At 34.3% G+C, this 61,745-nt stretch overlaps 2 protein-coding genes and 1 long non-coding RNA gene across 3 annotated transcripts; 2 read left to right on the top strand and 1 right to left on the bottom strand.

The window, feature by feature from the left end:
- The first annotated feature begins 15,057 nt into the window (after positions 1-15,057).
- LOC128191233 (hemicentin-2-like) lies at positions 15,058-45,388 on the top strand. Its single transcript, XM_052863325.1, has 5 exons — positions 15,058-15,221; positions 26,921-27,196; positions 38,138-38,413; positions 44,908-45,183; positions 45,384-45,388. The coding sequence occupies exons 1-5, from the start codon at positions 15,143-15,145 to the stop codon at positions 45,386-45,388; spliced, it is 912 nt and encodes a 303-aa protein (XP_052719285.1). The 5' UTR covers positions 15,058-15,142.
- Positions 45,389-56,954: 11,566 nt separating this feature from the next.
- LOC128191170 (uncharacterized) lies at positions 56,955-59,164 on the bottom strand. Its single transcript, XR_008244422.1, has 3 exons — positions 58,712-59,164; positions 57,630-57,782; positions 56,955-57,190 (listed from the first exon to the last, which is right to left on the bottom strand). It is a non-coding gene; the product is annotated as an uncharacterized LOC128191170 (long non-coding RNA).
- A 20-nt stretch (positions 59,165-59,184) lies between these two features.
- LOC128191165 (uncharacterized) lies at positions 59,185-60,421 on the top strand. Its single transcript, XM_052863251.1, has one exon. The coding sequence runs from the start codon at positions 59,194-59,196 to the stop codon at positions 60,385-60,387; it is 1,194 nt and encodes a 397-aa protein (XP_052719211.1). The 5' UTR covers positions 59,185-59,193; the 3' UTR covers positions 60,388-60,421.
- The last annotated feature ends 1,324 nt before the right edge of the window (positions 60,422-61,745 follow it).

The raw sequence follows: 61,745 nt of genomic DNA, 5'->3' as shown, positions 1-61,745 counted from the left end.
TTTGAATTTGGGGCGTTTCCGCCCGGGACAGGAGCTGAATTTTTGTATGAGATGGAAAACAACGTGTAAGATGTCTCACTACTCAGGTTTGGTAGCAGTGCGAGGTCATTTGAAATATTAATGCGTGTTTGTGTCTGGAGGGGGATGAAAAGGACCGAGCTTGATTTTCGTCGTAAATAAATCGAAAGTAGAATTTTGAGGTGTGGATTTCGGATTCGGTTAACGACAATTAGGGGAAGTCCTAAAACAATGACTGATGCATTTTACACATGTATTTCAGAGTAGAGATTTTTTTGTGTCGTTTACTATTATGTTTGACTGTTTTATATCAACAGGATTGATAAAATTCTTATAAATGTAGAAATAACGAAATAAGTAACACGTAAATTTATTCATAAAAAAATTGATGACAGTAATTTCAACAGTTCTAACATTCATAAGTAGTTCACACGCTATCGTAAATACAGACTAAACGGAAAAAAAGAAATATACATGCAACAGAAATATTACGCAGCTGCTTACATCCCTTGCACTGTGTAAATTTTCAGTCCCCATACAGGCTATACTCGCGGCTTGATATCGGAAATTTCTTTTTAATTGTTCAACCCGCTGCAAATTTGGCAGAAAAACAAAATGAGGTCCGAGGTACATTTACACAAAATTTCATGAGTGAAGGGCTCGGGAGTTAGAATTTTTTTCTACAGTACAAGTCAAACACGAAAATTAAAACTCAAATGCCAAAAAGTTCATAACTCTGTTAATAATGAACGAATTGGTCTGGTAATTAGTACGGTAATCTAGAATGGTACTAATTTGAAATTAAAGGTCCGAGATCAAAGATCAAGTAAAATCGGGCCAGAAAAACTAAATGATTTTATGAAGGGTGGGGGGGGGGGGGGTGGTCGGTGACTTCTATATTAAACGGAAAATACTAAATTCCCAATATCACTAGAGTTTGAGATACATGCTTGACCTTTATTTTGCTATTTACCAGCTAAACATGATTTGGAAATAAACAGACTCTTTTCTTCAATTTCTATATCCTCTTTTTCTTTTAAAAATAAATCATAAATGTATTGGACTTCTCGCCCTTGTTTTGTTTCTGATATATGTATAAGAGCTTTGATTGAAACATTTAGATCCCTCCTAGCATGTATTTTGAGGGGCTAGCCCCTTTTTCTTGATATCAATGAAAGGTCCCTTAATATTAAACACATTTTGTTCAACAAGTGTTTAGAAATTTGTTACTGTTTTTGAGATATTAGGGTAAGATTGTTTTAGGGGCCGACCCTTTATTTCCTTATAAGGACCATTAAACGAAACTTTGGTGGTTAAATATTATTAGAATATTATTCTGAGTATCTTCTCTTCTATAATGCATTTCAAAATATTTCTCCTTTTTAAGAAATAAATGATCAAAATATTGGACTTCTAGCCCCTTTAAAATCCAAATTATGTAACATATCAGAAAACTTTTAACAAATATAGGTAGATAACTGGAAGATAAACATTTTTGCTTCTATAATACATTACAAAATAGTTTTCATTAAAGAGATATAGATAAAAGACTTTAGACCCCTCCTGGCCCCTAATATGAGTGGTGAGCCCCTTTTGCTTGGTGTCAGTTGAAAGATCTTTTATAGATTAATTTTTGATGCTCTACATGTGTTAGCAAAATATTGATTAGAAGAAAGATATTCGTGATCAAATCTCAAATTTCGTAAAAATTGTCAAAAAAATTTAACATCAACATTTTCAGTTCCGGGCGAGCTTCAAGGATGATGACTTCTGGTCAAATCTAAAACAAGCAAGCAAATCTACCATAACCACTCTATCTTGCATATAAATTTCAAGTCCCTAACTATAACAGTTTTTGAGGAGATGCGTGGACAATATCATGTTCCAAAATACATGAAAAAGGGAGATAATTCAGAAACGGAAGTGAATTTTCAGACAGAAAGTAAGATGCAAAGAGATATTCACCTAATACATCATCCCTGTAAAAATCATTAAAATCGATTGAGAAATGGCTGAGAAATTAAGGGTGACTACCAAGAAAAAAAATAATATAGAAGAATGAGAACGCGTAGAAAAACAGTAAGGTCTTCCGCTGAAGACGGAAGACCTTAATAAAGAAAAAGAAACCGTAGAATAACAAGAGCTAATGGGCTAATAATAAAAAGAAACAATAGAATAACAAGAGGGTCTTCCGTTGGAAACGGAAGACCCTAATAATAAAAAGAAACCGAAGAATAACAAGAGGGTCTTCCGTTGAAAACGGAAGACCCTAATAAGAAAAGTGAAAAAGAAACAATAGAATAATAGAAGGGTCTTCCGCTGAAGACGGAAGACCCTAATAATAGGGAAAAAGAAACCGAAGAATAACAATAAGGTCTTCCGTTGGAAACGGAAGACCTTAATAATAAACGACTGTTTCGTGTAAATCTTAATGGAAGGGTGGTTTTCAACATGTACTATGGGCCAACAACCCCTTTTTGTTGAATTTTTTAGTTAACCCCCCCCCCCCCCAAAAAAAATAGAGAGAAAGAACAGATCTCGGCTTCGGCGAGATTGGAACACACAGCCTTTGCAGGTTTCATAACAGTATTTCAGCGAAGGTTTACGTCAAAACATGGCTGACGCGAAATAATGCCCGAATTTCTTTTTGAATTTGGGGCGTTTCCGCTCGGGACAGGAGCTACATTTTTGTATGAGATGAAAAACAACGTGTGAGATGTCTGACTACACAGGTTTAGTAACAGTGCGAGGTCATTTGAAATATTGATGCGTGTTTGTGTCTGGAGGGGGGTGAAAAGACCCGATCGTGATTTTCGTCGTAAATAAATCGAAAGTAGAATTTTGAGGTGTGGATCTTGGATTCGGTTAACGACATTTAGGGGAGGTAAAGTCCTAAAACAATGACTGATGCATTTTGCACATGTATTTCAGTGTTGTGATTGTTTTTTCGTGTCGTTTACTATTGTGTTTGACTGTTTTATTTCAACAGGATTGATAAAAAAAAATCTTTATAAAAGTAGAAATAACGAAGTCAGCAACACGTAAGTTTATTCGGTAAAAATTTTATGACAGCAATTTCCACAGTTCTAACATCCATAAGTAGTTCACACGCTATCGTAGATACAGACTAAACGGAAAACAAGAAATATACATGCAACAGAAATAGTACGCGGCTGCTTACATCCCTAGAACTGCGTAAATTTTAAGTCCCCGTACTGGCTATACCCGCCGCTTGGTCTCAGGAATTTCTTTTTAATTGTTCAATCCGCTGCATATTTGGCAGACAATAAGAATGGGGTCCGAGGTACATTTACACAAAATTTCATTGGATTGAGTGAAGGGCTTGGGAGTTAGAATTTTTTACAGTACATGTCAAGCACGACAATCAAAACTCAAATGCCTACAAACTCATAACACGCTTAAAAATGAACGAATTGGTCTGGCCATTGGTACAAAAATCAAGAATGGTACTGGGTTGAAATAAAAGGTTCAAATTGAAACATCCAGTAATAGGAGCCAGTACCTGTTTTCTTGGAAACCTTTTAAATGAAAAGTTATTTGATTTTAAAGACATTTTGTTCAACAATTGTTTGGAAATTTGTTACCATTCTTGAGATATCTGAGAAAGAATGTTTTAGGGGCCGGTCCCTTATCTCCTTAATTGGGCCGCTGAACCAAATTTTGAAGGTTGCATGTTGTTAAGTACATCATTTTAAGAATCTTTTCTTTTATACTGCATTTCAAAATATTTCTCCTTTTCGAGATATAGGTGATCAATATTTTGGACTTTTGACCCCTAAAACCCCTAGTTACGTAACACATGAGGAAATCATTATACTGTTGGGCTTCATAATTGTTAGATGAACATATTTGCTTCTATAATCTATTACAAAATATCCCTCGGTGAAGAGCTATGGGCAAAATACTTTAGAGCCCTCTAGGTCCCTAATTTGAGGGGCCAGCCCTTTTTTTCTGATATCAGCTGAAATGTCTTGTAAATTCAAACAAATTTTACATTACATGTTTTAACAAAATATTTTTCAGAAAAGAGATAAAAGAGGAAAAGCACGAAAATTGACGACGCTTTTCATATCTCAATTTCCGAGCCCTACCGAGCTTTGGCGCATGTAGTGCTAGACATGTGAAACAACAACCATGCAAAACTTCAATCTTTCCTCTACTTACTGTAGAAATTTGAGCGCAATATCTTTTATACTTTAGGAGATTTTCTATTTTTATACAAATTCACTTATTTTCTTCCAATGATATAGCAATTCCAAGGGTGTTCGAAACATGGTTGAATTCTCGGAGATATCGATAACAAAATAGTTTTGTTGAGTTGATAATTTAGAATGAACTTATCCTATATGCTTCATCAAATACATCTTCCTTTGTACTATTTATAATCTGTCTGCGCATGTGCATAAGCTCGTTGTCAAGGACGTAAGTCTGGCCTTAAATTAGTCCAATACTAGTGTTTACGGCCAGGCGTACGCCTCTAAGTGAAACGCAGTTTACGCCGGACTAAATTTTGGCGTACGCCCTAAGGCCTAACTTAAGTTTCGTCGTATCTTACGCTTTTTAGTGAAACGGGCCCCTGAAGCTATTTTTAGTAACAGGTACTTTCCGTCCAAACACAGGTGTAGGCGAAATAATGGGAAAAGGCGCTACACCTCTTTGCACGTATTTGTAATATCGTTTCTGAGTTTATCCATGCAATTGTAATATTGTGGAAACATAAACCATAGAGTTTCCTGTGATTTAGCGTAAATGTATACGCATGAGCAAGATTGTAAAATCCAAAAAATCCAGATGATTTCCGGATTTTTAAAAGGAATTTTCGTTGATTATTAATTAGCGAAGCTTGATTGAGAAAAAATAAAAACAAATAGGTAATCTTCAAATACCAAATGAATAATGTTTGAAATGTTTAAAATATATAAAACAAAAGACAGTATTCTTCCGATATCTCGGAATTAAAGCCCAAAAATTCGAGTCTATTATTTTGATTTAGTAGTACAGATATATAGGATAAATCTTTAGAAATCTTCCTCTCAGAAACTAATCAAAAAGGAAAGCTCAAATTTAATATTCTCAAATATCGTACATTCAAAGTTGTGAAAATCAAGACACCCTGGGTTAGGGTAGGGTCACAATAAAGGGTCAAAAACTAATCAGACAGGAAAGCTGAAACTTGTTTGGAAACATCCTCAGGTACAGTAGATTTAAGTTTGTTCAAACCATGATCTCCGGGGGTAGGATGGGGCTACATGGGGATTGAATTTTTTCATTGAAAATATATTCTTCTCAAAAAATCAATCAGCTAGGAAAGCTGAAATTTGTGTGGAAGCATTCATAGGTAAGATAGATTTAGGTTGGTTCAAACCATGATCCCCCATGGTAAAGTGGGGCTTATATGGGGATTGAATTTTTACATAGGAATTTTATAGAGAAAAAATCTTTTAAAATCTTCTCGAAAATCAATTGGCAAGAAAAGCTGAAACTTGTGTGGATGCACCCTCAGGTAGGGTTGATTCAAGTTCGTTCAAATCACGTACCCCAGGGGAAGGATGGGTGGTTGGGGAATAAATGTGTACATAAAAATATATAGAGAAAAATCTTTAAAAATCTTCTTTTAAAATACCACTTGCCTAGAAAAGCTGTTACTTTAGTGAAATCAACCTCAAATTAAATAGATTCAAATTCTATCAAATCAAAACTTTTAGAAGTAGTATGGGTCCGGTGGGGATGGGATCCAATTTTACAAAGAAAAACATTTCAATTATACACCAAAACTGAAATGTGAAAATATATGGTTTTACTTAGGCAAGCATTTTGACATATTTTTGATTCTTAAAAATTGTTTAGACTTTGGCCCCTGGACAATTCTTGGGCCTCACAAAGGTTCAGAATTTAACGAGGGTTTATATCCCATATACAAACATTTGTTTAGGATCTTTTTGAGAACTACAATGCTCAACATGTGATATGACAATAAAATCATAAAAAAGTTTTGTTTACGGTGTCGGGTGAATAATCTCATCCAAACCATCGTATTCACTAGGAAAATGAGCATAATGAAATTTTTAATCACAATTGGTCTTTTTTGTTAAAAAATGTAAAATGAAAAATTAAAGAATTATATAAGTGTAGTACTGCATTGTATCAATCGCTTCATGTCTTTCCGACATACAGGTACTCGCATGTCGACATCTTTGATAAAAAAAACAAACATTTTCGATCCAAAGAAAATATCTGGTGGCAAACATTTGTCCCTTGTGTGCATGTGCAAGTTATTTTTCTATAAACAAAATGTCGAAATGCGAGATAAATATGTTGACATGCAAGATAATTATGTTTTTTGTTTATGGGGACATGCAATTTATTTATGTTGACATGCTAAATAAATATGCTGACATGCAACTTATTCATGTCGACATGCAACTTATCCATCTTGACATGCAACTTTGTTATGTTGACATGCAGCTTAGTTATCTTGAAATGCGAGAACAATTTGTTGACATGCACCTTATTTATGTTACATGTAACATGCAACTTGGTTATTTGATATTGAAATGTATAACATTGGATTTGGCGATGTTTACATTTAGTCTCCATTTCATACACCATTTATCGAGAATATCTAGTATATGTTGAATAGCATGTTCATTTTCCGTGAGGAGTACATCTGTATATAACAATAAACACATTTTTTTCATTATTCATCTGTACTCTCTTGTTGACTTCTTTGACTTCAGTAGCTATGTCATTCACAAATCAAAGTACTAAAGAACTGACGGGAGTTGATTTTGTCGATGTTTATTTATTTCAAAATCAATAATATGTTATTTTGCATGAAAAGTTCATGTAGTTTCTAATTTGTATTGAATTACGCACATTTTTATAATATGAATTTTTGGACTTTTTTGACAAGAATGTCGAGAAACCCCAAATGAATCATTTTAAATAATATTCAAAGATAAGATTAGTTCAGTCAAACTATGTATCAGTAATAGAAATATTTCTCGAAAATTGTATGGATCCAAGCAATATTAAACTCTATTCTAATTCAACCAAACGCTCGGCTGACACCGTAAATCTCCGACAAGCGAGAAAGACTCTCTGCTTGTCGGAGATTTACGGAGACAGCCGAGCGTCGAGTTGAACACGACTATATTGAACTCTGGCGTAGGAATACATACGACTACAAAAATATCTAAATTGTTCGTACCCTTTAAAATCTGACTATTTTTAAGGTATTTATAAATAAGTTTCCTTCAAAAACAATGCTTTAGCATACATTACATCGAATTTATCAATTATTTTTAAAAACTAAGTCTTGTCAGCAGCGATGATTTGTGCTGAGGTCCAAACACTGTTTCATTTTCGGTTTTCCGAGTAACCGCATAGGAGAGTTGATTAAAATCAACTCCCGAAAAATGTCATTTGGTAAGACAGCAAGGAGACGATTGTAGAAATGATTGGGTCATATGTACAAGTTTGTTCATACCAATTGTAATTTAGTGTATTCAAGCTCAACGGAATTAAGACCTTTTGTATTGTATCCATCACATGTTTTAAAAAAGGGTCGATTATAGGTGTGCATAAATCCTGACTTGTAAATGTGTATGTGGTATGATTGGAGCTAGCAATGGTTAGTACAACCATAATCTGAAATAAAAATTGATGCTTTGCTTTAAGATGACTCGCTACACATTGAAATAGTTTCAAATATTAGCAGAAAATTACATGATTATGACAGATATTATGATGGAAAAAGTATATAGGCCAAATGTGTGAAATAAATTGTAATTTAGATGTAAAAATTAATTTAAAAAAAAAAATGATTCCGTAAACAATTATAAATCAAAGTACTGAAGTACTGAAAGCCGGGCTCTTTTGGTGTGTTTTTATGCATATTGTGTAGTAAAGACTGAAAATCAATCTCTCTCTCTCTCTCTCTCTCTCTCTCTCTCTCTCTCTCTCATGCTTTTAATGTCGGCATAGCATCAGAGAGCGACCAAATTTTGTAAGCGGCTATAAACAAAAAATATGTCTGCCTTGTAGAAGTTAAAAAGTTCAACAGTTGCTGCCTTAAATTTTGCAACAAGCATTATATATTCAATCCCCGTTTCTTCATCGCGCAGCAAAGTAGTTCATTGAAATTCATGCGCATTGTATGCGTCCAAAATGCATAGTAATGTTTTAAAAACACGTTATTAATAAGAAAACTAAAAAAGATAGACAATTCATTCGAAATTTAAAAAAAAGAAACAAAATGCCAACACTTTTGACAAAACGTGGGTCTTTGTGTAACTATTTGGTATAGCGGAAGTTTTACCTTGACGCTGTTTGGTTTTTTGTTTATTTGTGCTATTTATAGTAACATTGGCGATTTGCCTGTCTATAGCCAGGACTCTGCTTTCAGCAGAGCCCGGCTAAAAACCCAAGCAAATTCGAATTCATAATATGCAGTTCACAAGCCTGATACTTGAAATAATACACAACCAATTGGATTGATACAGTTTGTATCACAGTAATGTACCTTAAGGTAGTCCATCCATAACTAAGGTGAATTTAACAATTTTGATTGATCAATACTACATCAAATACATATTTTGAAGCTATTTTTTGAAGCTATTATGAGGCTGACATAAACAAAACTTGGGGGTATGTATGTAGTCAATTAAATGAACTTTTTGCGCTTAAAACTTTTTTAAAGAGTTGTCTGCACCTTTAGGAAAATATAAAAGATCATTTTCTGAAAATAAATTTGGTAAACTATAATTTATTTTGGCATATTCAAAGACGGAGAAAGCTTTTGCAACTTTTTACCAAGAGAAATGAGAGAAAATTACTTGTACTAAATAAATATACCGTAGAATCATTAGATTTCGTGGTGGCTCAATTTTCGTGGAATTCGTGGGTACCTCTCATCCACGAATTAAAATCACCCACGAATTAATAAATTAGTGTAATAAAGACATATTTCCTTTGTAGGTTAAAGAGAATACACGAAATTACGTCCCTACGAACCTGTAAAACTTAAGCCATCCACGAAAATTGGCCCCTCGAAAATTAATGATTCCACAGTATTTTAAAATTCATTTTCCCCATAGACTTCAATGTTAACTTCAACATATGATAAATTCATCAAAATTATTCTTTAAAGATTTCAAAGGTGAAACTTTATTATTTAATAAACTCCTTAAAATCACACCAAGATTTTAGTGATCAAACTTGCAAACTTGCTATTAGATATGAAATATGATAGTTATGGATGGACTACTTTAACAGGTTGTCCCCAAACAAGTAGACTAAATTCGTTATCTTAAAAGACTATTAAAGAGGTAAAGTATGAATAAAATACGGACTGGTATAATGTGATAGCAATTAAAGTAGCTAAGCGACTGGCCTTACCAGGTAGCCATGTATGAAATAATTTGCTGAAACTTGCGATAAATAGCAGAATCCACCTGGCTGGTAGGAGAAGTAGTTGCCTCACCAACTTTATTATTTGTGGATATCAGCAGTGATTGTACTATGGTACATGATTAAAGCTTCAAATTCCTTGCAATAAGATGCACAATGTGATGTTTTTACTCACAAGAAACAAGGAAGCTTGAATGTGAGTTGAGATAAACAAGTAGCTTGTAAATGAAGGAATACCTAACTTACTGCATGTTGGAAGCGCTGCAATAAGTCTGTAGGTGACAGGAGGAAAAGCATCTTATGGGCAATGAGTGATGTTTGAGAAGTTGCTAAGATCAATGCAATATAGTTGCCAGGATTTGAGATGATGAAAAATATATCTGAAGCTGGGACATTAAATTTTAGATGAGGTCCTCAAAGTATTAGATTAAGCAAGAACTTAGTGCTACTTTCTGTCAACTTCTATGAAATATTTGAACTTGTAAAATGCATACCGGTTTTTATAATCATTGCGATGGTAGACTATATTGAACCATGCCTTCAGGAGGCCCTAGATGTTAATACATGTAGTTGATTGATGCCAAGTATCCATTTGAGCTTAAGAAAAATTTGAACCCTCCGCAAGCAGATTTCGTTCCAACACGCTAATGTCCCTCTGTTTCTAGAACACTCTACATTCTATCATGACCATTTGCCTTCGACTGAATTAAAGAAACAGACTTAAGTTAGTTGTAGTGGGAGATGTTGCTGTAATGGATATATCCTTTATTTGGATCATATGTAAGCCCATTCCTTAGGAATTAAACTCAGGTAATTTTAATCAACATGTGTAAAATGACTGTAAAGATTAGGAATAGTTATGGGACACTGAATTTATCCTTATCCCTATTAAGTGATTAAATATGTTATAAGCAGCAATGAAAACACGTAAACCTGTAGAATTTGAACCAAAGACCAATATTGGGATGGACTGCAAACTCAATAAGTTAAGGTCAATATTTGACAAACAAGGCATCATGAAGATAATAACAAAGATTATACTAAGTATCATTGGTTACTGTGATACAATTTGTTTGTTTGTTTTGGTTTTTTTATGTTTGTTTTTTTTTTTGCTTTTTTAAAAAATAGAATACACCTCCAACTATCAAAATAGTAAAAGTATCAAACTTTATCCCAAGGAAGTAAAAAGCAATGGGACATGTATCATTATGAAGAGGCCAAAACCAGACCAAGTTGATGTTATTTTCACAAGAGGTCTTAAATTGCAAATGAAAGAAAATACTGACAGCAGAGTACACTATTATACATGTATAACTGAAACTATACGAGGCGAAATGACTTTTATCTTATCAAGGTTTTGTCAAATAGTTAAATGCTATTAACAGTATTAGCATAAACTGTTAAGGTAAGAATTGTGTAAAACTTCGGAGGATTGATCCGAGGGTTAAAGAAATGACTGATGTGACACTGCAGTTTGAAGTAAAAAGTGGTATATATGTTATAGTGTCCTGCACTTTAGAAATATACGTATTAGGAAGTGCGAACAGTAAGACAATTTGCAATGTATAAGGGCGCCGGTAATGAGCAAACTAAGCCTGTCTGAAGTTTGTTTTGAGGGCCAAGCACATGAGTTTGTGTGTTAATAAAAATTAATATTATGCGATGAGGTCTTAGTCAATATGGCCAGAGATGTAAATGCTGGCAAATACGAGGATTGAATATGCATTTCATACCTAGAATACAGGGGTTTTCAAAGATGAAATATGTCCCTGAACAATGAACTGAAAGAGCTATGCTTGATTGCTGTAGGTTACACGTGCCAAATATATGGTTATTTTTATTTTAAAGAATAGGTCCCGTGTTAGGACCTTTAGGCACATTGATTGAGGTGGTTTAGTTGTACCTGAATAGGGAATACGCTGTTTGAAGGTCGCTGGTGTATGTTGTCTATGTAGAAATGAGGATATGAACATTTTGTAAAGGTCTAATGCATCGGGAAGCGGTGGTCAGCACGTTAGAAAGCTGTTTCAAATTTTTAGTGGTTATCGTCGGCCTGTATGCTGAAAGCGTTTACTTGTGGTAACAATCAGTCTACAATATTGTATAACAAGTTTCAACAAGTGTAAATGAAAGCTTGATTGTAAATTGAACTTAATTCTACAGTTTTTGGATACGATAAAAATCATGAAAATTTAAGATTTATTTATTTTGTTGGAAAATTTAATGAGGAAAAACGATTTAGCTTTAAATTTGTCTTATCACACAAAATACTATATAAAATGTTGGTTTAGTGTCACCCATATCAATGTCTGACATGACCTGATAATCGACTTAATAAGTGGTCAATACTGCATTATGAATTAAATTTATACAAGTAAATACTTACAGTCGATCATATACTTAACACAGACGTCAAGGTGCTGGAAAATACATGTGCTACAAAATCTTAATATTGGCAGCTCTGAAATGATGAATAATAAGTTTAAGCAAAGGTGTAACATTATAACATAAGCAATTGTAACATCGGTATGTAATTAAAGTATACGTACATTAAATATTCGTCAAATAGCATGAAGAAATAATAACTGTTGATTTTTATTTTAATTCTTAAATATCGAAGAATATACTGCACAATTGATACTGGAGATTTTAAGTGCACGTGTTAAGATAACGTAATACCTGATTTTTACCTTGTTATCAACAAAATAAGACATTTGGAATTAAACTGGGTTAAAAGGCAATACTGACAGTAACTGAGCGTATACTTAACCAATGTACAGGGTGATCCATAAATTCTGATACCATTTTCAAAACTTCATATAACTCTAACCCAGTGAGATAAACTGTTAAATAAGATATTTTAATCTCCAATGGCTAAAATTTTATATCATTTTTACTTTACTGAAAAAGTCTACTTGAAAAAGAAGCAAAGACGTTATAAAATTGTGTTGGGTTTTTCATAGTGCCCCCATCTTTTTAACAAATGGCTAGAAATCGAGCTACTCATTAATTCCATTAAGAAATAAGGTATCTGTTTTTAGTATATGGGAAATAAATACTGGTTAGTCACATGATCAGGTCGGGCTTTATGGAAGATTTGATCACGACATGTACCAACGCTTATTTATATATCAATATACACATAACATGATACCTTATTATTTTATATTTACACTTGTAGCAAATGAACATTGCTCCCCACTTTCCTTTTGTGTTCACCTAGAGAGCCTGTTCGATCAACATATCGTAACAATAAATAGCTCAACAATGCTGCAGACTAAATAAATAAAGCTCTTTTTTTTACAAGAGCTTTTTTCTGTCTAATTAGTTGAAATGGGAAAGATAATTCACTCGTTGTTTAGAGAAAAACGATTGAAGCTCGGCGGAATATTACTAATTCCGTTGGAGTTAGGGTCACAGAGCGGTTGGAAATTTGAAAATAAAGAGAGACCTCGGAGTAAGGGATGGTGGCCTCAAGACACTCGAGACACTGGAAAAATGGCTTCTCACTGAGTTTTCATCCGCCTGTAGTCTGTAATTTGATAATTCACTCGTTGTTTAGAGAAAAACGATTAAAATTCAAGCGGAATATTACTACTTCCGTTGGAGTTAGGGTCACAGAGCGGTTGGAAATTTGAAAATAAAGAGATTGAGACCAGACTTAAAGATGAATTTTCAGAAAAAATTGTGCCACAGACAGTATGTTTAGTTTCTAGAGCACAATGTTTTCCTCAGGAATTTCAGAGACAAGCTTTTTTATTTATTTTGTTAACGGAACGAAACGGACAACGAAGCACAAAATGATAATTAATTGTGAACGGACCATACACAAGAAGTTGATGCTTTGGCGAATTCGGTTTTTATCAGGATTTTTGATAAGACAAACACGAATTTACTAAATTGCTACTTTGACAATTTGCGTATGTACATGTAGAATTTTCAGTGACGTTTTGTTACTGAAGACAACTAGACCCTAATATAAAAACAACCCACCCCAGTATTTTTGTCTGTTTTACAAAATTTAATACGAAAATTAATTTCATTTTTAAAAATCACAGACTATGTTATATTCTTTAGGTTTTATTTTTTATTAACAGATTTGAAAAAAACTTTCATCCACAGTTTTATTTAAACAGATTTATTTGAATTCATTGATTAATCAGCAAAAGTAGTATGGATTGTGGTTAAACAATATGTTTTTCATTATTTAGAAAATCTCTTCCCTGAATTAATAAAATAAGGCAAATAAATGTACTTTAAAAACTTATAGTTTTAGGAACCGGAAGAATTTAAATAGAGCACCTTGGTTAAAGTTTTAAAATACCTTAATAATGACCAATGTAATTATGAAATCAGCGATCATGATCCTACGGTCACCTGATAATATTTACGTAATAATGATAATTAGTATAAAATATGATGAAACCCAGTCTGTAAATACTGAAAAGGGCATTTTTTCGTATATTTTTGATTATTCAAAGTAACAACTAATTAATGTATGCATGTTCCGAAGCTTAAGTGAAATAAAGTTGATGATTAATTGGCGTACCCAAGGGTGCAATGAAAGACATCGGCATTAGTTTCAATCATGGCTGACTTCTGTATCGTGTGCACTCTTCTATTGCGACAACGTCAAAAGGTTTTACGTTATTTTTCCTGTCATAGAAAACAACATAAATCTTGCAACTCAGGTATGTTAAAATCACATGAAATATATATTAAGTTTTTGTCCTATTTTGTCTTATTCTAAAAAAAAAATATTTGAGCAATTACTACAATTCGTATTCCCTGTTCTGACATCTCACGTGAGGACTACAGGCGGATGAAAACTCAGTGAGAAGCTATTTTTCCAGTGTCTCGAGTGTCTTGAGGCCACCATCCCTTACTCCGAGGTCACAATCGCTAGCGAGTTTCCCTAACAACTTAAGAGCCCTGCATGCGCGGATCCAGAAAATTTTTCATGGAGGGGGGGGCGTCCGAAGGATTATTGTGTTTGCCGGGGGGAGGGGGGATCGCATATTTGTGATCATTCATGAATGCGCTACAGTGACCTTTTGACCAAGTCAAAGTGGAAATTCATGAATGTAGAAATAACAACAATTTGCTCAGATAATGTCAAAAAGGAAAATATTTGTTAATATGAATATAAACATTTATACGAAAGGCACCCCTTGTGAAAAAATGATAGTCAATGGAGAAATCTACCTTGGATTGTTCCCCTTTCATCAATTTTAATCTACTTATTTTACATTAAAAAAAAAATCATTCAAATGTGAAGAAAACAATAACGTTGGCCATACTTTAGTGAATTCGACTTGTCATATGATGTAAAATTTGAGATTCAAACCTCTGAATCAATACCAAAATTGTTATTCAATCTGATAAAATGAATAATCTCGGCCGCAGCTAGTCTACTTGTATGATGTCATCTTGGTCCCCATATCGAGATTGAGATATTGAGATATTAAGTTAAGTATCGTATTTTCAACTTGAAGATGGACCAAGAGCTGCAACTATCTTGAGAAATCATCAGACAATTTCTGGTGATGTAACTGAGACGGAGGACACTTCAAGGAAAATTCCCCTAAATTGCTCGTCAGACTGTAACCCTTTGTGTAAAATAGCTTGGTATAAAGATGGAGAACAAGAAGATAGTTACAATCCAGTCATCGATATAAGGCGGGACCGAAGGATGTCTGGGGTATATCAATGTGAAGCCAGCGGAGTGGAAGGGAAAGTAAAGTCTTCTCAAGTACAAGTCATCATCCAGTGTAAGATATTTGTAATTTTATATAATTAAGACTTCTTCGGGATGGAGTTAAGCAACTTAAATCTTGCAACTATCGAAAAAATTCGTCACCCCCCCCCCCCCCCCAACTGGCCTATACAGCATTCCATTGAATAATGTTTTTCAGTTCCGGTCAGATATTAGTAACTGTATTAAAGCAAACGTTTTAATGTTGCAGCATAGCATTTGTATAGACATAACAATCATAATTGCTAGCGCCGGTGTAATGAAGAATAATTACCCCCGTAGAATAATGACCGGGGGTCATTTTTCGACGTCATTATTCTACGCAAAAAAATGACCCCCGGTCATTATTCTACGTAGAAAAATGACCCCTGTGCCTGAAGAATAAGTGTCATTTTCATAAAAATGAGCACACTCCACATGAAGAAAAGTGACCCCTGTAGAATAATGACCCCCTTGTCGATTAAAGTTTTTCAGTATATTTTTTTATTATTTGTGAAATAGTCTTTACACTATTGTAATTTTTACTGCTGCAGTATACAGAAAGTAACATAAATCATAATTCATATTAAAAAAAACTTAAAGTGGAAGAAGGGTTATATCTTAGAAAATAAAAATTCTTCCGTTATAACAAGATATTAGAGAGGTTTAGCAGACCAACGTGTACGTGTACTTGTATGTGTAGGTTACAAGTTAGAACTACGCGTACCAGCTCAATTACTTTTCTTGTTTAGCAGATTTAACGTGTACTTGTACGTGTAAATGTTTTAATGTAATTATGGATATCCTCTCCTACAAAGAGTAAGAATTCTGCATGTGTTAATTTTATTAAACATCATTTATTATATATGCACATTTTTATTTATCGCAAATTAATAAGATAACGGAGCCATTGCATGTTTTGGAGGAAGAGATGCGTGAAATAAAACTCCAATAACATATTAAACGCTAATGAAAATTTATGTTGGTAGATATCGGCTGACGCGAAATAATTCCCGAATTTCTCTTTGAATTCGGGGTGTTTCCGCCCGGGACAGGAGCTGAATTTTTGTATGAGATGAAAAACGATGTGTGAGATGTCTGACTATTCAGGTTTGGTAACAGTGCGAGGTCATTTGAAATATTGATGCGTGTTTTTGTCTGGAGGGGGGTGAAAAGACCCGAGCTTGATTTTCGTCGTAAATAAATCGAAAGTAGAATTTTGAGGTGTGGATCTTGGATTCGGTTAACGACAATTAGGGGAAGAAGTCCTAAAACAATGACTGATGCATTTTACACCTGTATTTCAGTGTTGAGATTTTTTTTCGTGTCGTTCACTATTGTGTTTGACTGTTTTATTTCAACAGGATTGATAAAAAAAAATCTTTATAAAAGTAGAAATAACGAAGTCAGTAACACGTAAGTTTATTCGGTAAAAATTTGATGACAGTAATTTCCACGGTTTTAACATTCATAAGTAGTTCACATGCTATCTTAGATACAGACTAAACGGAAAACAAGAAATATACATGCAACAGAAATATTACGCGGCTGCTTACATCCCTTGTACTGTGTAAATTTTAAGTCCTCGTACAGGCTATACTCGCCGCTTGATCTCAGGAATTTCTTCTTAATTGTTCAATCCGCTGCATATTTGGCAGACAATAAGAATGGGGTCCAAGGTACATTTACACAAAATTTCATTAGGATTGAGTGAAGGGCACGGGAGTTAGAATTTTTTTCTACAGTACATGTCAAGCAAGCCAATCGAAACTCAAATGCCCAAAAATTCATAACTCTATTAAAAATGAACGAATTGGTCTGGTCATTAGTACAGTAATTTAGAATGGTACTAGGCTGAAAATAAAGGTTCAAGATGATAGATCCAGTGAAATCAGGCCAGAAAAACTAAATCACTTTGTGAAATGGAAGGGGGGGGGGGGGGTCGGTGCGTGTACTGCGTAAATTGTATTTTGGCGTATAGGCAATAAGCGCCGTTTGATCTCAGGATTTTACTTAATTGATCAATCCGCTGCAAATTTGACAGACAATAAGAATGGGGTCCGAGGTACATTTACACGAATTTTCATTAGAATTGAGTGAAGGACTCGGGAGTTAGCATTTTTTTTCTACAGCACATGTCAAACACGACAATTGAAACTCAAATGCCAAAAAATGCATAACTGTTAATAATGAACGAATCAGTCTGGTAATTAGCACAGAAATCTAGAATGGTACTAATTTGAAATTGAAGGTCCAAGATCAAAGATCAAGTAAAATCAGGCCAGAAAAACTTAATGATTTGATGATTGGAAGGGGGGGGGGGGGGTCGGTCGGTGACTTCTATATTTAAAGAAGAATATTAAATTCTAAATATGACATATTACACAATTTCTAAATAAAATACATAGGTTAGAACAATGTATAAACGTTGTTTTAAAGAGTTAACTATTGACATTTTTCAATTTGTTAACTTTATTTCAGTATAAATACATAGCTATGGATCTCAATACGCAAATACCGGGAAAAGCGCTATTATTGTAACTTCTTTTACAAACTCAAAACGGAAAAGAACAGAATCCATCATTTTAAAGATAAAAAAATCGGATCTAAACACAAAAGGAGGGGGTAAAAAAGTCGGTACTCAGGGCTCGAACCCGGGTCGCCTTGGCCATGTCCACGACTCTATCGACTGAGTTACTCGGACTCTCGCTTCAGAACTTTGACGCTTAATTTCTCGAGAATGCCTTGATCGATTTTAAAACAAATTACATATTCTGAATCAGGAAAAGGGTCACTATCAGCTAATTGGAAAATATATATAAAAAAAAAAAGTTGAAAATTTTCATTTTTTAAATTTGCTTCCGGTGCCGACCGGAAGTGACGGTCGACATTCTCTTGACCGAGGTACACCAGCAAATTGCTAGATCTATCATCTCCGAAAATTTCAGTTCTCTATCTTTACTCGTTTTTGAGAAACATCGCCGACAAAATTGACTTTTAAAAATCGTAAAACGACGATAACTTCCGACCGGAAGTGAATTTTCAAAATCTGTTGCAGCGGTACAAAATTCAGATAACGAGGCTTAAGTCCTAAAAATTTGAGAGAAATCGATCGTGCCATCTCTGAGAAATCGCCTGCACAAAATTTGTAAGACAAAAAAGAATAAAAACGAGAATGCCTTGATCGATTTTAAAACAAATTGCATATTCTGAATCAGTGAAAAGGTCACTATAAGGTGTAAAAATTTCAAAGAAAAATATTAAAAAATAAAAAAGTCGAAAAATTCAATTTTTCAAATTTCCTTCCGGTGACGACCGGAAGTGACGGCGGACATTCTCTTGACCGAGGTACATTAGAAAAACGGTAGATCTATCATCTCTGAAAATTTCAGCTCTATATCTTTGCTCGTTTTTGAGAAACCCGACCGACAAAATTGACTTTTTAAAATCGTAAACGGACGATAACTTCCGACCGGAAGTGTATTTTCAAAAATGGATAAAAAACGATAAACTTCAGATAATATCGCGTTATTCTTGAAAATTTGATTGAAATCGGTTGAGCCATCTCTGAGAAATCGTCTGCACAAAATCGGTAAGAAAAAAAAAGAATAATAATAATAACTAGATTCGATCTCGTTGCGAGCAACGAGTGGGTCTTCCGTCCAATTTTTGAAAAGATAAGATTAAACTTATCAATTCAAAGATAAAATCGTAGATCTAAGCGAAAAAAAGAGAAAAAAATTTTGCGGCACTCGAGGCTTGAACCCGGGTCGCCTGGGCCATGTCCACGACTATAACGACTGAGCTACTCGGACTCCGCTTCAGAACTTTGACGCTTAATTTCTCGAGAATGCCTTGATCGATTTTAAAACTAATTACATATTCTTAATTAGTAAAAGGGTCACTATAAGGTTTAAAAATTTCAAAGAAAAATTTTAAAAAATAAAAAAGTCGAAAAATTCAATTTTTGAAATTTTCTTCCGGTGACGACCGGAAGTGACGGCGGACATTCTCTATACCGAGGTACATTAGAAAAACGGTAGATCTATCATCTCTGAAAATTTCAGCCTTTTATCTTTACTCGTTTTTGAGAAACCCGACAGACAAAATTGACTTTTTAAAATCGTAAACGGACGATAACTTCTGACCGGAAGTGTTTTTTCAAAAATGAAAAAAAATGTATCAGCTTTAGATAAAAACACGTTTATATTGAAAATTTGAGCGAAATCGACCCAGCCATCTCTGAGAAATCGTCTGCACAAAATCGGTAAGAAAAAAAAAGAATAATAAGAAGAAAAGTGAAAAAGAAACAATAGAATAATAGAAGGGTCTTCCGCTGAAGACGGAAGACCCTAACTAGATTCGATCTCGTTGCGAGCAACGAGTGGGTCTTCCGTCCAATTTTTGAATAGATAAGATTAAACTTATCAATTCAAAGATAAAATCATAGATCTAAGCGAAAAAAATAGAAAAAAATTTTGCGGCACTCGAGGCTTGAACCCGGGTCGCCTGGGCCATGTCCACGACTATAACGACTGAGCTACTCGGACTCTCGCTTCAGGACTTTGACGCTTAATTTCTCGAGAATGCCTCGATTGATTTTAAAACTAATTACATATTCTTAATAAGTAAAAGGGTCACTATAAGGTGTAAAAAATTCAAAAAAAAATATTAAAAAATAAAAAAGTCGAAAAAATCAATTTTTGAAATTTTTCTCCAAAAAAGACAGAAAGTGACGCCGGACATTTTGGTGAGTGTGTTGCACCAGAAAAACGGTAGATCTATCTTCTCTGAAAATTTCAGACCTCTATCTTTTCTCGTTTTTGAGAAACGTCGCCGACAAAATTGACTTTTTAAAATCGTAAACGGACGATAACTTCCGACCGGAAGTGTATTTTCAGAAATGGATAAAAAACAATAAACTTCAGATAAAAACACGTTATTCTTGAAAATTTAAATGAAATCTATCAAGCCATCTCTGAGAAATCGTCTGCACAAAATCGGTAAGAAAAAAAAAGAATAATAACTAGAGCAAAGCTCGTTGCAAAGCAACGAGTGGGTCTTCCGTTAATGTCAGAAGTAAAGCTGGAAGTTCCTGTCAGAAGCAGAGCTCTTAAACCAACAACAAGAGTAACGAAAATAAAAAGATGAAAAAATCGAATTATTTCTGGTACGACTTAACAAAATACGAATGATTTTAAGTACGACTTAACAAAAACATTTCCGATTTCAATAACGACTTAACAAAAAAAATCCGAATGTGTTCAAGTACGACTTAACAATTATTTTTGGTACGAGTTCATTTTACTTTGAATATTACGCTATTTTTAAAACCAAGGAAGCGGAATCAAAATTTCCGGAAAAATCAATTTTTAAACCCCGATATCTCTGTTATGCATCGTCCGATTTTGAAACGGCTTTCAGTGTTAGATTCAGCCTAATAAGCTCTACAAAACACATATTCGTTTTTGAATTGATCAGAAAATTCATTTTTTCGAAAAATGTGTTTCACTTCCGGTTTTGACCGGAAGTGACAAAATAATTTTTTCTGTACATTTGCCATAAGTCAATCCGCAGATTTACAATCACAGAAAATTTCAAGTCTTTATAAACAACCGTTTAGGAGAAAAGTCCTGGACAAAATCACTTTTTGAAAATTTTTAAAAGACGTAACTAGAAACCGGAAGTGACCTAATGACTAAAAGTTTGAAGGCTTCAAGGGACAAGAAATTAAAATAATCCCTGAAAATTTCTTGCAAATTGGTTGAATAGTTTTTGAGATATAAAGCAAAAAAGAAGTCAGAAGGAAAAACAAGAAGAATAATAATAATAAAAAAAAACAATAGAATAACAAGAGGGTCTTCCGTTGAAAACGGAAGACCCTAATAAGAACTAGACACGATCTCGTTGCGAGCAACGAGGAGGTCTTCCGTTCGATTTTTAGAATGAAATATGACATCATCGACTTTGATTTTCGACAGCAAACATGTTATGGAAAAGGAGTAGAGTACTAATGCTTTATTGTATTGTTTTTGTATAAGTTCTCTTGCTTTTTTAACCTAATCTGGCTTTAATAACCTTTCACAAAATGGCTCTCATTATAGGGCTATAGATAAAAGATTTTAGAGCTCTTTGATCCCCTAATTTAAGGGGCAAGTCCCTTTTTCTTGGATTCAAATGAAAGGACATTTAATTCTGAACACATTTTGTCAGCAAGTGTTTAGAAAATTTTTGGCCCCTAAAAACCCTTAATTACGTAACACATGATAAAATCATTACATTGCTTGAATATATAACTATAAGATAAACATATTTGCTTCTATAATATTTCACAAAATATTTCTCAGTAAAAGGCTACAGATTAAAGACTTTAGAGCCCTTTGGTCCCCTTTTATTAGGGGCCAGCCCCTTTTTCTTGATATGGAATGAAATGTCATTAAATTCTAAACAAATTTTGTTCAACACATGTTTAGTAATTCGTTACCGTTTTGGAGATAGATGAGAAAGAAGGTTTTAGGGGCCGGTCCCTTATCTTCTTTTAGGGGCCGTTCAACGAAATTTTGACGGTTGCAATTTGTTGAGAACATCATTTTGAACAACTTTTCTTTTATACTGCATTACAAAATAATTTTCCTTTCTGAGATAAGGGTGATCAAAATTTTGGACTTTTGGCCCCTATAAACCCTTAATTACGTAACACATGATAAAATCATTACATTGCTTGAATACAGAACTATAAGATAAACACATTTGCTTCTATAATCTATCACAAAATATATCTCAGTAAAGGGCTACAGATTAAAGACTTTATAGCCCTATGGTCCCCTAATTTGAGGGGCCAGCCCCTTTTTCTTGATTTCAAATAAAAGGTCATTTAATTCTACACAAATTTTGTTCAACAAGTGTTTAGAATTTCGTTACCGTTTTGGAGATATATGAGAAAGAAGGTTTTAGGGGCCGGTCCCTTATCTTCTTTTAGGGGCCGTTCAACGAAATTTTGACGGTTGCAATTTGTTGAGAACATCATTTTGAACAACTTTTCTTTTATACTGCATTACAAAATATTTTTCCTTTGTGAGATATGGGTGATCCAATTTTTTGACTTTTGGCCCCTAAAAACCCTTAATTACGTAACACATGATTAAATCATTATATTGCTTGAATACAGAACTATAAGATAAACACATTTGCTTCTATAATATTTCACAAAATATCTCTTAGTAAAGGGCTACAGATTAAAGATTTTAGAGCCCTTTGGTCCCCTAATTTGAGGGGCCAGCCCCTTTTTCTTGATTTCAAATAAAAGGTCATTTAATTCTACACAAATTTTGTTCAACAAGTGTTTAGAAATTCGTTACCGTTTTGGAGATATATGAGAAAGAAGGTTTTAGGGGCCGGTCCTTTTCTCCTTTTAGGGGCCGTTTAACGAAATTTTGACGGTTGCATGTTGTAAAGTACATCATTTTGAACAACTTTTCTTATGTACTGCATTACAAAATATTTTTCCTTTCTGAGATAAGGGTGATCAAAATTTTAGACTTTTGGCCCCTAAAAACCCTTAATTACGTAACACATGATAAAATCATTACATTGCTTGAATACAGAACTATAAGATAAACACATTTGCTTCTATAATCTATTACAAAATATCCCTTGGTGAAGAGCTATGGGTAAAAGACTTTAGAGCCTTCTAGGTCCCTAATTTTAGGGGCCAGCCCCTTTTTCTTGATATCAGCCGAAAGGTCTTGTAAATATGAGCCTTTTTTACATTACATGTTTTATTAAAATATTTTCCAGAAAAAAGATAAAGAGAGAAAAGCACAAAAATTTACGACGTTTTTTTAATGTCAATTTTCGAGCCCTAGCGAGCTTTGGCGCCAGAAGAGCTAAACTTACAAAACAACAACCATGCAAAACTTCAATCTTTCCTTTACCAACCGTAGAAATTTGAGCTTAATATCTCTTATACTTTAGGAGAACGACAGAAGACAAAATACCCATATAAAAATTAGAAAAATCTCAATATCTCAAAAACGGATGTGACGTCATCAACACAAATTTTTTTTAATCAGGTTCAGACCAATATCTATCATATCTGAAACTTTCATTGAGATCGGCCGAGCCGTTTCTGAGAAATCGCGTGCACAAAAATAGGAAGAAAAAAAATAATAATAATAAGAATAGGGAAAAAGAAACAAAGCAATAACAATAAGGTCTTCCGTTGGAAACGGAAGACCTTAATAACAATAAGAAAAGTGAAAAAGAAACAATAGAATAATAGAAGGGTCTTCCGCTGAAGACGGAAGACCCTAATAATATTTAGAGCAAAGCTCGTTGCAAAGCAACGAGTGGGTCTTGCAATAATGTCGGAGGTAAAGCTGGAATTTCCTGTAAGAAGCAGAGCTCTTAAGCCAACAACAAGAGTAACTAAAATAAAAAGATGAAAAAAAAATCGAATTATTCCTGAAACGACTTAACAAAATCCGAATGATTTTAAGTACGACTTAACAAAAACTTTTCTGATTTCTAGAACGACTTAAAAAAAAATCCGAATGTGTTTGAAGGACAGGTGACACAATCACAAAAACATTGACCAATAAGTTGAATTGTGAGTGGGATACTATTTCTGCAAAATTTTCCTTACTACTCCCATCTGTTTCACAGCTATTGCTGAATTACTGAGCTGATAAGACGCGTGACCTCAATATGCATATCTGAAGCCTCTGAGATCGGAAACCTCCGGTGCGACGTAATAGCCGACACACTGCCCATTCGCTGTATCTTTCAACCATAGGGATTTCTAAATTGCTCTTATCTAAAATCTGAAGTCATTAACTTTTGCTCATTGCTATTAAAAGTTTGAGAACTCAGTACATAAATAGAGTTATTCGAAGCTTAGAAACCCCATTTCTGTTTCCTCAGCAATTATGAATAGGAGTAAAAATTGTGACCTGTTCTGTTAACTTTTCATTGATCTATATACTTCATGCTGGAAAAAATATGTCAGATGGGATTTTTAAAAGATAAAAATCATCAAATTTTTAAAAGATAAAAATCATCAAATTTTTAAAAGATAAAAATCATCAAATTTTTAAAAGATAAAAATCATCAAATTTTTAAAAGATAAAAATCATCAAATTTTTAAAAGATAAAAATCATCAAAAACATGGATTCATTGTTTCTAAAGAAAGGATTTTGTTTTGTCAACACTTAGTAAGTGATAATGTATAGAGACTTTTTGTAACCAGGAATTTCACTGGATCTTAAACCCTAAATAAACCCTAATTAAGTTAATTGGACTTAATAATGGATTTTTTGATTTAAGAAGTATTACCAGAAATCCTGGTACCTGTAAGCAAATAATAATATGTTTGTAAATTTCTTTAGTTACACAAAATCAGGGGTCTACCTTAATCTCAATACTAATAACCGAAACATCTTTTAATTTCATTTTTTAGTATGGTATTTGATCATGTTTGTTTATTGAAATTTAATTAAAAGAACTACCAATTTTCATAATCACTAAAGACTGAACAGTAGTTTTTTTAACATGTATTTAGGTTTTAAAAACGTATTAATCTCAGACTCCTTGAATTTTATCCAAATGTAATTTGATCTTTCTTTTAATAGTTTATGAAGATCATTTTTGGTACCGTAGTACTTCTGAGTTGTGTATAATTTATTCTCTATTGATCAAACCTAAAAAAAAAAAAAGAAGCCCAAAAACGAGCTGTTATGCACACTGATGACTTCTTATATACTTACATTAGATTCAGAGGATATTATTACAGCAACACCAAATTGGGCAATTGTTACAAATAGTACACAAAAAAGGATTTATATGTATAACTCATCGTGCTCCCATTTGAGGTTTTTTTTTAAGAAAAAAAATATTTAGATTAATATGAACTTATTCAAATCAATGTTTTGGATCTGCAAGATTGGATTAATATGCATATTCAAACAATATATTTCAAACTTTACTGAATACTGACAATCTGAACTAGTGGTTGCCTGTCTGGCTGACAGGATGATAATCTGCTATAAATGATTATCAATCACAGAATCTTCAGATTCTTTCTAATTTAATTACTTTTTTTCAATTTCTGTTACCACTATCTTATGTACACAAAATTTCTCAAAAACTCCATTAACCAATAATACAACATGGAATCTTGTACATTCTATAATCTTACTACTTTATTTTCAGGAGAGGGTTCATACACTAAACTTTTCAATAAAATATGCTTTTAATAAATTCACTTTAATCTGATAGTGCTTTATTTCAAAATCATCATTTGCAACACAAATACACTATCCTGTACGTGTAAATAAATCCTCGTCTATTGCTCTGTTTACTATGTAGCCATAGCTGACTATGTCATCTTTGACGAATAACGCACATGGGTTTCTTATCTCATTAAAGATCGGCAAAACTCGGAGATCAGCTGCAGCTAGGATTTTCTGCACACTTAATTGAGCTGTGTGTTCTTATCTGATGCTAGTCAAATAGAAAACTAGTTATAAACTGATTTATATTTATCAAAGAAAATGTTTTTATAAGAAAATGATTTTGTGTCACCTGTCCTTTAAGTACGACTTAACAATTATTTTTTAGTACGAGTTAATTTTACTTTGAACATTACGCTATTTTTTAAACCAACGACGCGGAATCAAAATTTCCGGAAAAAGCAATTTTTAAACCCCAATAACTCTGTTATGCGTCATCCGATTTAAAACGGTTTTCAGTGTTTGGTAAGCTCTACAAAATACATATACGTTTTTTATTTGATCAAAAAACTCAAATTTTCGAAAAATTTGATTTACTTCCGGTTTCGACCGGAAGTGACGAATTTTTATGTCCAGCCTTGTTACAGAGGCAAAACGATCAATATATAAGCACGAAAAATTTCAACTTTCTATCTTGAAGCGTTTTTGAAAAAAGCCGCGGACAAAATGACTCTTTGAAAATTTTTAAAATGACGTAACGTAAAAACGGAAGTGACGTTGCTATAGAAACTTTATTATCTTCGAGGCATTATGATTGCACATAACCTCTGAAAGTTTCATAAAAATCGGTTCAAAACATTTTGAGTTATGAAGCCGAAAAGAAGTCAGAAAAAAAAGAAAAAGTATAATAATAACTAGAGCAAAGCTCGTTGCAAAGCAACGAGTGGGTCTTCCGTTGATGTCGGAAGTAAAGCTTGAAGTTCCTGTCCGAAGGATTAGTGTGTTTGCCGGGGGGAAGGGGGATCGCATATTTGTGATCATTCATGAATGCGCTACAGTGACCTTTTGACCAAGTCAAAGTGGAAATTCATGAATGTAGAAATAACAACAATTTGCTCAGATAATGTCAAAAAGGAAAATATTTGTTAATATGAATATAAACATTTATACGAAAGGCACCCCTTGTGAAAAAATGATAGTCAATGGAGAAATCTACCTTGGATTGTTCCCCTTTCATCAATTTTAATCTACTTATTTTACATTAAAAAAAAAATCATTCAAATGTGAAGAAAACAATAACGTTGGCCATACTTTAGTGAATTCGACTTGTCATATGATGTAAAATTTGAGATTCAAACCTCTGAATCAATACCAAAATTGTTATTCAATCTGATAAAATGAATAATCTCGGCCGCAGCTAGTCTACTTGTATGATGTCATGTTAGTCCCCATATCGAGATTGAGATATTGAGATATTAAGTTAAGTATCGTATTTTCAACTTGAAGATGGACCAAGAGCTGCAACTATCTTGAGAAATCATCAGACAATTTCTGGTGATGTAACTGAGACGGAGGACACTTCAAGGAAAATTCCCCTAAATTGCTCGTCAGACTGTAACCCTTTGTGTAAAATAGCTTGGTATAAAGATGGAGAACAAGAAGATAGTTACAATCCAGTCATCGATATAAGGCGGGACCGAAGGATGTCTGGGGTATATCAATGTGAAGCCAGCGGAGTGGAAGGGAAAGTAAAGTCTTCTCAAGTACAAGTCATCATCCAGTGTAAGATATTTGTAATTTTATATAATTAAGACTTCTTCGGGATGGAGTTAAGCAACTTAAATCTTGCAACTATCGAAAAAATTCGTCACCCCCCCCCCCCCCCCCCCCAACTGGCCTATACAGCATTCCATTGAATAATGTTATTCAGTTCCGGTCAGATATTAGTAACTGTATTAAAGCAAACGTTTTGATGTTGCAGCATAGCATTTGTATAGACATAACAATCATAATTGCTAGCGCCGGTGTAATGAAGAATAATTACCCCCGTAGAATAATGACCGGGGGTCATTTTTCGACGTCATTATTCTACGCAAAAAATGACCCCCGGTCATTATTCTACGTAGAAAAATGACCCCTGTGCCTGAAGAATAAGTGTCATTTTCATAAAAATGAGCACACTCCACATGAAGAAAAGTGACCCCTGTAGAATAATGACCCCCTTGTCGATTAAAGTTTTTCAGTATATTTTTTTATTATTTGTGAAATAGTCTTTACACTATTGTAATTTTTACTGCTGCAGTATACAGAAAGTAACATAAATCATAATTCATATTAAAAAAAACTTAAAGTGGAAGAAGGGTTATATCTTAGAAAATAAAAATTCTTCCGTTATAACAAGATATTAGAGAGGTTTAGCAGACCAACGTGTACGTGTACTTGTATGTGTAGGTTACAAGTTAGAACTACGCGTACCAGCTCAATTACTTTTCTTGTTTAGCAGATTTAACGTGTACTTGTACGTGTAAATGTTTTAATGTAATTATGGATATCCTCTCCTACAAAGAGTAAGAATTCTGCATGTGTTAATTTTATTAAACATCATTTATTATATATGCACATTTTTATTTATCGCAAATTAATAAGATAACGGAGCCATTGCATGTTTTGGAGGAAGAGATGCGTGAAATAAAACTCCAATAACATATTAAACGCTAATGAAAATTTATGTTGGTAGATATCGGCTGACGCGAAATAATTCCCGAATTTCTCTTTGAATTCGGGGTGTTTCCGCCCGGGACAGGAGCTGAATTTTTGTATGAGATGAAAAACGATGTGTGAGATGTCTGACTATTCAGGTTTGGTAACAGTGCGAGGTCATTTGAAATATTGATGCGTGTTTTTGTCTGGAGGGGGGTGAAAAGACCCGAGCTTGATTTTCGTCGTAAATAAATCGAAAGTAGAATTTTGAGGTGTGGATCTTGGATTCGGTTAACGACAATTAGGGGAAGAAGTCCTAAAACAATGACTGATGCATTTTACACCTGTATTTCAGTGTTGAGATTTTTTTTCGTGTCGTTCACTATTGTGTTTGACTGTTTTATTTCAACAGGATTGATAAAAAAAAATCTTTATAAAAGTAGAAATAACGAAGTCAGTAACACGTAAGTTTATTCGGTAAAAATTTGATGACAGTAATTTCCACGGTTTTAACATTCATAAGTAGTTCACATGCTATCTTAGATACAGACTAAACGGAAAACAAGAAATATACATGCAACAGAAATATTACGCGGCTGCTTACATCCCTTGTACTGTGTAAATTTTAAGTCCTCGTACAGGCTATACTCGCCGCTTGATCTCAGGAATTTCTTCTTAATTGTTCAATCCGCTGCATATTTGGCAGACAATAAGAATGGGGTCCAAGGTACATTTACACAAAATTTCATTAGGATTGAGTGAAGGGCACGGGAGTTAGAATTTTTTTCTACAGTACATGTCAAGCAAGCCAATCGAAACTCAAATGCCCAAAAATTCATAACTCTATTAAAAATGAACGAATTGGTCTGGTCATTAGTACAGTAATTTAGAATGGTACTAGGCTGAAAATAAAGGTTCAAGATGATAGATCCAGTGAAATCAGGCCAGAAAAACTAAATCACTTTGTGAAATGGAAGGGGGGGGGGGGGGTCGGTGCGTGTACTGCGTAAATTGTATTTTGGCGTATAGGCAATAAGCGCCGTTTGATCTCAGGATTTTACTTAATTGATCAATCCGCTGCAAATTTGACAGACAATAAGAATGGGGTCCGAGGTACATTTACACGAATTTTCATTAGAATTGAGTGAAGGACTCGGGAGTTAGCATTTTTTTTCTACAGCACATGTCAAACACGACAATTGAAACTCAAATGCCAAAAAATGCATAACTGTTAATAATGAACGAATCAGTCTGGTAATTAGCACAGAAATCTAGAATGGTACTAATTTGAAATTGAAGGTCCAAGATCAAAGATCAAGTAAAATCAGGCCAGAAAAACTTAATGATTTGATGATTGGAAGGGGGGGGGGGGGGTCGGTCGGTGACTTCTATATTTAAAGAAGAATATTAAATTCTAAATATGACATATTACACAATTTCTAAATAAAATACATAGGTTAGAACAATGTATAAACGTTGTTTTAAAGAGTTAACTATTGACATTTTTCAATTTGTTAACTTTATTTCAGTATAAATACATAGCTATGGATCTCAATACGCAAATACGGGGAAAAGCGCTATTATTGTAACTTCTTTTACAAACTCAAAACGGAAAAGAACAGAATCCATCATTTTAAAGATAAAAAAATCGGATCTAAACACAAAAGGAGGGGGTAAAAAAGTCGGTACTCAGGGCTCGAACCCGGGTCGCCTTGGCCATGTCCACGACTCTATCGACTGAGTTACTCGGACTCTCGCTTCAGAACTTTGACGCTTAATTTCTCGAGAATGCCTTGATCGATTTTAAAACAAATTACATATTCTGAATCAGGAAAAGGGTCACCATCAGCTAATTGGAAAATATATATAAAAAAAAAAGTTGAAAATTTTCATTTTTTAAATTTGCTTCCGGTGCCGACCGGAAGTGACGGTCGACATTCTCTTGACCGAGGTACACCAGCAAATTGCTAGATCTATCATCTCCGAAAATTTCAGTTCTCTATCTTTACTCGTTTTTGAGAAACATCGCCGACAAAATTGACTTTTAAAAATCGTAAAACGACGATAACTTCCGACCGGAAGTGAATTTTCAAAATCTGTTGCAGCGGTACAAAATTCAGATAACGAGGCTTAAGTCCTAAAAATTTGAGAGAAATCGATCGTGCCATCTCTGAGAAATCGCCTGCACAAAATTTGTAAGACAAAAAAGAATAAAAACGAGAATGCCTTGATCGATTTTAAAACAAATTGCATATTCTGAATCAGTGAAAAGGTCACTATAAGGTGTAAAAATTTCAAAGAAAAATATTAAAAAATAAAAAAGTCGAAAAATTCAATTTTTCAAATTTCCTTCCGGTGACGACCGGAAGTGACGGCGGACATTCTCTTGACCGAGGTACATTAGAAAAACGGTAGATCTATCATCTCTGAAAATTTCAGCTCTATATCTTTGCTCGTTTTTGAGAAACCCGACCGACAAAATTGACTTTTTAAAATCGTAAACGGACGATAACTTCCGACCGGAAGTGTATTTTCAAAAATGGATAAAAAACGATAAACTTCAGATAATATCGCGTTATTCTTGAAAATTTGATTGAAATCGGTTGAGCCATCTCTGAGAAATCGTCTGCACAAAATCGGTAAGAAAAAAAAAGAATAATAATAATAACTAGATTCGATCTCGTTGCGAGCAACGAGTGGGTCTTCCGTCCAATTTTTGAATAGATAAGATTAAACTTATCAATTCAAAGATAAAATCATAGATCTAAACGAAAAAAATAGAAAAAAATTTTGCGGCACTCGAGGCTTGAACCCGGGTCGCCTGGGCCATGTCCACGACTATAACGACTGAGCTACTCGGACTCTCGCTTCAGGACTTTGACGCTTAATTTCTCGAGAATGCCTCGATTGATTTTAAAACTAATTACATATTCTTAATAAGTAAAAGGGTCACTATAAGGTGTAAAAAATTCAAAAAAAAATATTAAAAAATAAAAAAGTCGAAAAAATCAATTTTTGAAATTTTTCTCCAAAAAAGACAGAAAGTGACGCCGGACATTTTGGTGAGTGTGTTGCACCAGAAAAACGGTAGATCTATCTTCTCTGAAAATTTCAGACCTCTATCTTTTCTCGTTTTTGAGAAACGTCGCCGACAAAATTGACTTTTTAAAATCGTAAACGGACGATAACTTCCGACCGGAAGTGTATTTTCAGAAATGGATAAAAACAATAAACTTCAGATAAAAACACGTTATTCTTGAAAATTTAAATGAAATCTATCAAGCCATCTCTGAGAAATCGTCTGCACAAAATCGGTAAGAAAAAAAAAGAATAATAACTAGAGCAAAGCTCGTTGCAAAGCAACGAGTGGGTCTTCCGTTAATGTCAGAAGTAAAGCTGGAAGTTCCTGTCAGAAGCAGAGCTCTTAAACCAACAACAAGAGTAACGAAAATAAAAAGATGAAAAAATCGAATTATTCCTGGTACGACTTAACAAAATACGAATGATTTTAAGTACGACTTAACAAAAACATTTCCGATTTCAATAACGACTTAACAAAAAAAATCCGAATGTGTTCAAGTACGACTTAACAATTATTTTTGGTACGAGTTCATTTTACTTTGAATATTACGCTATTTTTAAAACCAAGGAAGCGGAATCAAAATTTCCGGAAAAATCAATTTTTAAACCCCGATATCTCTGTTATGCATCGTCCGATTTTGAAACGGCTTTCAGTGTTAGATTCAGCCTAATAAGCTCTACAAAACACATATTCGTTTTTGAATTGATCAGAAAATTCATTTTTTCGAAAAATGTGTTTCACTTCCGGTTTTGACCGGAAGTGACAAAATAATTTTTTCTGTACATTTGCCATAAGTCAATCCGCAGATTTACAATCACAGAAAATTTCAAGTCTTTATAAACAACCGTTTAGGAGAAAAGTCCTGGACAAAATCACTTTTTGAAAATTTTTAAAAAGACGTAACTAGAAACCGGAAGTGACCTAATGACTAAAAGTTTGAAGGCTTCAAGGGACAAGAAATTAAAATAATCCCTGAAAATTTCTTGCAAATTGGTTGAATAGTTTTTGAGATATAAAGCAAAAAAGAAGTCAGAAGGAAAAACAAGAAGAATAATAATAATAAAAAAAAACAATAGAATAACAAGAGGGTCTTCCGTTGAAAACGGAAGACCCTAATAAGAACTAGACACGATCTCGTTGCGAGCAACGAGGAGGTCTTCCGTTCGATTTTTAGAATGAAATATGACATCATCGACTTTGATTTTCGACAGCAAACATGTTATGGAAAAGGAGTAGAGTACTAATGCTTTATTGTATTGTTTTTGTATAAGTTCTCTTGCTTTTTTAACCTAATCTGGCTTTAATAACCTTTCACAAAATGGCTCTCATTATAGGGCTATAGATAAAAGATTTTAGAGCTCTTTGATCCCCTAATTTAAGGGGCAAGTCCCTTTTTCTTGGATTCAAATGAAAGGACATTTAATTCTGAACACATTTTGTCAGCAAGTGTTTAGAAAATTTTTGGCCCCTAAAAACCCTTAATTACGTAACACATGATAAAATCATTACATTGCTTGAATATATAACTATAAGATAAACATATTTGCTTCTATAATATTTCACAAAATATTTCTCAGTAAAAGGCTACAGATTAAAGACTTTAGAGCCCTTTGGTCCCCTTTTATTAGGGGCCAGCCCCTTTTTCTTGATATGGAATGAAATGTCATTAAATTCTAAACAAATTTTGTTCAACACATGTTTAGTAATTCGTTACCGTTTTGGAGATAGATGAGAAAGAAGGTTTTAGGGGCCGGTCCCTTATCTTCTTTTAGGGGCCGTTCAACGAAATTTTGACGGTTGCAATTTGTTGAGAACATCATTTTGAACAACTTTTCTTTTATACTGCATTACAAAATAATTTTCCTTTCTGAGATAAGGGTGATCAAAATTTTGGACTTTTGGCCCCTATAAACCCTTAATTACGTAACACATGATAAAATCATTACATTGCTTGAATACAGAACTATAAGATAAACACATTTGCTTCTATAATCTATCACAAAATATATCTCAGTAAAGGGCTACAGATTAAAGACTTTATAGCCCTATGGTCCCCTAATTTGAGGGGCCAGCCCCTTTTTCTTGATTTCAAATAAAAGGTCATTTAATTCTACACAAATTTTGTTCAACAAGTGTTTAGAATTTCGTTACCGTTTTGGAGATATATGAGAAAGAAGGTTTTAGGGGCCGGTCCCTTATCTTCTTTTAGGGGCCGTTCAACGAAATTTTGACGGTTGCAATTTGTTGAGAACATCATTTTGAACAACTTTTCTTTTATACTGCATTACAAAATATTTTTCCTTTGTGAGATATGGGTGATCCAATTTTTTGACTTTTGGCCCCTAAAAACCCTTAATTACGTAACACATGATTAAATCATTATATTGCTTGAATACAGAACTATAAGATAAACACATTTGCTTCTATAATATTTCACAAAATATCTCTTAGTAAAGGGCTACAGATTAAAGATTTTAGAGCCCTTTGGTCCCCTAATTTGAGGGGCCAGCCCCTTTTTCTTGATTTCAAATAAAAGGTCATTTAATTCTACACAAATTTTGTTCAACAAGTGTTTAGAAATTCGTTACCGTTTTGGAGATATATGAGAAAGAAGGTTTTAGGGGCCGGTCCTTTTCTCCTTTTAGGGGCCGTTTAACGAAATTTTGACGGTTGCATGTTGTAAAGTACATCATTTTGAACAACTTTTCTTATGTACTGCATTACAAAATATTTTTCCTTTCTGAGATAAGGGTGATCAAAATTTTAGACTTTTGGCCCCTAAAAACCCTTAATTACGTAACACATGATAAAATCATTACATTGCTTGAATACAGAACTATAAGATAAACACATTTGCTTCTATAATCTATTACAAAATATCCCTTGGTGAAGAGCTATGGGTAAAAGACTTTAGAGCCTTCTAGGTCCCTAATTTTAGGGGCCAGCCCCTTTTTCTTGATATCAGCCGAAAGGTCTTGTAAATATGAGCCTTTTTTACATTACATGTTTTATTAAAATATTTTCCAGAAAAAAGATAAAGAGAGAAAAGCACAAAAATTTACGACGTTTTTTTAATGTCAATTTTCGAGCCCTAGCGAGCTTTGGCGCCAGAAGAGCTAAACTTACAAAACAACAACCATGCAAAACTTCAATCTTTCCTTTACCAACCGTAGAAATTTGAGCTTAATATCTCTTATACTTTAGGAGAACGACAGAAGACAAAATACCCATATAAAAATTAGAAAAATCTCAATATCTCAAAAACGGATGTGACGTCATCAACACAAATTTTTTTTAATCAGGTTCAGACCAATATCTATCATATCTGAAACTTTCATTGAGATCGGCCGAGCCGTTTCTGAGAAATCGCGTGCACAAAAATAGGAAGAAAAAAAATAATAATAATAAGAATAGGGAAAAAGAAACAAAGCAATAACAATAAGGTCTTCCGTTGGAAACGGAAGACCTTAATAACAATAAGAAAAGTGAAAAAGAAACAATAGAATAATAGAAGGGTCTTCCGCTGAAGACGGAAGACCCTAATAATATTTAGAGCAAAGCTCGTTGCAAAGCAACGAGTGGGTCTTGCAATAATGTCGGAGGTAAAGCTGGAATTTCCTGTAAGAAGCAGAGCTCTTAAGCCAACAACAAGAGTAACTAAAATAAAAAGATGAAAAAAAAATCGAATTATTCCTGAAACGACTTAACAAAATCCGAATGATTTTAAGTACGACTTAACAAAAACTTTTCTGATTTCTAGAACGACTTAAAAAAAAATCCGAATGTGTTTGAAGGACAGGTGACACAATCACAAAAACATTGACCAATAAGTTGAATTGTGAGTGGGATACTATTTCTGCAAAATTTTCCTTACTACTCCCATCTGTTTCACAGCTATTGCTGAATTACTGAGCTGATAAGACGCGTGACCTCAATATGCATATCTGAAGCCTCTGAGATCGGAAACCTCCGGTGCGACGTAATAGCCGACACACTGCCCATTCGCTGTATCTTTCAACCATAGGGATTTCTAAATTGCTCTTATCTAAAATCTGAAGTCATTAACTTTTGCTCATTGCTATTAAAAGTTTGAGAACTCAGTACATAAATAGAGTTATTCGAAGCTTAGAAACCCCATTTCTGTTTCCTCAGCAATTATGAATAGGAGTAAAAATTGTGACCTGTTCTGTTAACTTTTCATTGATCTATATACTTCATGCTGGAAAAAATATGTCAGATGGGATTTTTAAAAGATAAAAATCATCAAATTTTTAAAAGATAAAAATCATCAAATTTTTAAAAGATAAAAATCATCAAATTTTTAAAAGATAAAAATCATCAAATTTTTAAAAGATAAAAATCATCAAAAACATGGATTCATTGTTTCTAAAGAAAGGATTTTGTTTTGTCAACACTTAGTAAGTGATAATGTATAGAGACTTTTTGTAACCAGGAATTTCACTGGATCTTAAACCCTAAATAAACCCTAATTAAGTTAATTGGACTTAATAATGGATTTTTTGATTTAAGAAGTATTACCAGAAATCCTGGTACCTGTAAGCAAATAATAATATGTTTGTAAATTTCTTTAGTTACACAAAATCAGGGGTCTACCTTAATCTCAATACTAATAACCGAAACATCTTTTAATTTCATTTTTTAGTATGGTATTTGATCATGTTTGTTTATTGAAATTTAATTAAAAGAACTACCAATTTTCATAATCACTAAAGACTGAACAGTAGTTTTTTTAACATGTATTTAGGTTTTAAAAACGTATTAATCTCAGACTCCTTGAATTTTATCCAAATGTAATTTGATCTTTCTTTTAATAGTTTATGAAGATCATTTTTGGTACCGTAGTACTTCTGAGTTGTGTATAATTTATTCTCTATTGATCAAACCTAAAAAAAAAAAAAGAAGCCCAAAAACGAGCTGTTATGCACACTGATGACTTCTTATATACTTACATTAGATTCAGAGGATATTATTACAGCAACACCAAATTGGGCAATTGTTACAAATAGTACACAAAAAAGGATTTATATGTATAACTCATCGTGCTCCCATTTGAGGTTTTTTTTTAAGAAAAAAAATATTTAGATTAATATGAACTTATTCAAATCAATGTTTTGGATCTGCAAGATTGGATTAATATGCATATTCAAACAATATATTTCAAACTTTACTGAATACTGACAATCTGAACTAGTGGTTGCCTGTCTGGCTGACAGGATGATAATCTGCTATAAATGATTATCAATCACAGAATCTTCAGATTCTTTCTAATTTAATTACTTTTTTTCAATTTCTGTTACCACTATCTTATGTACACAAAATTTCTCAAAAACTCCATTAACCAATAATACAACATGGAATCTTGTACATTCTATAATCTTACTACTTTATTTTCAGGAGAGGGTTCATACACTAAACTTTTCAATAAAATATGCTTTTAATAAATTCACTTTAATCTGATAGTGCTTTATTTCAAAATCATCATTTGCAACACAAATACACTATCCTGTACGTGTAAATAAATCCTCGTCTATTGCTCTGTTTACTATGTAGCCATAGCTGACTATGTCATCTTTGACGAATAACGCACATGGGTTTCTTATCTCATTAAAGATCGGCAAAACTCGGAGATCAGCTGCAGCTAGGATTTTCTGCACACTTAATTGAGCTGTGTGTTCTTATCTGATGCTAGTCAAATAGAAAACTAGTTATAAACTGATTTATATTTATCAAAGAAAATGTTTTTATAAGAAAATGATTTTGTGTCACCTGTCCTTTAAGTACGACTTAACAATTATTTTTTAGTACGAGTTAATTTTACTTTGAACATTACGCTATTTTTTAAACCAACGACGCGGAATCAAAATTTCCGGAAAAAGCAATTTTTAAACCCCAATAACTCTGTTATGCGTCATCCGATTTAAAACGGTTTTCAGTGTTTGGTAAGCTCTACAAAATACATATACGTTTTTTATTTGATCAAAAAACTCAAATTTTCGAAAAATTTGATTTACTTCCGGTTTCGACCGGAAGTGACGAATTTTTATTTCCAGCCTTGTTACAGAGGCAAAACGATCAATATATAAGCACGAAAAATTTCAACTTTCTATCTTGAAGCGTTTTTGAAAAAAGCCGCGGACAAAATGACTCTTTGAAAATTTTTAAAATGACGTAACGTAAAAACGGAAGTGACGTTGCTATAGAAACTTTATTATCTTCGAGGCATTATGATTGCACATAACCTCTGAAAGTTTCATAAAAATCGGTTCAAAACATTTTGAGTTATGAAGCCGAAAAGAAGTCAGAAAAAAAAGAAAAAGTATAATAATAACTAGAGCAAAGCTCGTTGCAAAGCAACGAGTGGGTCTTCCGTTGATGTCGGAAGTAAAGCTTGAAGTTCCTGTCCGAAGGATTAGTGTGTTTGCCGGGGGGAAGGGGGATCGCATATTTGTGATCATTCATGAATGCGCTACAGTGACCTTTTGACCAAGTCAAAGTGGAAATTCATGAATGTAGAAATAACAACAATTTGCTCAGATAATGTCAAAAAGGAAAATATTTGTTAATATGAATATAAACATTTATACGAAAGGCACCCCTTGTGAAAAAATGATAGTCAATGGAGAAATCTACCTTGGATTGTTCCCCTTTCATCAATTTTAATCTACTTATTTTACATTAAAAAAAAAATCATTCAAATGTGAAGAAAACAATAACGTTGGCCATACTTTAGTGAATTCGACTTGTCATATGATGTAAAATTTGAGATTCAAACCTCTGAATCAATACCAAAATTGTTATTCAATCTGATAAAATGAATAATCTCGGCCGCAGCTAGTCTACTTGTATGATGTCATGTTAGTCCCCATATCGAGATTGAGATATTGAGATATTAAGTTAAGTATCGTATTTTCAACTTGAAGATGGACCAAGAGCTGCAACTATCTTGAGAAATCATCAGACAATTTCTGGTGATGTAACTGAGACGGAGGACACTTCAAGGAAAATTCCCCTAAATTGCTCGTCAGACTGTAACCCTTTGTGTAAAATAGCTTGGTATAAAGATGGAGAACAAGAAGATAGTTACAATCCAGTCATCGATATAAGGCGGGACCGAAGGATGTCTGGGGTATATCAATGTGAAGCCAGCGGAGTGGAAGGGAAAGTAAAGTCTTCTCAAGTACAAGTCATCATCCAGTGTAAGATATTTGTAATTTTATATAATTAAGACTTCTTCGGGATGGAGTTAAGCAACTTAAATCTTGCAACTATCGAAAAAATTCGTCACCCCCCCCCCCCCCAACTGGCCTATACAGCATTCCATTGAATAATGTTATTCAGTTCCGGTCAGATATTAGTAACTGTATTAAAGCAAACGTTTTGATGTTGCAGCATAGCATTTGTATAGACATAACAATCATAATTGCTAGCGCCGGTGTAATGAAGAATAATTACCCCCGTAGAATAATGACCGGGGGTCATTTTTCGACGTCATTATTCTACGCAAAAAATGACCCCCGGTCATTATTCTACGTAGAAAAATGACCCCTGTGCCTGAAGAATAAGTGTCATTTTCATAAAAATGAGCACACTCCACATGAAGAAAAGTGACCCCTGTAGAATAATGACCCCCTTGTCGATTAAAGTTTTTCAGTATATTTTTTTATTATTTGTGAAATAGTCTTTACACTATTGTAATTTTTACTGCTGCAGTATACAGAAAGTAACATAAATCATAATTCATATTAAAAAAAACTTAAAGTGGAAGAAGGGTTATATCTTAGAAAATAAAAATTCTTCCGTTATAACAAGATATTAGAGAGGTTTAGCAGACCAACGTGTACGTGTACTTGTATGTGTAGGTTACAAGTTAGAACTACGCGTACCAGCTCAATTACTTTTCTTGTTTAGCAGATTTAACGTGTACTTGTACGTGTAAATGTTTTAATGTAATTATGGATATCCTCTCCTACAAAGAGTAAGAATTCTGCATGTGTTAATTTTATTAAACATCATTTATTATATATGCACATTTTTATTTATCGCAAATTAATAAGATAACGGAGCCATTGCATGTTTTGGAGGAAGAGATGCGTGAAATAAAACTCCAATAACATATTAAACGCTAATGAAAATTTATGTTGGTAGATATCGGCTGACGCGAAATAATTCCCGAATTTCTCTTTGAATTCGGGGTGTTTCCGCCCGGGACAGGAGCTGAATTTTTGTATGAGATGAAAAACGATGTGTGAGATGTCTGACTATTCAGGTTTGGTAACAGTGCGAGGTCATTTGAAATATTGATGCGTGTTTTTGTCTGGAGGGGGGTGAAAAGACCCGAGCTTGATTTTCGTCGTAAATAAATCGAAAGTAGAATTTTGAGGTGTGGATCTTGGATTCGGTTAACGACAATTAGGGGAAGAAGTCCTAAAACAATGACTGATGCATTTTACACCTGTATTTCAGTGTTGAGATTTTTTTTCGTGTCGTTCACTATTGTGTTTGACTGTTTTATTTCAACAGGATTGATAAAAAAAAATCTTTATAAAAGTAGAAATAACGAAGTCAGTAACACGTAAGTTTATTCGGTAAAAATTTGATGACAGTAATTTCCACGGTTTTAACATTCATAAGTAGTTCACATGCTATCTTAGATACAGACTAAACGGAAAACAAGAAATATACATGCAACAGAAATATTACGCGGCTGCTTACATCCCTTGTACTGTGTAAATTTTAAGTCCTCGTACAGGCTATACTCGCCGCTTGATCTCAGGAATTTCTTCTTAATTGTTCAATCCGCTGCATATTTGGCAGACAATAAGAATGGGGTCCAAGGTACATTTACACAAAATTTCATTAGGATTGAGTGAAGGGCACGGGAGTTAGAATTTTTTTCTACAGTACATGTCAAGCAAGCCAATCGAAACTCAAATGCCCAAAAATTCATAACTCTATTAAAAATGAACGAATTGGTCTGGTCATTAGTACAGTAATTTAGAATGGTACTAGGCTGAAAATAAAGGTTCAAGATGATAGATCCAGTGAAATCAGGCCAGAAAAACTAAATCACTTTGTGAAATGGAAGGGGGGGGGGGTCGGTGCGTGTACTGCGTAAATTGTATTTTGGCGTATAGGCAATAAGCGCCGTTTGATCTCAGGATTTTACTTAATTGATCAATCCGCTGCAAATTTGACAGACAATAAGAATGGGGTCCGAGGTACATTTACACGAATTTTCATTAGAATTGAGTGAAGGACTCGGGAGTTAGCATTTTTTTCTACAGCACATGTCAAACACGACAATTGAAACTCAAATGCCAAAAAATGCATAACTGTTAATAATGAACGAATCAGTCTGGTAATTAGCACAGAAATCTAGAATGGTACTAATTTGAAATTGAAGGTCCAAGATCAAAGATCAAGTAAAATCAGGCCAGAAAAACTTAATGATTTGATGATTGGAAGGGGGGGGGGTCGGTCGGTGACTTCTATATTTAAAGAAGAATATTAAATTCTAAATATGACATATTACACAATTTCTAAATAAAATACATAGGTTAGAACAATGTATAAACGTTGTTTTAAAGAGTTAACTATTGACATTTTTCAATTTGTTAACTTTATTTCAGTATAAATACATAGCTATGGATCTCAATACGCAAATACGGGGAAAAGCGCTATTATTGTAACTTCTTTTACAAACTCAAAACGGAAAAGAACAGAATCCATCATTTTAAAGATAAAAAAATCGGATCTAAACACAAAAGGAGGGGGTAAAAAAGTCGGTACTCAGGGCTCGAACCCGGGTCGCCTTGGCCATGTCCACGACTCTATCGACTGAGTTACTCGGACTCTCGCTTCAGAACTTTGACGCTTAATTTCTCGAGAATGCCTTGATCGATTTTAAAACAAATTACATATTCTGAATCAGGAAAAGGGTCACTATCAGCTAATTGGAAAATATATATAAAAAAAAAAGTTGAAAATTTTCATTTTTTAAATTTGCTTCCGGTGCCGACCGGAAGTGACGGTCGACATTCTCTTGACCGAGGTACACCAGCAAATTGCTAGATCTATCATCTCCAAAAATTTCAGTTCTCTATCTTTACTCGTTTTTGAGAAACATCGCCGACAAAATTGACTTTTAAAAATCGTAAAACGACGATAACTTCCGACCGGAAGTGAATTTTCAAAATCTGTTGCAGCGGTACAAAATTCAGATAACGAGGCTTAAGTCCTAAAAATTTGAGAGAAATCGATCGTGCCATCTCTGAGAAATCGCCTGCACAAAATTTGTAAGACAAAAAAAGAATAAAAATAATATTTAGAGCAAAGCTCGTTGCAAAGCAACGAGTGGGTCTTGCAATAATGTCGGAGGTAAAGCTGGAATTTCCTGTAAGAAGCAGAGCTCTTAAACCAACAACAAGAGTAACTAAAATAAAAAGATGAAAAAAAAATCGAATTATTCCTGAAACGACTTAACAAAATCCGAATGATTTTAAGTACGACTTAACAAAAACTTTTCTGATTTCTAGAACGACTTAAAAAAAAATCCGAATGTGTTTAAAGGACAGGTGACACAATCACAAAAACATTGACCAATAAGTTGAATTGTGAGTGGGATACTATTTCTGCAAAATTTTCCTTACTACTCCCATCTGTTTCACAGCTATTGCTGAATTACTGAGCTGATAAGACGCGTGACCTCAATATGCATATCTGAAGCCTCTGAGATCGGAAACCTCCGGTGCGACGTAATAGCCGACACACTGCCCATTCGCTGTATCTTTCAACCATAGGGATTTCTAAATTGCTCTTATCTAAAATCTGAAGTCATTAACTTTTGCTCATTGCTATTAAAAGTTTGAGAACTCAGTACATAAATAGAGTTATTCGAAGCTTAGAAACCCCATTTCTGTTTCCTCAGCAATTATGAATAGGAGTAAAAATTGTGACCTGTTCTGTTAACTTTTCATTGATCTATATACTTCATGCTGGAAAAAATATGTCAGATGGGATTTTTAAAAGATAAAAATCATCAAATTTTTAAAAGATAAAAATCATCAAATTTTTAAAAGATAAAAATCATCAAATTTTTAAAAGATAAAAATCATCAAAAACATGGATTCATTGTTTCTAAAGAAAGGATTTTGTTTTGTCAACACTTAGTAAGTGATAATGTATAGAGACTTTTTGTAACCAGGAATTTCACTGGATCTTAAACCCTAAATAAACCCTAATTAAGTTAATTGGACTTAATAATGGATTTTTTGATTTAAGAAGTATTACCAGAAATCCTGGTACCTGTAAGCAAATAATAATATGTTTGTAAATTTCTTTAGTTACACAAAATCAGGGGTCTACCTTAATCTCAATACTAATAACCGAAACATCTTTTAATTTCATTTTTTAGTATGGTATTTGATCATGTTTGTTTATTGAAATTTAATTAAAAGAACTACCAATTTTCATAATCACTAAAGACTGAACAGTAGTTTTTTAACATGTATTCAGGTTTTAAAAACGTATTAATCTCAGACTCCTTGAATTTTATCCAAATGTAATTTGATCTTTCTTTTAATAGTTTATGAAGATCATTTTTGGTACCGTAGTACTTCTGAGTTGTGTATAATTTATTCTCTATTGATCAAACCTAAAAAAAAAAAAAGAAGCCCAAAAACGAGCTGTTATGCACACTGATGACTTCTTATATACTTACATTAGATTCAGAGGATATTATTACAGCAACACCAAATTGGGCAATTGTTACAAATAGTACACAAAAAAGGATTTATATGTATAACTCATCGTGCTCCCATTTGAGGTTTTTTTTTAAGAAAAAAAATATTTAGATTAATATGAACTTATTCAAATCAATGTTTTGGATCTGCAAGATTGGATTAATATGCATATTCAAACAATATATTTCAAACTTTACTGAATACTGACAATCTGAACTAGTGGTTGCCTGTCTGGCTGACAGGATGATAATCTGCTATAAATGATTATCAATCACAGAATCTTCAGATTCTTTCTAATTTAATTACTTTTTTTCAATTTCTGTTACCACTATCTTATGTACACAAAATTTCTCAAAAACTCCATTAACCAATAATACAACATGGAATCTTGTACATTCTATAATCTTACTACTTTATTTTCAGGAGAGGGTTCATACACTAAACTTTTCAATAAAATATGCTTTTAATAAATTCACTTTAATCTGATAGTGCTTTATTTCAAAATCATCATTTGCAACACAAATACACTATCCTGTACGTGTAAATAAATCCTCGTCCATTGCTCTGTTTACTATGTAGCCATAGCTGACTATGTCATCTTTGACGAATAACGCACATGGGTTTCTTATCTCATTAAAGATCGGCAAAACTCGGAGATCAGCTGCAGCTAGGATTTTCTGCACACTTAATTGAGCTGTGTGTTCTTATCTGATGCTAGTCAAATAGAAAACTAGTTATAAACTGATTTATATTTATCAAAGAAAATGTTTTTATAAGAAAATGATTTTGTGTCACCTGTCCTTTAAGTACGACTTAACAATTATTTTTTAGTACGAGTTAATTTTACTTTGAACATTACGCTATTTTTTAAACCAACGACGCGGAATCAAAATTTCCGGAAAAAGCAATTTTTAAACCCCAATAACTCTGTTATGCGTCATCCGATTTAAAACGGTTTTCAGTGTTTGGTAAGCTCTACAAAATACATATACGTTTTTTATTTGATCAAAAAACTCAAATTTTCGAAAAATTTGATTTACTTCCGGTTTCGACCGGAAGTGACGAATTTTTATTTCCAGCCTTGTTACAGAGGCAAAACGATCAATATATAAGCACGAAAAATTTCAACTTTCTATCTTGAAGCGTTTTTGAAAAAAGCCGCGGACAAAATGACTCTTTGAAAATTTTTAAAATGACGTAACGTAAAAACGGAAGTGACGTTGCTATAGAAACTTTATTATCTTCGAGGCATTATGATTGCACATAACCTCTGAAAGTTTCATAAAAATCGGTTCAAAACATTTTGAGTTATGAAGCCGAAAAGAAGTCAGAAAAAAAAGAAAAAGTATAATAATAACTAGAGCAAAGCTCGTTGCAAAGCAACGAGTGGGTCTTCCGTTGATGTCGGAAGTAAAGCTTGAAGTTCCTGTCCGAAGGATTAGTGTGTTTGCCGGGGGGAAGGGGGATCGCATATTTGTGATCATTCATGAATGCGCTACAGTGACCTTTTGACCAAGTCAAAGTGGAAATTCATGAATGTAGAAATAACAACAATTTGCTCAGATAATGTCAAAAAGGAAAATATTTGTTAATATGAATATAAACATTTATACGAAAGGCACCCCTTGTGAAAAAATGATAGTCAATGGAGAAATCTACCTTGGATTGTTCCCCTTTCATCAATTTTAATCTACTTATTTTACATTAAAAAAAAAATCATTCAAATGTGAAGAAAACAATAACGTTGGCCATACTTTAGTGAATTCGACTTGTCATATGATGTAAAATTTGAGATTCAAACCTCTGAATCAATACCAAAATTGTTATTCAATCTGATAAAATGAATAATCTCGGCCGCAGCTAGTCTACTTGTATGATGTCATGTTAGTCCCCATATCGAGATTGAGATATTGAGATATTAAGTTAAGTATCGTATTTTCAACTTGAAGATGGACCAAGAGCTGCAACTATCTTGAGAAATCATCAGACAATTTCTGGTGATGTAACTGAGACGGAGGACACTTCAAGGAAAATTCCCCTAAATTGCTCGTCAGACTGTAACCCTTTGTGTAAAATAGCTTGGTATAAAGATGGAGAACAAGAAGATAGTTACAATCCAGTCATCGATATAAGGCGGGACCGAAGGATGTCTGGGGTATATCAATGTGAAGCCAGCGGAGTGGAAGGGAAAGTAAAGTCTTCTCAAGTACAAGTCATCATCCAGTGTAAGATATTTGTAATTTTATATAATTAAGACTTCTTCGGGATGGAGTTAAGCAACTTAAATCTTGCAACTATCGAAAAAATTCGTCACCCCCCCCCCCCCCCCCCCCCAACTGGCCTATACAGCATTCCATTGAATAATGTTATTCAGTTCCGGTCAGATATTAGTAACTGTATTAAAGCAAACGTTTTGATGTTGCAGCATAGCATTTGTATAGACATAACAATCATAATTGCTAGCGCCGGTGTAATGAAGAATAATTACCCCCGTAGAATAATGACCGGGGGTCATTTTTCGACGTCATTATTCTACGCAAAAAATGACCCCCGGTCATTATTCTACGTAGAAAAATGACCCCTGTGCCTGAAGAATAAGTGTCATTTTCATAAAAATGAGCACACTCCACATGAAGAAAAGTGACCCCTGTAGAATAATGACCCCCTTGTCGATTAAAGTTTTTCAGTATATTTTTTTATTATTTGTGAAATAGTCTTTACACTATTGTAATTTTTACTGCTGCAGTATACAGAAAGTAACATAAATCATAATTCATATTAAAAAAAACTTAAAGTGGAAGAAGGGTTATATCTTAGAAAATAAAAATTCTTCCGTTATAACAAGATATTAGAGAGGTTTAGCAGACCAACGTGTACGTGTACTTGTATGTGTAGGTTACAAGTTAGAACTACGCGTACCAGCTCAATTACTTTTCTTGTTTAGCAGATTTAACGTGTACTTGTACGTGTAAATGTTTTAATGTAATTATGGATATCCTCTCCTACAAAGAGTAAGAATTCTGCATGTGTTAATTTTATTAAACATCATTTATTATATATGCACATTTTTATTTATCGCAAATTAATAAGATAACGGAGCCATTGCATGTTTTGGAGGAAGAGATGCGTGAAATAAAACTCCAATAACATATTAAACGCTAATGAAAATTTATGTTGGTAGATATCGGCTGACGCGAAATAATTCCCGAATTTCTCTTTGAATTCGGGGTGTTTCCGCCCGGGACAGGAGCTGAATTTTTGTATGAGATGAAAAACGATGTGTGAGATGTCTGACTATTCAGGTTTGGTAACAGTGCGAGGTCATTTGAAATATTGATGCGTGTTTTTGTCTGGAGGGGGGTGAAAAGACCCGAGCTTGATTTTCGTCGTAAATAAATCGAAAGTAGAATTTTGAGGTGTGGATCTTGGATTCGGTTAACGACAATTAGGGGAAGAAGTCCTAAAACAATGACTGATGCATTTTACACCTGTATTTCAGTGTTGAGATTTTTTTTCGTGTCGTTCACTATTGTGTTTGACTGTTTTATTTCAACAGGATTGATAAAAAAAAATCTTTATAAAAGTAGAAATAACGAAGTCAGTAACACGTAAGTTTATTCGGTAAAAATTTGATGACAGTAATTTCCACGGTTTTAACATTCATAAGTAGTTCACATGCTATCTTAGATACAGACTAAACGGAAAACAAGAAATATACATGCAACAGAAATATTACGCGGCTGCTTACATCCCTTGTACTGTGTAAATTTTAAGTCCTCGTACAGGCTATACTCGCCGCTTGATCTCAGGAATTTCTTCTTAATTGTTCAATCCGCTGCATATTTGGCAGACAATAAGAATGGGGTCCAAGGTACATTTACACAAAATTTCATTAGGATTGAGTGAAGGGCACGGGAGTTAGAATTTTTTTCTACAGTACATGTCAAGCAAGCCAATCGAAACTCAAATGCCCAAAAATTCATAACTCTATTAAAAATGAACGAATTGGTCTGGTCATTAGTACAGTAATTTAGAATGGTACTAGGCTGAAAATAAAGGTTCAAGATGATAGATCCAGTGAAATCAGGCCAGAAAAACTAAATCACTTTGTGAAATGGAAGGGGGGGGGGTCGGTGCGTGTACTGCGTAAATTGTATTTTGGCGTATAGGCAATAAGCGCCGTTTGATCTCAGGATTTTACTTAATTGATCAATCCGCTGCAAATTTGACAGACAATAAGAATGGGGTCCGAGGTACATTTACACGAATTTTCATTAGAATTGAGTGAAGGACTCGGGAGTTAGCATTTTTTTCTACAGCACATGTCAAACACGACAATTGAAACTCAAATGCCAAAAAATGCATAACTGTTAATAATGAACGAATCAGTCTGGTAATTAGCACAGAAATCTAGAATGGTACTAATTTGAAATTGAAGGTCCAAGATCAAAGATCAAGTAAAATCAGGCCAGAAAAACTTAATGATTTGATGATTGGAAGGGGGGGGGGGTCGGTCGGTGACTTCTATATTTAAAGAAGAATATTAAATTCTAAATATGACATATTACACAATTTCTAAATAAAATACATAGGTTAGAACAATGTATAAACGTTGTTTTAAAGAGTTAACTATTGACATTTTTCAATTTGTTAACTTTATTTCAGTATAAATACATAGCTATGGATCTCAATACGCAAATACGGGGAAAAGCGCTATTATTGTAACTTCTTTTACAAACTCAAAACGGAAAAGAACAGAATCCATCATTTTAAAGATAAAAAAATCGGATCTAAACACAAAAGGAGGGGGTAAAAAAGTCGGTACTCAGGGCTCGAACCCGGGTCGCCTTGGCCATGTCCACGACTCTATCGACTGAGTTACTCGGACTCTCGCTTCAGAACTTTGACGCTTAATTTCTCGAGAATGCCTTGATCGATTTTAAAACAAATTACATATTCTGAATCAGGAAAAGGGTCACTATCAGCTAATTGGAAAATATATATAAAAAAAAAAAGTTGAAAATTTTAATTTTTTAAATTTGCTTCCGGTGCCGACCGGAAGTGACGGTCGACATTCTCTTGACCGAGGTACACCAGCAAATTGCTAGATCTATCATCTCCGAAAATTTCAGTTCTCTATCTTTACTCGTTTTTGAGAAACATCGCCGACAAAATTGACTTTTAAAAATCGTAAAACGACGATAACTTCCGACCGGAAGTGAATTTTCAAAATCTGTTGCAGCGGTACAAAATTCAGATAACGAGGCTTAAGTCCTAAAAATTTGAGAGAAATCGATCGTGCCATCTCTGAGAAATCGCCTGCACAAAATTTGTAAGACAAAAAAAGAATAAAAATAATATTTAGAGCAAAGCTCGTTGCAAAGCAACGAGTGGGTCTTGCGATAATGTCGGAAGTGAAGCTGGAAGTTCCTGTAAGAAGCAGAGCTCTTAAACCAACAACAAGAGTAACTAAAATAAAAAGATGAAAAAAAAATCGAATTATTCCTGAAACGACTTAACAAAATCCGAATGATTTTAAGTACGACTTAACAAAAACTTTTCTGATTTCTAGAACGACTTAAAAAAAAATCCGAATGTGTTTAAGTACGACTTAACAATTATTTTTTAGTACGAGTTAATTTTACTTTGAACATTACGCTATTTTTTAAACCAACGACGCGGAATCAAAATTTCCGGAAAAAGCAATTTTTAAACCCCAATAACTCTGTTATGCGTCATCCGATTTAAAACGGTTTTCAGTGTTTGGTAAGCTCTACAAAATACATATACGTTTTTTATTTGATCAAAAAACTCAAATTTTCGAAAAATTTGATTTACTTCCGGTTTCGACCGGAAGTGACGAATTTTTATTTCCAGCCTTGTTACAGAGGCAAAACGATCAATATATAAGCACGAAAAATTTCAACTTTCTATCTTAGAGCGTTTTTTAAAAAAGCCGCGGACAAAATGACTCTTTGAAAATTTTAAAAATGACGTAACGTAAAAACGGAAGTGACGTTGCTACAGAAACTTTATTATCTTCGAGGCATTATGATTGCACATAACCTCTGAAAGTTTCATAAAAATCGGTTCAAAACGTTTTGAGTTATGAAGCCGAAATAAAGTCAGAAAAAAAGGAAAAAGTATAATAATAACTAGAGCAAAGCTCGTTGCAAAGCAACGAGAGGGTCTTCCGTTGATGTCGGAAGTAAAGCTTGAAGTTCCTGTAAGCAGAGCTCTTAAATCAATAACAAGAGTAAATTGAATAAAAAGATGAAAAAAATTGAATTATTCCTGATACGACTTAACAAAACCCGAATGATTTTAAGTACGACTCAACAAAAACCTTTTCGATTTCAAGAACCACTTAACAAAAAAGTCCGAATGTGTTCAAGTACGACTTAACAATTATTTTTGGTACGAGTTAATTTAACTTATAACTTTATGCTATTATTTTAACCAAGAACGTGGAATCAAAATTTCCGAAAAAATCAATTTTTAAACCCCGATATCTCTGTAATGCATCGTCCGATTTTAAAACGGCTTTCAGTGTTAGATTCAGGTTATTAAGTTCTACAAAACACATATTCATTTTTGATTTGATCAGAAAATTCATTTTTTCGAAAAATTTGTTTCACTTCCGGTTTCGACCGGAAGTGACAAAATACATTTTTTGGTCAAATGCCATAAGTAAATCCGCAGATTTACAATCACAGAAAATTTCAAGTCTTTATAAACAACCGTTTACGAGAAAAGTCATGGACAAATTCACTTTTTGAAAATTTTGAAAATGACGTAACTAGAAAACGGAAGTGATTTAATGACGGAAACTTTAAAAGCTTCAAGGGACAAGAATTTAACATAATCTCTAAAAATTTCTTGCAAATCGGTCGAATAGTTTTTGAGATATAAAGCAAAAAAGAAGTCAGAAGGAAAAACAAGAAGAATAATAATAATAAAAAAAAACAATAGAATAACAAGAGGGTCTTCCGTTGAAATCGGAAGACCCTAAAGAAAAGAAACCGAAGAATAACCAGAGGGTCTTCCGTTGAAAACGGAAGACCTTAAAAAGAAACCGAAGAATAACAAGAGGGTCTTCCGTTGAAAACGGAAGACCCTAATAAGAAAAGTGAAAAAGAAACACTAGAATAATAGAAGGGTCTTCCGCTGAAGACGGAAGACCCTAATAAGAAAAGTGAAAAAGAAACAATAGAATAATAGAAGGGTCTTCCGCTGAAGACGGAAGACCTTTATAATAAGAAGAAAAGTGAAAATAAACATTACAATAATAGAAGGGTCTTCCGCTGAAGACGGAAGACCCTAACTAGAGCAAAGCTCGTTGCAAAGCAACGAGTGGGTCTTCCGTTAATGTCGAAAGTAAAGATAAAAATTTCTCCAAGAAGCAGGGTTCTTAAACCAATAAACATAAGTAAATAAAACAAAAAGAAAAAAATCGAATTATTTTTGGTACAAGTTCACAAAATCCGAATGATTCTAAGTGCGAATAAACATAAAACATTATCAATTTCAAGAACGACTTAGAAAATACAAATCCGAATGTGTAAAGGTATGATTTAACAATTATCGATATTTTTAGGTACGAGTTAATTTAACTTTGAACATAACACTATTTTCTTTACCAAGAATGTGGAATCAAAATTTCCGAAAAAGTCAATTTTTAAACACCTATATCTCTGTCATGCATCGGCCGACTTTAAAACAGATTTCAGTTTAAATTAAACTTAATAAACTCTTATTTTTGCTTTTATGATTAATTACAAATTATCGCTCTAAAAAAGGTTACTATAAAAAGACTTTGTAGCCCTCCTGGGTCCTAAGTTAAGGGGTAAGCCCCTTTTTCTTGATATCAAATGGAAGTTCTCGGAAATATTAACATATTTTGTTCAACAAGTGTTCACGAATTGTTAACCGTTATAGAGATATTGGAACAAATGTGTTTTAGGGGTCGACCCTTGGACTCCTTACTGGGACAACCAACGAAAAAGTTTTTGGTATCACATTGTTGAAAACATTATTTTTAGCAACTTTTGTTCTACAACGCTTTTCAAAATATTTCTCCTTTTCAAGATAATAATTATCAAAGTTTTGTACTTCTGGCCCCTTCAAACCCCTAATTATGTAACATATGACTTTAGTATAGTCCTGTATAGATGAACAGCTGTACAATGAACATTTTTGCTTCTATAATCAATAACAAATTATTTTTCAGTAAAGAGTTATTATATAAAGACTTTAGAGCGCTCTCGGTCCCTAATTTGAGACGCCAGTCCCTTTTTCTTAATATTAAATAAAATATCTTATAAATATGAACATATTTTGTTTAATAAGTGTTCAGAAATTGTTGACAGATTTGGAGATATCCGAACAACAGTGTTTTAGGGGCCGACCCTTAAACTCCTTACTGGGACCATAAACCATAATTTTTAAGGTACCATGTTCTAAAGAACATTATTTTAAGCAACATTTGTTAAACATTGCTTTTCAAAATATTTCTCCTTTTCAAGATATTAATGATCAAAGTTTTGGTCTTCTGGCCCCTTAAAACCCCTTATTACGTAGCACATGTTTGAAATAAGGTACTGTGTAGATAAATAGCTGTACAATAAACATATTTGCTTCTCTAATTAATAACAAATTATTGCTGAGTAAAGAGTTAAAATTAAAAGATTTTAGAGCCCTTCTGGCCCCTAATTAAAGGGGCCAGCCCCTTTTTATTAAAACAACACAAAAGCTCGTGTAAATCTTAACAACTTTTGCATTACATGTTTTAACAAATTATCTACAGATTAAAAGATATTTTGCAAAACGTGTTGAAATTTTTCCAAAACTTTTGGTGCTAATTGTCGACCTCGGGCGAGCTTCGGCGCCGTGCGCATTTTCCACAATGTCAAATACAGAGGATTATCTACAGACATCCATCTACATATTTCTTTAAGTTTCACGTTTCTATACCCTTTAGTTTCGGAGGAGTTACGTGGACAAAATGGTCCTTAAAAATTCACAAAATCTTCAAAATCTCAAACCGGAAGTGACGTCATCGGATAAAAATTTTATAATCGCAAGCACTTTCTATGTTCTATCAGTCCTGGCAATTTGGTGTCAATCGACCAAATAGTTTTTGAATTATAGCTCTCAAAAAATGTCAGAGGAAAAATATAAAATAACTAGACACGATCTCGTTGCGAGCAACGAGGAGGTCTTCCGTCCGATTTTTAGAAGAAAATATGACGTCATCGACTTTGATTTTCGACAACAAAACATGATATGGAAAAAGGAGTGAAGTACTAATGCTTCATTGCATCGCTTTTTATAAGTTCTATTACATTACTTTTTTAAATGCTTGCATTTTCTCCAATTAAGATTTAAAAGATTAATTTTGTTTACATCTGGTCCCTAAAAACCCTAATTGGGTAACGCAAGAGAAAATCATTATATTGTAAGGATATAGAAACGTATTATACCTAATCTAGCCTTAATAACCTTTCACAAAATGGCTCTCATTTAAGGGCTATAGATAAAAAATTTTAGAGCCCTTTGATCCCTTATTTTAAGGGGCCAGTCCCTTTTTCTTGGAATCAAATGAAAGGACATTTAATTCTGAAAACATTTTGTCAACAAGTGTTTAAAAATTCGTTACCGTTCTGGAGATATATGAGAAACAAGGTTTAAGGGGCCGATCCATTATCTCCTTATAGGGGCCGTTTGGCGAAATTTTGAAGATTGCATATGGTTAAGAACATCTTTTTGAACAACTTTTCTTCTGTATTGCATTACAAAATATTTTTCCTTTCTGAGATATGGGTGATCGAAATTTTTGACTTTTGTCCCCTAAAAACCTTTAATTACATAATACATGACAAAATCGTTACATTGCTTGAATACATAACTGTGAGATAAACATATTTGCTTCTATAACATTACACAAAATATCTCTCAGTAAAGGGCTACAGATTAAAGACTTTAGAGCCCTTTGGTTCCCTAATTTTAGGGGCCAGCCCCTTTTTCTTGATATCAAATGAAAGGTCATTTAATTCTAAACAAATTTTGTTCAACAAGTGCTTAGAAATTTGTTACTATTCTGGAGATATATGAGAAACAAGTGTTACGGATTTTTCAGTCAATATACAGCTTCATGATTTTCCCTTCTATCTGTTCCTAAGTAACATGTAAAGCTTAATTTCTTCGTTAATACATCCTAGTTGTTAGGTTATTTATATCAAGATAATGCATTGTATTTATATTAGCTCGTATTGAATATTTGTTACTTATGTATATCATGAACCCGAATTTCCTCAATGAGAGAAACTCATCCGTGATATAAACGGAGTATTTACAGCAACAAGACTTACCTACAAATGTTCAAGGCATAATTCTTTTACTTATCCAAGCAATTAACCATAAGTATAGTCCCATATTTACTCGTAAACACTACTTTGGTTGCAAAGATAATCACAGTGTGATTCTCCTCAAACATGGCGCCAATCCGTACGGTACCGTATGTTTTGCGCGTGAGGTGATTCGCACCTACCGACCAAAGTGTATATATACGAGCCCCTGAGCAGACGACAGCAGTGCAGTGCAGTACAACATTTACGTAACTCACTCCCGTTCAAATGGAGCCTTTAGCGCCCAGCAGAATGGTAAATATGTACTCAAGACGTTTTGTGCCTTACATTTAGGTTGGGTAAGTCTGATGCTAAATTTCGTACCCAGTATATTTGGGTCCCCCACAGATTCCCCATACTGTTTCATCGGGTAAATTACCCATTACCCATCGTATCTATTACCCATTACCCATCGAGTGATTTTGTTGTTTATTTACACCTATCTTGTATTTTGACTGTTTAATGCAATTATAAATAAATTTATAGAAAACTATTATTTATTGGGTAAATTTCAGAAATAAGAGACCCACACAATTTATGTAACGTAATTGTTTAAGTAACTATTAAAGCTACGAGACCCAAAAACGTTACAACTGGTGTCAGAAGTGGGATTTCCATTGTCTTATCTCTGTTTACCCATAAACTAATTAATAAGTAAACAACATTTTTTTTTTTAATTGGGTATATTTTTATTGACCAAATATTTTTATTTGTACCCATTTACAATATGGACTCTGAAGAAAGTTTTGAAGTCACTTTTAAGTCCCGTCCATCTACGCCCCATCATTTGGAGGCAGACAGGGCGGCTACACCCGCTCTCGATCCTTATTCCTCATCCCAGGCATCAGACATTGCCCAACCTGTTAATCAAAATCAATTTGATGTTATTATGTCTCTTATGCAAAATGTAAATGAAAAATTATTGGGCATGACAAATGAGTACCAAAAATTGAGAGAGCATGTTAATAACTTGGAAAAAGAAGTCAAAAGTCCTATTTATGATAGGGGAGACAATCATCACTTTCCAAATTCTATACCTAGACCCATTTACCCATCCCAAGCACCTGGGCAGAATCAAGTTCGTACAGACCCATTGCATGAGTTAGAGCACAATTATGGTTTCAACCCACAAAATACCCATTTCCCATTATATGAGATGGACAGAAATGAAAATCGAGTTCCCAATCATTTCACTCAAAGGCCCAATCATGTCACCCTAAAACCTCAAACGTTTGACGGGTCAGAGGATTTTGATGAATACCTTACCCAGTTTGAAATTTTGTGTGACTTACATGGGTGGGACTATAGAACTAAATCTCTGTACCTTGCCAGCAGTCTAACGGGTGGTGCCCGGGCTCTACTAAGTGAACTTAATGGAGACCAACGGCGGGATTTCAATTCCTTGGTTAAAATATTAAACAGACGTTATGGCTCCGTCGAGAGATCTGAAATGTACCGTGCCCAGCTAAAAACCAAAACAAGAGGTTCCAATGAGACCTTACCCGAACTGGCCCAATCCATTAAAAAATTAACCCGCAAAGCATACCCAACAGCTGACCAAACTAGTATAAGCATTCTGGCACTGGATCAATTCATTGATGCCTTACCTGACCCAGAAATGCGACTAAGGTTAAGGGAAGCTAAACCCAGAGATATAAATGAAGCAGAGATATTGGCCATCCGTTTGGAAACTTACAGACTGGCCGATGCCCAAAGAGTTAGATCTTCTAACGAAATTAATGGCAATGAAATGGACCCTATCTCTTCTTTAAAACAAGATAATCAAAACTTGCGGAAAGATTTACAGTCCCTTACCCAAGAAATCAGAGCTCTCACAAGAAATGGCCAAAAACCAACTCAAAATTTTGCACAAAATTCCCATGCATCTTACTCAAACCAGGGTTCTTACCAAAAACCATATAGGCCCAACTACCCAAATCAAAAACCCCCAAATTATGGACCTAAACCTCAGGGTTCACCAAACCAAAGAAATCATAGCAATGGGAGCAATTACCCCAACAACCCCAGACCTTTCGAACCTCGAAGACAGGGAAACTACCCAATGTCGAATTCAGGGGTCGGAAGTCGGCAGTTTCAAGGGGCAGGCCCCAACAACAGCCATTAAATATGGCTCAACCACTCCCACTAAAACCTAAACTCAAAAATAAAAACAAAGTAAAATCTGAAAAAGAGATTCTTTGTCCTACACCTACCCCCAAAGAAATTTTAGTGGGAGATATTAAAGGGGGAAATGATGGAATATATGTTATTGGAAAAATTGGGAGTAAAAGAATACCTATGCTAGTTGACACGGGCGCTAGCGTGACCATAGTCAGTACCCAATTCTATAAAAATTTAAAACTGGAAAAGCCCCAACTTACCCAAGTCTCAATAAAACTTACATCTGCAAGTGGTGATATAATCCCAGTTTCTGGAGAATGCCCCATTCAAATATCCCTTGAAAATTTTCAAGTTACCCATAAAGTTCTTGTGGCTGATATACAAACCCCATGTATATTGGGATTAGATTTTATGACTCAGAATTCATGTGACCTTTTTGTGAAGAAGATGAAACTAAAGGTACAGGGTCTAGACATTCCCTGCTTTAGTAAATCTTGTGTAGAAGTTGTGTCGTGTAGCAAGATTAGTCTTGCTGAGGATATTGAAATTCCTCCCCATTGTGAATTTATTGCCCCTGCAAAGGTGGACAATCCCTTATTTAAGGATGAGGTTGGAGTAATAGAACCCATCCAGAGTTTTGTTGAGAAGTATGAATTATTGATTCCCCAAACCCTTATAACTGTAGACAGTGAGGTCGCAGTTCGGTACATGAATTTGAAAGATGAAAGTGTCAAGCTTTACAAAAATACCCAAATTGCCACAGTCAACTGTGTTGACAAAGTGTTAGAAAGGGAAGTCTCTGATGATTCCCACACCCTTAATACTCTGAACCCGGAGTTTAAACCCCAATTCCCCGACCACTTGCAGTGTATTGTTGAGAAACTCTCCAACGAAGTGACCCTTGAACAAAAGCAAAAATTGCAAAATCTTATTATTGAATATCAAAATAGCTTTTCCACTACATCAACTGACATGGGTCTTACCAATCTTGTTGAACACAAAATTAATACTGGGAATGCCCCTCCCATTAAACAACACCCAAGAAGATTACCCTTAGCTAAAATGGGTGAAGTCGAAAAAGAAATAGAGGATATGTTAGATAAGGGAGTAATAGAAACCTCCAATAGCCCCTGGAGTTCCCCGATTGTCCTTGTTAAGAAAAAGGACGGGTCCATAAGATTTTGTATTGATTATAGAAAGTTAAATGATGTGACAATTAAAGATAGTTACCCAATTCCCAGAATTGATTCTACTCTAGACGCCCTAGCAGGAGCAAAATGGTTTTCAACCATAGACCTAAAAAGCGGTTATTGGCAAGTTCAGATGGCCCCAGATGACAAACCCAAAACAGCGTTTTCCATACCTGGTGGTGGTCATTGGCAATTCTTAAACATGCCCCTTGGTCTTTGCAATGCAGGTGCTACTTTCGAAAGGCTTATGGAGAAAGTCCTCTCCAACTTGTCCTGGAAAATATGTATGGTCTATTTAGATGATATAATCATTCTTTCCCAGACATTTGATGAACACATCATAAATCTGAAACAAGTTTTCGATAGACTAAAAGGGGCAAACCTAAAAATGAACCCCAAAAAGTGTTACCTACTTCAGAAACAAGTTTCATTCTTAGGACATATTGTTGATGAAAATGGAGTCGCAACAGACCCATCCAAAATTGAATCAGTTCAAAATTGGCCAACCCCATCCTCTGTTAAAAATATCAGAAGTTTTCTCGGTTTATGTTCTTATTATCGCAAATTTATTTACAAGTTTGCTGATATTGCAAAACCCCTACATAAACTCACAGAATCTAAACAAGAGTTTCGTTGGGATGAGAACTGCCAAGAAGCTTTTGATAAACTCAAACGAGCCCTTACCAGTGCCCCAATCCTCTCCTACCCAAACAATGAAGGATTATTCATCCTCGATACTGACGCTTCAAATAACGGCTTAGGCGCAGTACTTTCCCAAGAACAAAATGGAATGGAAAAAGTCATCTGCTATTACAGTAAAACTTTCAGTGCTACAGAAAGACGGTATTGTGTAACACGCAGAGAATTATTGGCTATTGTAAAATCCATTAGAAATTTTCACCATTATTTATATGGTAGACCCTTCAAAGTTAGGACAGACCATGGTTCACTTACCTGGCTCCTAAACTTTAAAAACCCAGAAGGCCAAATTGCTCGTTGGTTCGAATTATTGTCACAATACGAATTTAAAGTGGAGCATAGAGCCGGCAGATCTCACAGCAATGCTGATGCCCTCTCTATGAGACCCTGTCCCCTTGACTGCAAACACTGTAATAAAGCAGAAGAGAAATATGAGCCCTCTTGCTCTGCTATAACTACAAGAGCTCAAAGTACCGCCCAAAATAATTTGCCCGATATTGATCCCCATGCCCAAAATCTTGACATCAAAGAATCCCAAAACCAAGACCCAATCATTAAAACCGTCATAGAATGGGTAAAGTCCAAGGACAGACCTAAATGGGAAGAAATATCCCATCTTAGTGAAGCCCATAAATACTACTGGGTCAGATACGATTCCCTCAAATTTTTAAATGGGGTCTTATTTCATATTTGGGAAGGTGTCCAGCCGAAATACCAAATTGTCCTTCCCCAATCCCTTAAGCATCTCATATTTCAACAATTGCACAACAGTGTCACTGGCGGTCATTTAGGTGTTCGAAAAACCCTATCAAAAATCAAAGACAGATACTTCTGGTATCACATGTCTCAAGACGCTAAAACCTTTTGTAGTAAATGCGATCTATGCCAATCAAGAAAATCCCCCCATAAATTACCCAAAGCACCCTTACAAAAATATATTGTGGGAGAACCTATGGAAAGGTTGGCCATAGATATTATGGGTCCACTCCCCCTTACTAAAAAGAAAAATTCATATCTTCTTGTAGTGGGTGACTACTTTACAAAATGGGTTGATGCTTTCCCTATCAAAAACCAAAAGGCCCACACTATTGCCAAAATACTTATTGAAAGAGTTATATCTATATTTGGTGTACCTATGGAATTACATTCTGACCAAGGTAGATCCTTCGAGTCTGAGTTATTCCAAGACATCTGCAATATACTTGGCATTGTAAAAACCCGCACTACCCCTTATAGGCCACAGTCAGACGGCATGATCGAACGTGCTAACCGCACGATAGAGAACATGCTTTCAGCCTTTGTCAACGACACCCAACAAGATTGGGATGAATACATACCCCTTTTAATGATGGCATATAGATCGTCCGTCCACGAATCTACAAAGGTTAGCCCAAATGAAATGGTCTTTGGTAGACCAACCCATCTACCCATTGATCTGGTGCTTGGTGTCCCAGACCCTGAAACACAAAAGCAAAAGTATGGATCTGAATTTGCAAATGAATTAGCAAGCAAATTACAAATTATTCATAACCACGCCCGTAATCAACTTCAATCATCTACCAAACACATGATCAGAGAATATAGCAAAAAAATTCATCAACACTTGTATCAAGTGGGTGATGCAGTTTGGTTTTACTCTCCAAAATATGAGAAACATGGAAAAAAGTTATGTAGACCATGGACTGGTCCCTACCTTATTGTTAAAAGAGTAAATGATGTTATATACAAAATCAGAAAAACTCTAAAACATAAGCCAAAAATTGTCCACCATAACTTACTTAAACCATATAAGGGAGAAAACCTACCTTGCTTTCCCTAAATGATGATTGGATCCCCGTCTATTATTTTTATCTTTTTCCATTATATTTCCCTTTTACGTCTTGCTAATAAAATTTATTTTGTCGAATTTCAGATCCAGAAATACGATTGCACCATTTGTGATAAAGAGTTCTCACTCCCCAGCCATTGTGAGAGGCATATAACGACCGTCCACTCCGGATTCGGTCATAAGTGCACCTCCTGTGGCAACACATTTTCTAGAACGGATCAAAAGCATGGTTGTCCAGTGTCTTCATTCCAACTAATCAAAAAGGCAACTGGTACGTTCACTGGCGACGAGGCGATTGAATTCCAGACCTTCCAGAGGAACAGGTCGAAGTTCTGCAATCCAGTTCAACGACCAGTCTGTTCTCAATTAGGCAACACCAACCTCGCTAGATCCAAGAGGACAGCCCAATGCTTGGAGCCTCTTCCAAAGAAGAAGCGATGCTATGGACTCCCCCCATCTGCTGGACCCTCACGTACCATCATTCCTCTGATGAGTTTGAAGATCCCAGTTCCGAAGTCTTCTGGCGACTCTCTGACACCAAAGGATCCAGTTTCTGCCTCCAGTACCGTTAGTCCCGACACTTCCACTTCTGCAGCTCTATCTGTGAAGCCAGCTTCTTCAAAAGCCTTGGAGATCCCCCTGCCTGACCTTAATAAAGACTTGGCTTTATCAGAATCGGACAAGAATTCCATTTATTCCAAGACAACTCTTGTCTCCAAACGCTCCAATCCTGATCAGTTGTCCATTCATACAGACGGTGTTATTGATCCAGAACCCGAACAGGAGCATGCTGTTCCGGACCTCCCTTCTTCCACTCCGTACATACCTACCAATAAGCTGTCCCTAAAGGTCAAAGATATCATTGCAAAGCAGGACGAGGTGGTAACCCTGAACATTGGAGGGACCATGTTCACCACCACCAGAGCCACACTGCGGGAAGATCCTTCCTCGTTGCTTGCAAATTTATCATCAAAACTGCCATCAACACCTTTCTTCATCGACCGGAATCCAAAACATTTCCCTTTCATATTAGACTTCCTGAGGAACAGCTGCTGTGTATCATCCATCTCTATTCCAACTTCTGTTACTGCTCTGAAGGAACTTTCTCAAGAATGTGCGTTTTATGAGATTGACGTTCTCTGTAGATTAATTGAGTCCATGCTCAAGTTGTTTTCACATCAGTGATGTTGTGCTGGATTTGTGATGCATCTGATGTGTACCTGTGATGAAACATTTTATTGATATATATGTCATATTATTCATTTTCTTAAATTGTTATCATAATTGGTTAAGTTATATGTTTATTCACATTATTGTTATTGTTTAAAATGTTATTATTAATGTATTGTATTTATGATGTCTTATTGTTATCCCATAAATTGTTGTAATTGAACTCAGTGAGTATGTTGTCTTTATAAATGGAGATTTATTCCCATATAAGGAAAGCCAACTTTCAACATAAGAGTTCTTACCTGTACAACATTCGGGACGAATGTTCAGAAGAAGGGGGGCTGTGTTACGGATTTTTCAGTCAATATACAGCTTCATGATTTTCCCTTCTATCTGTTCCTAAGTAACATGTAAAGCTTAATTTCTTCGTTAATACATCCTAGTTGTTAGGTTATTTATATCAAGATAATGCATTGTATTTATATTAGCTCGTATTGAATATTTGTTACTTATGTATATCATGAACCCGAATTTCCTCAATGAGAGAAACTCATCCGTGATATAAACGGAGTATTTACAGCAACAAGACTTACCTACAAATGTTCAAGGCATAATTCTTTTACTTATCCAAGCAATTAACCATAAGTATAGTCCCATATTTACTCGTAAACACTACTTTGGTTGCAAAGATAATCACAGTGTGATTCTCCTCAAACATGGCGCCAATCCGTACGGTACCGTATGTTTTGCGCGTGAGGTGATTCGCACCTACCGACCAAAGTGTATATATACGAGCCCCTGAGCAGACGACAGCAGTGCAGTGCAGTACAACATTTACGTAACTCACTCCCGTTCAAATGGAGCCTTTAGCGCCCAGCAGAATGGTAAATATGTACTCAAGACGTTTTGTGCCTTACATTTAGGTTGGGTAAGTCTGATGCTAAATTTCGTACCCAGTATATTTGGGTCCCCCACAGATTCCCCATACTTTTTCATCGGGTAAATTACCCATTACCCATCGTATCTATTACCCATTACCCATCGAGTGATTTTGTTGTTTATTTACACCTATCTTGTATTTTGACTGTTTAATGCAATTATAAATAAATTTATAGAAAACTATTATTTATTGGGTAAATTTCAGAAATAAGAGACCCACACAATTTATGTAACGTAATTGTTTAAGTAACTATTAAAGCTACGAGACCCAAAAACGTTACACAAGGTTTTAGGGGCCGATCCCTTATCTCCATATAGGGGCCGTTTAACAACATTTTGAAGGTTGCATATTGTTAAGAACATTAATTTGAAAAACTTTTCTTCTGTGTTTTATAACAAAATATTTTTCCTTTCTGAGATATGGGTGATCGAAA

The sequence above is a fragment of the Crassostrea angulata genome, chromosome 7 (genome assembly GCF_025612915.1).
Source record: "Crassostrea angulata isolate pt1a10 chromosome 7, ASM2561291v2, whole genome shotgun sequence".
NCBI lineage: Eukaryota > Metazoa > Mollusca > Bivalvia > Ostreida > Ostreidae > Magallana > Magallana angulata.
The sequence above is the reverse complement of the archived record's forward strand: the minus strand, read 5'-3'. Positions and strand labels throughout refer to the sequence as shown.

What these genes read in the sequence shown, in the direction of transcription:
- LOC128191233 (XM_052863325.1), top strand. Translation starts at nt 15,143, where the DNA reads ATGTCTGGGGTATATCAATGTGAAGCCAGCGGAGTGGAAGGGAAAGTA. An exon ending in AGTACAAGTCATCATCCAGT is followed by an intron (nt 15,222 to 26,920) that starts GTAAGATATTTG and finishes TTCAACTTGAAG; the next exon opens with ATGGACCAAGAGCTGCAACT. An exon ending in AGTACAAGTCATCATCCAGT is followed by an intron (nt 38,414 to 44,907) that starts GTAAGATATTTG and finishes TTCAACTTGAAG; the next exon opens with ATGGACCAAGAGCTGCAACT.
- LOC128191165 (XM_052863251.1), top strand. Translation starts at nt 59,194, where the DNA reads ATGATGATTGGATCCCCGTCTATTATTTTTATCTTTTTCCATTATATT.